The 72,089-nt window shown below is 36.6% G+C and overlaps 1 protein-coding gene across 2 annotated transcripts; it reads left to right on the plus strand.

Moving 5' to 3' along the window:
• Positions 1 to 1,741: 1,741 nt before the first annotated feature.
• Positions 1,742 to 55,994, plus strand: LOC140165750 (regulator of G-protein signaling rgs-2-like). Of its 2 annotated transcripts, none has more exons than XM_072189069.1 (6): positions 1,742 to 1,857; positions 12,126 to 12,279; positions 41,812 to 41,895; positions 43,675 to 43,736; positions 47,396 to 47,562; positions 50,943 to 55,994. In XM_072189069.1, the coding sequence occupies exons 1-6, from the start codon at positions 1,845 to 1,847 to the stop codon at positions 51,120 to 51,122; spliced, it is 660 nt and encodes a 219-aa protein (XP_072045170.1). In that variant the 5' UTR covers positions 1,742 to 1,844; the 3' UTR covers positions 51,123 to 55,994. The 2 variants fall into 2 exon arrangements, with proteins under 2 accessions (XP_072045170.1, XP_072045171.1); XM_072189070.1 differs by having other exon boundaries at positions 12,126 to 12,255.
• Positions 55,995 to 72,089: the final 16,095 nt, after the last annotated feature.

The raw sequence follows: 72,089 nt of genomic DNA on the forward strand, positions 1-72,089 counted from the left end.
AAATCCGAGATTTTGAATAAAACGCCGGATTCGGCGCTTTATTATTACGATGGAATTATTAGTCGAACGCATACACGATGTTCATAACACACAGTACGTACACGGCGTGCGGGACGGTGATAAACACAACAAAGGGTCGTACCACAACATGACCGAAGGAGTGGTACGTATTGGCGACATCTGACAGTAAAAGCTAACATTTTGTGGCAAATAAATGCTAATCTATTTTGTTTGAAAATGTTATAATATGGCTTTAATAGGCAGATACATGGCACATTTTTTCAATACGTTTCCCTTCGATATCCGTATCACGCAATAGAAAGCAGTGATGTAGTATACCGACCAACTTTTGCTGTGATTTTTTACCTTAGTTTGATATTACGTCATCGATACTTACTACTATAATATCATTATTGTATTTGTTTCACCCATCTCGTAGTCTCCATTGAAATCGGGTTGTGTATGTAACAGATATTAAGAAAAGTTCATCCGATTTGCTGGAATAGACCATTGACCATATCCTTTTGCGTTTATCGGAAAAGGAATTTGATGTCAGGAAATTCCTGTTTATTAATTGTGGTACTCATGTCGTTGTGATAGCCTAACAGCAAAGTACAGTACCTGTTGCACACGAAGCAGCGAAGTGTTGAACGTGTAAAAAAACCTGTTAATAAAGGTGTCTGCCCAGTGCCAGTTCGCTATCTCTAAGGACCGCTATCTCTAAGGTTCAATATTTCTAAGGTTCGATATCACTTTTAAATAAGGCCCGCTATCACTAATTTTAAATAAGGTTCGCTACCTCTAATTTTAAATAAGGTCCACTAACTCTAATTTTAAAGAAGGCTCGCTATCTCTAATTTGAAATAAGGCCCACTATCTTTAATTTAAAATAAGGTTCGCTATCTCTAATTTAAAATAAAGCCCGCTATCTCTAACGATAAGGCCCGCTATATGCCTATCTAATTTAAATTAGAGATAACGAACATTATTTAAAATTAGAGATAGCGGGCCTCACTTTAGATTAGAGATAGCGAACCTTATTTAAAATTAGAGATAGTGGGCCTTATTTAAAATAAGAGATAGTGGGCCTTATTTAAAATTAGAGATAGGGGGACTTATTTAAAATTAGAGATAGTGGGCCTTATTTAAAATTAGTGATAACGAACCTTAGGTATAGCGAACCTTAATCAAAATTAGTGCTAGCGATCTTTAGAGATAGCGAACCTTAATTAATTAGTGATAGTGAACCTTATTTAAAATTAGTAATATCGAACCTAGCGAACCTTATTCTGAATTAGTGATATCGAACCTTAGAAGTAGCGGACCTTTTTTTTTTTAGGTATAGCGAACCCTTTTCTCTATTAGAGATAGCGGGATTCTCATCTCCATAGACTTTACACATTAGTGATAGCGAACCTTACTCTTCTTAGAGATAGCGGGATGTTGTGAATCTCCGCCGCTATTTCAGAAGTTTGCTATGTTGAAAATAAGGTTCGCTTAGTAGATTATGAAATAAAAGGTTAGCGTGAGTTAGGAGTAGGTTTATGGTTAGTGCTTCAGATAGCATTGATGAATTTGGAATCATTTTGTCAGATGTTTGTTAATATTGACAATACAAACCGAAGTAGTAATTTTCAGGCGTTTTATCTCTCGGTACTTTCATAATAGCTCCCCTATGTGAAATTCCATAAGATCAGGATAATAGACCAGATACAGGATGTTATTGCATGGTATGTACGTACTAGAAGGTAAACAGTCAGATGATATCTTGGTATAATGCTATACATATCGAACCATAGTTACAGCAAAGTCATAACGCGGAGTTTCACGTACTGAACGGGACCATGGGATCTATCAGTGAGTACCGCATAAGGTGTATCTACAATTATCTTGATTATAAATACTAAGATATAATACATGTAATCATTAGAACAGTAAAGACTTGCTTATATTGACATAAGTAGCACTAACATTGTAATTTATTTAATTTACTGTATACTGAAGCTCATTGTTTCATTGATTAAATCTACAAGTATTAAAAGTACCTTATAATACATTATAGTGTCTAATGCATTAGTGTTAGGTTTAGAACTAAACGTGTGGCCGAGTGGATAAGGCGCCCGACTCATAATCCATAGGTTGCGAGTTCGAACCCCGCTCGTGCCAACGTGTTGTGTCCTTGGGCAAGGCACTGTAGCCTCATTGCCTACTGGGGAATGGGGTTGGGTTGGATTGGATGTTTGTATAGATGTTTGTTTCAATGTTGCAATATTGGCGCTGATTAAGCTGCTGCCTGCAAATTGCATTGTGTCTGTTTAGGTGTGTTTAATGTACAATTCTATTAATTTGACCTGTGGGTCACCATTAGAGTTTGAAATAAAACCTTCCCTACCTTCCCTTTAAACCAGTAGGGTACATGTACTAGGGTTATGTTAGGGTAATGTTTATTTTATATGGCTATAATTTGTAACATGTATAGGGTTCAACTAAATACATCGGTTTTTAAATGGTGCTTGTATCACCGGACACTGCCAACCCTCAGTGTTTGGATAGACATAGACTGTCATAGTCCTCATTTTATTTGTCTGTGGTCATAATGTCTTATACAGGCTGGTGGCATGACTTTTTCTTGGAAAAATTAAATGACAATGATATTTTCACTTACACCCTCCATGTTGGTCTTGTTTTAAAGCGTAATTCTTTTGGGTTTTTTTAATTCGACACCAACACCAGGATTTTCCATTGATGCTAATTAATTTATATGATCAATTTAGGTAATGAACTTGCAGGGTGGCGGATGTGAGGGCATAGAAAATTGTCCCTATGAGCTCTTACCGTACGTAGACCTATATGTGTGTGCGAGTTTCACGCGGCCAACGTATTTCATACACACTCTTAGAACCACACAGCCAATCAAAAAGCCGCTTGAAAAACGTGAAGTGCATACAAATTGTATAAAAATTAAAAAAATGGCAGTTTCGCGTACTATGCCCTGCCAATGCGTGTCTTGCAGCATTGATTCATTTTTCGTGAAGGTGAGTGCATTGATATTGGTCAAATTGTCCGACATGTTTAGTATTTTGTTTTGTACCACGGTTGTTTGATGACATGTAAAACTGAGTCATTTTTAAGAAAAGTTGAAAAATGATGGCGCTATTTATCTAAAATCTTGTTTGCATCTTTACAAGGGTTAGACACAAATGGTATTAGAACACCAGCAAATAGACTAACATATGACAAGAGAATTTTCAAAAACCTTTAATTATGAAATGTAAGGTATAACTCATATTATTTGGTTAATTTAAATTTAAAATATACTTAAATAGCGCCCTCAATTTGCACACAAATTTACAGTTTATATAATGATAAGCAGATAAAGAATAATTTGATATAAAACGATAATATTGTTTTTTGCTACAAAATACGATGTGTTTATCGAAAGTTTGTAAATGATAGCTGAAATTATTCAGAATTACGAATTTAAATCATAAATAATGTTTTGTTAGAAAAATTAATAAATGATCACATCAAACAACCTTTTAAAAATAAATAGCAGAAACTGCCAAAATTCTTTGCCGTGAATCAAGATAATAAATGGATACTTGTTGCTCAAGAAATAGGACACAATAATGCACTACTGCTGAATGTTGATGCATCCAATGCACTACCCCTGCGCCGCCTGTGGGCCTGCGAGTATCTCCACAGCAGCAGTTTGCGATCCGCTTCCACACAAACAGTCTGCCAATTTGAACTGGTCCTTGGATTCGCTAATTTTCTGCCGACGTCATCCAGCTCACGTCAAACAAAGCTTCAATTGGTCAATTTAACGCTACTTTAATTCAGAGCAAGTTTCAATTTATCTCGCCAGCTGCTCGCCAGCTGACTGACCAATCAGTTGACCTCAATTTCTGTTTTGTGTAGCCAATATTCCGGCGTTATAAGGGCCATTGGCACCCACTGTTTGTGTGGAGGAGGTAACAAAACTTTGAAAGGATGACCTTTGACCTTTGACCTCGTGATGACCGCATCAACATCTCAGCGCTTCAATATCTCAGCGCGCATGCATTATTTAGTCCTTCAAGCCCCCTTCAAGAAATACCTCGGCTGGGGGGGGGGGGTCGGCGAAGCCGAAGGCCTCGCTACATATAGATTTTAAACCTCAGCCGATAGTCATTCTTGAAGGACTAGCATTTTGATTCAAGTTTCATTCCATCCTATTGCAATTTCCACCAACCAAGTTTACGCATTTATCGGACCTATAATTTGAAATTGTCGATGCTTTTTTCGAAATAGAAAATCTGAAATGACCTTCAATTACGAAACAAAAATCATCAAATAATTATACAATATTTTTCCACTCCGCAAATTTTTAACGGCTTTTCTGTTTTCTAAGCACGTGCTAAACGCATAACCGGACACTATTGATAGATAGACATTGACATTTTATGATGTCCACTCCACATTATTTTATTATATAATGTAAATAATTATGGTGATGCATCATTAGCCGACCTGTTAACAAAACGAAGCCATCTTTGCTTTCTTATTGGCCGGGATCTATGCATTAGGCTAGCTATCGTTAACCGGCAACCAGACCATATGTTGGTAATTAATAAATGACAAGGTTATACATGCTTTATTCATTTACCAACTATAGTACCAATGTATACACAATTTACTATAATTACGCCTCCGATTATCGTGTACATGTGTATTTAAAGAAAGGAATATACCATCTATATATGTAACATATATTTTGAATAGGAAGAATATGTCCATTTTACGGAGGCGTGGTGAGTTTTTATATCATTTTGTTAATATTATAACTTCGTGTTCGGTACTTTAGTAAATACGATGTGATATGAAATGAAATTAACGCCGTGAACAAAAACGGAAATGAAACTCCCCGTGGAGAGCAAATGCAGATTCAAGGTCTTTGGTCCGATGCGTCTAGACCAAAATAAATATGTACAGGGATGTGCACCTTCTCTGCACTTCTAACATTAAAGACCCCTTTAATAATAATGATAATTATGAGGAGGAAAAAGACGGGTGCCGACTGTGGGCATATTACCTGGACAGAGGCGGATTTACCTTTCTGGTTGGTTGCACTGGGCCAGGTCAAAATTTTGAGGCCCCTAAATTCACCTTGAGGAAGGCATGTGTAACTCAAGTGGCCAAACAAAAATGTTAAATCTGGACTTGGACCCTGCCTCCCAAATCACCTGTATGAGTAACACTACACATATTGGTGAACGCTACGCATTCACCAATTTCCATCATTGTAATATAATATACCGTAACAAATGATTTTTAGCAAGACTTTAAAATAACTGTCGCGCTTTAGAGAGTAGAATTCGGGTTAGCTAGGTTTTAGGATCAGAGTGTAAGAGAGGTTTAGTGTTAATATTATATGGTTGGGGTTGGCGACCATTTACTCTAAAGTTGCTACAAATATTCTACTATTTGAGAAAGTACCACCTGACCCCGGCATCTGACAAAAAGGTTGCATGCCCAAGCGCATCAATATCTTGTGGTGCATTTCTTGGCAGTAGTATGATGTGGCTTTTATGTTTAACAATTTGTAAATGAAGCAGAAAATAACATACTGACGTCAGCTAGAGTAAATTGAATGGCAATAATTACATCTAAATCTGCAAAAGTGCCCATTGTTGCTTTTGATTCATACAACAACATTACTGGTAAGCTGCAATTAAATTCCTTAAAATGACAAGAATACAAAAGAAGTGACAGTGATTATCATAATTATGGCTGTGTAATTAGATGGTTACTTTACCAAGAAATAACTAAAATGAGAAAACAATTAAAGCCATATTGTAACATTTGCTGAGGAGGACGCCCTCAATATTTTTTTATAATTCTGTGTTATACGATTGTAATGTACTTTATAGTAAACAAAGATACCCTGCAAAAATCAAGACTTTAGGTGCCTCAGATTTGTCAAAATCCGAGATTTTGCTATGTTCATAACACATACGTACTCGGCGTGCGGGACGGTCATACACACACATCAAAGGACCGTACTCTGGTTCTAGAGCGTGACTGAGCGGTTAAAGCGTTGGACTGTTAATCCAAGGATCACGGGTTCGAATCCGAGGTCCGCCTGAGCTCGGCTGGCTCTTTGTGTCCTTGAGCAAGGCACTTCACTCTACTTGCTTAGTGCTTCGGAGGGCACTTTAAGCCGTCGGTCCCGTGTACATGTATATCTGACATTAATGCAGTGTGCACGTTAAAGAACGTCACAGGCTATTCGAAAAGAGCAGGGGATCATCCCGGTAATGTTGACACTCATCTACTCTAGGTTCCAGAGTAAAAATAAATACAGCTTGTCTGTACGCAGTGCGCTAACTCATACATATGAGGCCAGCACTAATAAGGAAGAAGAAGAAGAGTAACACGCATTGGCGCTGGTATAGTAAATTCCAATTTTCTTTGCTTTACCCCAGTTGTTCGGCTCGAAATTAAAAGGGGACATATCTGACAGTAAAAGCTAACATTTTATGGAAAAGAAATACAATCTATTTTATGGAAATGTTACAATATGGCTTTAATGACAATAATCACGACCAAGTGAGATAATGTACATTATAATTTGATAAAAAAAAAATTACATATATCCTAGTGAGCACTGTGGGTTTTGAACGTGTTTTAAAATGTTATTATACATAACGTTACCAGAGGTGGGAGACAAGCTGGAATTAGGAATCTTTGCCCTGCCATCCCCAATAGATTGGTATAGTTTATAAAGTCCACCACCTTTTCGACCAAACCAATAGTAACTCATTTGAGCCAAACAGTGCAAGCCAGTCACACCTTGTTGTGAAATTATTTTGTCACCATTTGACAACCAAGTGCTTTTGGCGCCGGGTTTTGGCGAAGGTCATTGCCTGTCTGGAAACTAGTGTACATGACTGCACAAGGTTACCGTATAGGCCTATGCCCAGCTACGTGGGACATGTAGGTTACTGCCTCTGAGTAGAAGTAAAAAATGAAACCTCTGTTCCAGGCAGAGGTAACGTAATGAAGGTAGCAGAGGTATGTTCTAGCCACAATGGTCATTGACGATTAATTGTCAATTACAAGTATATCTGTGACCGTCAATTTTCAGTTTTTAGTTGTTAATAGTTCAGGTCTATCTTGAATTCAAATTCATGTTTATGGGCGCTGAAATTTTTAACTGGTCCAAATTCTTGCTGTTGTGGTTACCATGGATACGGGAATCTAAACAAGCCTTCATTAAAAATAGAGCACATTGTGATTTAAAGATTCATATCCAACTTTTAGCAAATACTGTAGCTTCGTGGTATACATCATCATTAGCATCGTCGCATTGTCGTTGTCATTATCATTATCTTTGTCGTCGTCGTCGTCGTCGTCGTCGTCGTCGTCGTCGTCGTCGTCGTCATTATCATCAGCAGCATCATCGTTATCGTCATCATGGTCACGTAAAGATTACGCAACATTTTATTTGTCAAATAGTATCAAATCTAGTTGAACTTGAACTCTGGTATTCTAAAAGTTCAAGTTACGCGAAACCCGTCTCAGCAAATAGAGGGAGTACATACAGCTATCGACGCTATCAGTAGAAACGCTAATTGTATCCCATGTCCACCACCAGATTTTACCGAGGAAACGCGTCCTCTACATTTAATAGTCACCGAAAAGGACCACAAATATTATGAGAAAGTAAACTTTTGCGTCAAAATATCAATAACGCTTTGTAGCAATACGGTAGCAAATGACAGATGTCTTGCATTAATGCTTTTTGTAATTTATAGCCTACTTGCACTCGCCATCTGAGGGTTAAATTGTACATGTACGTGTTTCACATGATACCCTTGGGTAGTTGTTGCTGATAGTAAATCCCTGTAGTGGGCTAGTAGGACATATTTGATATAAACAGTGGTGTGTGTACAGAGGTGGTTTCCGGAAGCAGCTAACGATGTCTAGATACGTGATCTATGGTATAAAGCATCAAGTGGTTGAGCGACTTATTTGAAACAAGTATACGAACATTTTGACCAAAAACTGACATAATATCATATTCATTTTCGATGATGCTACTGATGTTGATTTATTTGCAATACTGCCCTCTAGAGAAACTCACGAATACTATGCCAGTTTCTCATTTTTGTCTGTGCGAGAGAGGAGTACATGTGTAACTTAGGGGTGTCTTTGTGTGTGTTATTCATGCGAGACTATACTGATAGTTTGTCTCGGTGGGTGTGTTCCCTTTTCAATACCGATCGTAATGTGTGCTTTCCCGATTTTGGTGGTCCACGTAAACGAAATTTTCTTTTTTGTTTGAATATATATTGTTGTTGTTACTGTAGTCATTGTTCAGCGATGTCAAAATAAATTGTGGAAAAATAAACTGCCAAAATGTTCATTAGGAACGTTTCTTTTATAGGTTGATAAATGCGTATCACTTGTTGGGAGTGAAATTGTACAAAATAATGCACGCGTACTGATATGTTGATGCGTCTAATGCACGAGCCCCGAAGGATAAACGCATTTATTTAACCTATTTCATACACGAGAAAACAATTCCTTGATTTTAGCAATTTTTATAACTAAATTATCACTAAAAGTGTTGGAAAATAGAGGTAAATATAAATGCATCAACCCACAAGAAAAATGAACGCGTCCGAAAGCACTGCGTGTAGTAATATATTTTAGTGTTACCATCATTCGGTCCTGGTTGTGGTTAACTTTGGTTTAGATGGTTCTGTAAAGAGGAATATGCACTACGTACTTTTTGTTGCGATTGATTGATTGATATGTAGATAGTTAGGAATGGGCTTCAATCCTGTTTAGGAATAACCTTGAACAATATGGGATCAAAATCAAACAACGTAAAATTATTATAATATTGCTAAAAGTGCCTAGTAGAAAATGTAATATGTAATATATCTTTCGGTATCTGGCTAAAATATGAACCAAAAACCGTTAATGTAGCGCTGTTTCTCACATTATATGATAATTTTGACAAAATTTGCTTAAATATTGTTTTCAGTCGATGCTGTCTGATTACATAGTGTAACTTTTATTTAAAGGTGACCACGTGCATACCTGTTGTAGGGGTGTATGAAGTGTTTATTAACCTATAAACAAATAACGGTTTTGATCTTTCTCACCAATGTAGGCCTAAATACTATATTCTGAAATCTTTAGGCTGGAATTCGTTTTGTACGCGATCTTTATAGCACTAAATTATCAACAAAAAAAGTCTTAAGGGGGTACTACTACTACACCCCTGGCCAATTTTGTGCCTATTTTTGTATTTTTTTCAAAAATTATAGCGCATTGGTGACAATTAAGATATGCATGTTGTAGGGGCAAGGACTACAACTATTGCTTTGAAAATTCAGCTCAAGTTGGTTTTCCCTCATTTTTGACTGCAACTCCACAACTGCTATATGTGCCGAAATAAAATTTCCAGTGCAGTAGTTGTGGTCCTTGCCCCTATAATATACATATCTTACTTGTCACCAATGCGCTATAATTTTTGAGAAAAATGCAAAAATAGGCACACAATTGGACAGGGGTGTAGTACCCCCTTAACGAAATACATTTAATTGATTTCCTTTTGCCGTATATCGTAGCGGAGAAAATTTGACAAAGAATAAATCCTAAAACTGAAATCCGATTTTATAATGACGTGCAAAATGTACCAGTATTCAATGAGATTGTGTATTGAATATCTACATCGTCATATACAAAACCTCTCAGTAGCTAAAATGGCAAGTCATGTATAAACAAACAAATTATTATTGTTTGCTGTGTCCAATTTGTTTTCTAACGGACCAGGACAAATTCACTCGAGGACGGCACGTTCAAAGAGTTTGTTTGATTGTTTGTTTGTGGGAGGACACAATTGGGTCCTGATTGGACGAGGCTCAAGCAAAAGTTAACCGTATTACGTGATTTTTGCTTGATTCTTGAGCAAAATCTTTTGTCATTAGAAAACATTAGTAATCTTAGCCCCTTTCCAATTGTTTTAAGTTTCCTTGTACCATTTTGTCTTTTAACAATGTTTAACAAATGGACGTTTGATGCGGATCATAACTAAAACAACAATTATTCAAGTAACTTCATGAACTCCATCAGCAATTCAACATCCAACCATAGACTGATCCAATATAACATTATCGGCAACCATAATGCTCAGGGGCGGATCCAGGAATTTTTGATAGAGGGGGCGCCTTTTGGTCGATGACGAAAAAATGGTGTTAAGGGGGTTACCCTCTCGAAAACTCAATGGTTTTGGCCCATTGTTTGCGGTTCATGGCCGAATTTGTTCATTTTTTTGAATTTCTTTCATATTTTGTATTTTTAAGTTAGGCCGGCGCTAACTGTAATCATGGTAACAGCGCCAAAACGTTATTCCAACGCACGTGCGACATGTGTAAGAACGAAACACACAGGGAAACACAGCGATGTCTAAACATCCAATACAATCATGTTATTAGCAATAATTATGTTCATTTACGACTTCACATCATATGTCACGACACCCACCACTCCACCTACAGGGTCCTTCAGATCCAAGGACCATGTATCGACTTTGATACTCCCACGCAGTCACCCACCAATACCAGGGCAAATACACACGCACTTCTCAAAAAACAAAGAACATATTCACAGAAACTGTGTATGTATTGAATTCTCTGTCGTTCAATTCCGAATACAGAGTTTAAGGTGTTGTTGTGCAGAAGCACTTCTGTGTCGAATACTCAATATTGTTTTTTAAGGTGTTGGTATAACAGTCTAGCAGTTTTTTTCACACTAAAAACTGGATGGTTTCAGTCATCCAATGCCGGCCATTCCATAGACGAAATTAACAAATTTGGGACTAAATCAAATAAAAACTGAACGAGACCTAAGGCTACAGTTTGTCCACTCTGAAGTACAAAGTGACAACGCGCGCGTATACACCGCGTAAACAGTTAGCAGTGCTGTGTCTCTACTGCAGGTATGCGTGCCTTCAATGTCGGCAATGTCGGCACAATGTGTGCGTCCGCGCGTCGGTACTTTGTACTTCAGAGTAGACAGACTGTAGCTATTATGTATACGTTGCGTTTGGTATGGGCATACATCATCAAGTGACGACCATCCTTGACAAGGATGATCGTAGTGTTGTGGAAAAAACACAAAAATACCATTTCTATGAACCCAAATGTTGATCTAATAGGTCTTCTTGCAACAATCGCGCTCACCGTGGCGTGGACTTCTTGGAACAGCTATTATCTGATGAGATGGACAGTAAACGTGATTCTTGTCTGGCAAATATTATTTTTCCAATGCAAAGGCATTGTTTATCGAATTCATTCAATTTTAAAACAATCAAAACAAATTACTACCAATTTTCACCTTAAACTGAAGTACAAATGCGCAAATTCAAGAGAAGTCTACAAGTTTGCATTAGGCTAAAGAGGACGTAGTAGAAAACGCTCAAGTACTACTAGTAGTAAGCGTATATATTTAACAATTGTGCACATCGGGAAGGAGATCCGCTGAGATAGGCTACGCACACTTTGTAAGTGGTACCTTGTGGCCTTCTTCACATAGAGGGCGTACTCTTTATGTTTGATTGTCTGCTTTTGAAGCATTTATAAGTTGAAGTATAGAGAGGTTTCTGAACATAATGCTTCATCTTAAACGTGTTAGGGAGGTTATCCAACTGTATAGAATAAAGCGGAATATAGGTGAGGAGATTATTACCTTGAAGAAAAACTTCCGAATTCAACAATGGCTCTCTTGAGTTCGTTGTCTGTTAGAGTGAGCTTGGTTTTATTGTGAGTGATATAAATCTAACACACAACAATTAGGAAACTAGACTTGGAATCTCATTTGCGACCGACAAAATGATAAAAAAGGATACTTAAAATAATGACGAACCACGTGACCCATGTGATTTAACGAGTGACCGGTAAATGGGTGGGAGTTGATAAAGGCCCTTGTCTTCATCGATATGGCACGTTCAATGTTGGTTCTTTCAGATTGATTATCAACGTGAAATTGTTTTCCAAATCCCAGATAAACTTCAAAATTAACGTCCATATTAAATCTTTGTATTTTTCTTGCTTTTTTTTTTCTTACAGCGTACGAGCCTTGGTTGGTTTGGTTTGATATGAGGCAGGAGTCGCATTCACAGGAACAGTCGGCGGTGTCTGCCGCGCAGTCGCAGGAATCCGAGAGGACCAAGGCGTCCAAGGCCTGCTGTTTCTGCTGGTGCTGTTGCTGTAGTTGTTCATGGTGAGCCACCCACTCCATTTCAAGGCAAAGAAAAGGGGAACTTCATACTGTTCGTCAAAGAAGTCTTAATGACGCAACTGACCGTCCGTGGTATTTGTGTTGAAGTCAATCCTGTTTTCTTTGCCTATTGTTAGGATACATTGCACTTGTACTTTGTTCAACGGTCCTTGAATTTCCATGGTTTTTTTTCAAAAACAAAATCATTAATATTCTTCCTTATATGGCCCATTAATTGGCTTCCAACATAGGCAAATATAGTCCATAATAGAAAAATAACAATAAATTGTACTTTAATAGTAATAAAACTCTTATGATCTTGGGATATTGTTTAAAATATCAAAGTAGCGTTTGAAAACACAAACAGATATTCTCGAATTCATACCTATTATTTACTTTTGGCTACTAATTTGTTGATGAATATTCAAGGTCTGCTTAATCAAAGTAAAGCACAAATCATTTATATTGCATAGCACATCAAACATTGCTCTAGTGAATAGGACAAAAACCTGTGAAACAAGTTACATTAATTTTGAAGGCTCATTCTGTAAACATATCATTCATCAACACTTCATAGTGCTCACACCAGAAATACAAATAGCGCCACCTATTTTGAGATAGCGAGCGCCTCGAACTACATGTACTACATTTTAGGGGAGCGTTTTTCGTTGTTACCGATGCATAAAAAGACACATAAACAACATACACTTTGGCATTGTAATTCGCTGTGTTTATTGTAAGCTAGAGTAATGGAACTGTATACTGCAAGTCTGTATCACTTGATCAGGATCGTCACTATTAGGCATAATGCTAAATTAGGGGAATATTAGGGGACTAAATATATTTTAGTGTTACCATCATTCGGTCCTGGTTGTGGTTAACGTTGGTTTAGATGGTTCTGTAAAGAGGAATATGCACTACGTAATTTGTGTTGTTGATTGATTGATTGATTGATTGATTGATATGTAGATGGTTAGGAATGGGCTTCGATCCTGTTTAGGAATAACCTTGAACAATATGGGATCAAAATCAAACAACGTAAAATTATTATAATATTGCTAAAAGTGCCTAGTAGAAAATGTACTATGTAATATATCTTTCGGTATCTGGTGGTCAACGTTGGGCTAAAATATGAACCAAAAACCGTTAATGGTAGGTAGGGAGTATAGCGCTGTTTCTCACATCACATGATTAAAAATACCCTAATTTACAATAAAATTTTGAGAAAATTGAATGATATTTTTGCTTAAATATTGTTTTCTCTTTTTGGTATCTGATTACATAGTGTAATTTTCATTTAAAGATGACCACGTACCTGTTGTTGGCATGGATACCAAGATGTAAGATTTAGTAGTTAATTAGTGGACACCACAATCATTTGATTTGATAACCCAAGGTCAACATCATTCAATGCAGAGGATGATTTAAGCACTTCCCAGCAAGTGAATATCCCAAGGTCAACATCATTCAATGTGTTCAAAACTCTAGCCAACGTTCACTGTTCAAGCCAACGTTCATGTATCATGATCATCTCATCATTATCATTAACGTGTCTCTGATATTGTTTTCGATGTATAGTCTTTATAGGACTGCTACATTTTGTGAAAAGTTAAACCTTGAATTTTATATACGATTTTAAAATATATGTTTCGCATTTGTGCCTGCTGTGCGATTCTTGGGGTTTTGATATTATCATAAATTCAAGCGCTTTCGTGATTTCGTGACTTTTATAGTCACACAGCCTTATGAACTAACTGAATCTAAGCTCTTGATAATTTCGGTCTGTGCCCAGAGCCTTTAATAACATAGATATTAGGCAATAGATTACGTAACGCATTATTCCTTTGATGCTGAATTGATTTGTCGACAGGGTATCCATAAAATGGTACAATTGTTTCGGACAAAATGGTTGCACCATTAAATTGCTAACTAACCCGACAATCTATTATTAACGTCTAACTGACAGACGAGTATTGATAGAACGTCATATGTAAGACCACCACTTGAGAAAGTGGTTCCATTGTTATCACACCGCCAAAGTGTACCGGTATGTTTGAGCTGTCGTAAGCACACAAAGCAGTGTTTAGCCGTCGGGATACAGTTATTTATCACTCGCCTGATTTTAGGCGCATAATTTAAACACCTTGAATGATTCGTTTCTCGATTACCCACCACAATGTGGAAATTTATGCCATGTATAGGTCCAAGTCTATCCTGGTCGCTTTGTACATAGTATTGTATCAACCATGAAGGTAGCAGAGAAGGAGTGAGCTCGCGTTAAGCTCATTGCGTAAATCCTATTGTAAACACAATAGAGGCAGATGTACCTTTGATCTAATGATCATTGCCGATAATTTTGGAATGACTCCGTCTCATGGGGGTTCATAATTTAGTAACAAGTATAAAATCACGTATGTGCAAAACATGTATTATGGATGCGCATACAATTTACTTAACTGTTGAACTTGAATATTCATATTTCATTTAATATATGATGTTTTTACGATTAATATGTTGAAACATGTTGTTCCAGAATGTTTCTAAACAGTATATTATGGAATGGTGCAGTTCACACACATTTAAGGACGGGTAAAATTGTTTTAACCACTGTTTTAAAAATACGAAGATCTTATTAAAATGAATTGCGCATTGTTAAGTTGAGGAATTCTCCCATCAAACGAGATGTATCTCAATGTTGCCCGGTACTGCCCGGGTTGGTCCGATTTTATTTGTTTACCCAAAACTTTAACAATTGTTCCTCCCCCGAGGTTTCAAAATAAACCGCGTCCTGAGCCCTCTTTTAAACTAGCCGATGAAAGAGATGTAAAGCATAATGTGTATCATTTTCATCAAGTTAGAATGACTTATGCTGTTTCAGCATATTTATAGCACACACAACTGTGCAACGAAGCATGTATACAACACAAAAGATTATAAGTGATAATCATGTTACATAATCAAAACGATGATCTGGACACCTCAAAGGGCGGCAATTATGATTGTACAATAGAATGCGTGCGAGCTTTCTCCTTCTCTACTACCTCCATGTATCAACTAGCCAAGCGGTTTAAAAATGTGGGTCGCAACCCTTTTGGGTGTCGCGACTTCTTCCAAAAGGGGTCGCGGGACTTTCTGAAAGGATCCAACCATGATAGTGCAGAGTACCATCGTTGTGGTCATGTTACCCTATTTTGACCCATTTTAGCATTAAAATTGCAAAATTTCCCGCGCATTTATCCCAGTTAAGTCATTCTGATAGCCGGTCATCGTGATGACGTAAAAATTGTATTCCCTATGGAAATTTGATCCGATACGGCGCTGATAAGTTCCGGCAAGTAACATCATTTATAGTATGCTGTGGGTCGCGCCTAGGAAAATCAGTTTGGGAACTGCCCTTACTGTCCGTTTTCTATAAAATACACATTGCTCTTTCGACAATTGACGTGACCTCTACATGAGCGCACCTCAGACCTATCGTTGCATTCTGATATGACTAGTTAACTTCGCTGATATCAAATAACCGGCCAATATTAAAATACTATAATCAAATTTCTAGAAAAATATTTTAAAATTTCCTATTTTTTTAGCAAATTAGATGTTTGATATATTCGTACTTTGGTGTTTAGTTAATCTTATGACATATTCTTAAAATTAACGTAGCTGGAGGAAAAATAACCGGCCAATATTAAAATTACTTTCAAATTCTAGAAATATGGATTTTTTAACATGTCCTAAATTTTAGACCTAATTTTTTTGGAGAGTCGTACTTTTGGTTTTAGGAAGGAAAAACGACAGATAACTTCAAAAATATGAAGAAATCAAACCGTGTTAACTTGTCAACAATCATTATGTTGCTCATTTTAAAATGCTCAGTTTATAAAAGTTTACTTTCGTGAACAATGGTACTGTTAAATATCAAAAATTCAATTTTAATCATTTGCCAACTGAAGCTTTAATATTAACTTTATTGTGCGATTTCAAAAAATCAAAATTATTTGATATCAGAGAATGACATTCTTCGTATTCAGCTGTTTCAATGAGTGTTATCTTGGTTTAATAGCTTTCTAATGGGGTTAAGTCCTGCAAAGGTCGAGATGAATTCTACTGTAGACATGACTGCATCATGAAGCCCTTAATGATGATGGACACAATAGGAGAGCCTTACTCAAACTGAACAACGCCCTCCTATTGAGTCTGCCATTTTCCAAGGTGGCTTATTCTGGTAGATGTGGCATTTAAGATAAACATCACCATATTCAAATTAGGGTAAGGGCCAGGGTTAGGGGTTAGGTTTAGAGGTCGTTTGTCTTAAATGCCACATTTACCCTAATTGTGCAATATAGGCTATCTGTTATAAGCCTATTCATTAAAGTCAAAGGTTTGTATTCAATTCACGAGTTTCCATTTTATGTTGGCGACGCAAGCAAGCTAGAGGAAAGAATGGAGGGATGAAATGTGAAAGATCGGAGGAGAGGAGGAAGATAGGAAGAGGGGAAGGAGAGTGAGAGGGGCCGTAAATGAACTTGAGATAGAAAGTGTTAAAAAGAAGAAAATCAGACAAAGGAACAGAAGGAAGAATAAATCGAATAATAATTATGATAGAAACTTTTAAATCTTAACCTCTGTGTATGAAAGTTTTGACATTTGACCTATTCGACTTATAACTCCTGAGACGAACAATTTGAAATGCATAACAACATGATGGGACTGATTTTAAGTTTTGGCCACACTGTGACCTTCGACCCCTCGTGGGAACTACAGGGAGCATAGAAAAAAATGGAACCAATCAAATTTTTATTCTTTCAGGTTTAAGGATGCCAAAAAACATTGGTTCCACTAATGTAGCAAAAGAAAATCCCAAACCCATAGTGCCCAATACTATATATCTGTGTTCTTGGTTATTTATTTTTGACGCCATTTGGATTTTGCCATACTATTTGTGCATTAAATTGATAATAACAATGTTTATCCAAAAGTAGGGATCGTTTATTAGTCACTTTGTTCTCATAGCTATAGACCCATGTGCTTAAATCATGGAAATGCAAGATAAGCAGCCAAATCTGAAATGATGTAACTTCTAAAGCGGATGTTAAATATTAGATTAATGCATTTATAATTTACAATCAATATATTGTGTTATATCAACCTTTATTACAAAATACAAAATAGAGGCAATGTACGAGTATATTAAAGGAGGATTTCGTGATCCTAGCATCCTCTTTTTATGACATTTTTAGTAGATATCCACGAAAAAAGCTTATTCCCAAAATTTCAGTTGATTCTGATTTTGCGTTTGCGAGTTATGTATTGCGCTGCTCCATAAACAATGCGTTGTAATTTCGTTCTGGTATACCAGAACGAAATTCAAATTTGACGATATTTTTGCTAAACGAATTAATCTGCAAGAAATATTTGGTACATAAACATTTTGTAGCCAGAGGTTTCCAGTGGTATAAAAATCTCAATTTTTTTGGAGAAAAGTGGGGGGATGAGGCTGTGGATCACGAAACTCAGAAGTATTTATAATGCAATTGGCGTCATAATGCGTGTTACCATTCGCACCTTTTCTGATCTTAACATTAAAACAGGAACACATTCTTTTGCATTATGAAGTAAAGAGCGTAATTATTTCCGATGCGAGAGATTTTCCTGCACATTTTCAAATGATCGTATCTGTCTTCTGTCTTTACTTGCTTTGAACTTAGCAAATCGCCCTCTAGCTTCGACAGGCAATACGTCGTTCACTCAATTGAGGGCTGTACACAATTGTACCATAGTACATTATGTACTATTCAGTACTCGTTCCTGTTATATCCGTAACCATTTGCCTGCGTACACGCAGAGGCTTTCCTTAATGTGGCTACAAGCATGTTGTGAGGCTACAAGAAATTTATGTTTTACTTAAAGCCATATTGTAACATTTCCATATAAATCGATAAGTATTTCTTTTCCATAAAATGTTAGCTTTGACTGACAGATATGATCCCTTTAAGTTTGAGCCCAACATCTGAGGTAAAGCAAAGAAAAATGGAATTTACTACGAGCGCCGATGTCGCCAATGCGTGTCAGTCCATCGGTCGTACTACGGCACGGGGCTTTGTTGTGTGTATGACCGTCCCACACGCCATGTACGTACGGCGTTAGGAACATCGCGTACGCGTTCGACTAATATTTCCATCGTAACAATTAAATTAAAGCCATATTGGAACATTTGCTGAGGAGGACGTCCTCTATATTTTTCAAAATTCTGTTTTTTACACGATTGTATTGTATACTTGAATAAATAACATACCCTGCAAAAATCAAGTCTTTAGGTGCTGTAGGTTTGTCAAAATCCGTAAAAACCGTCTGAACAAGACGATTTATTATTAAGATGGAAATATTAGTTCATAACATGGTACATATATGGTGTGCAGGCGGTCGTGACCTATCAAGAGAACCGACCCGACTCAAGAAAGGAGTGGCTCGCGTTGGCGACATAATTATGCGCTGGTATTAAAGCGATTTTCTTTGTACTGCCTTTAAATTAAAAGAGGACATATGTGACAATGAAAACTAACATAAACAAGAGACATTTTTGTGTGACAAAACCAAGTGCATTTTTACTCACTACAATATTTCGTCCTTCACATCAGAAGACTTCATCAGGTATGACTGATATGGTCATCTGATCCACTTTCCCGGGAGTTGGGTTTCCGGTGATGCTTAGGCTCTTTTGGAGTCTTTAAAAGCAGATAATATACGTGGCTAAGGAAATATGTGCCCTCCTCTCTGTTTAAGGTCTTGCTCCCCCTTCTTCTTATCTCCATGGCTTCTCGAAAAGAGCCTAAGCATCACCGGAAACCCATCTCCCGGGAAAGTGGATCAGATGACCATATCAGTCATACCTGATGAAGTCCTCCGATGTGAAGGACGAAATATTGTAGTGAGTAAAAATTCACTTGGTTTTGTCACACAAAAATGTCTCTTGTTTATTTAATCAACAAACCTGATGAACTTATTCAACGAAAACTAACATTTTGTGAATAAAAAATACAATATGGCTTTAATCTGTATATATCTTCAGCATACACTTAACGCTGCCACAGCTCCAATCTTGCTTGAAACCATATTGTAACAAAATAACATTTCCATAAGAAATAGACTGGGTTGTTTTTGGTTTTTTCACTAAATGTTAGTCTTCATTGTAGATGAGGCAATACAAGGAAAATCGCTATTTAATACCACCGCATATGTCGCCAACCCGGGGTGGCCAATGTGAGCCACTCCGCGTCGTATGTGACTCGAATCAGTTATTTTGATATGTTATTTATGACCGTCCTGCACGCCATGTACATAATGTGTTATGAACATCGCGTATACGCGTTCGACTAATATTTCCATTGTAATAATCAACCGTCTTGTTCAGACGGGTTATACTACAGCAACTAAACACTTGATTTTTGCAGGGTATGTTAGTTCAGTAAAGTACAATACAATCGTGTAAAAACAGAATTTTGAAAAATACTGAGGACGTCCTCCTCAGCAAATGTTACAATATGGCTTTAATTATTACGATGGAAATAATAGTACTAGTTCGGTTGTTTTATTCAAATTCTCGGATTTGACAAAACTACAGCACATAGAGTCTGATTTTTGCAGGGTATGATAAAGTACATTACAATCGTGTACAAAACTGAATTTTTACAAATATTGAGGCAAATGTTATAATATGGCTTTAACTACTAGCACTAAACTGGGTGAAGAGTGAATGATAGCTAGCTCAACAGATAATGAATTTGAAAATAGTATAAAACCTATATAATTCTTATCACTTGTAGCATACATTAAATACTTCCCTTCCCAAATGCTCTCTGTACAGGCCCCCCTCCCCCCACACACACATGCTTTCCCTGGCGATCTGTTTTGTTTTATCCTTCGTATAAAATGAATAAAAGTTCTTTTCTATGATCTGCTGAACAATCAATTCCTCAACACTCTAATGTTTAATGTGAAAATAAGACTGTCCTTGAAAACAGAGACAGTGTTCCATTTTCTTAAGACACAAAAATCCATATTTGGGCGAAATCAAAAATAAAATGTCCGAATATTTACATATGGAAAATAGGAAACCACGTGACCAAAACCAAAACCAAAACTAAAACTATATATTTGAAATGAGGCAGTGTTCCATTTTCTTAAGACACAAAAATCCATATGGCCTTTATTTGGGCGAAATCAAAAATAAAATGTCCGAATATTTACATATGGAAAGGTTTCTATACAAAAACGATTCTCTTAAACCATCTATGCACAGTTTCCACCTCGATACACCTGAGCACACATTTTCGTCCAAGAGCTTCCAGGCAAGCAGTGAATTGTCTCCACATAGTCTTTGATTACACTGCACGGTTGAGTGCATAGCATCGTAAGAGCTTTGGAGCTTCTAGCTGGGAAATGGGTCTCTGTGATTGGTTTTTGTCGAAACCTCAACTGTTCCCTTCATCCAATCAGAATTTTTGTTATATCAAAGGAAAGCTAACACTTCCCCCTAAAAACACTTTTCGTCATTAGGTCAACAGATAACGCAATTCAATGTTATAGCAAGGCGAATGTGGTAAATCTGTTGAAAACTACCTATCCAAGCACATTTTTTGACCAAAATGTAGGTTTTAAATGTCAAAACCTCAAGTGTTCCTTACAATATTTTCCAAAGTTTATATCATTAGATGAAACAGCACACTTATATTGTCCATATACTAGCGTCATTAGAATGAGCAATTCCCAGCAAACACAAAAACGTTTTAAAAACGTTTCAAATAAGTTATATTTTGGCTTTTGGTTCCGGTAAAAACGTTTTAATAACATTAAAATGTCGGGTTATATAAAGGTCATGATAACGTTTTAAAACGTTTTGTATGAAAACACACTACAACAACATCTTTTAAATGTTTTCAAAAAATGTTTTTTTAAACTATTTTTGCAAACATTTTTGCCAAATATTTTGTCAATACTTAAATAACATTATGTTAAAATATTTGAACTCAGCAAACACAGAAATGTTCTTAAAATGTTTTTTCAAAACCTTTTAATAACATTTAAATGTCGGGTTATATAAAGGTCATGAAAACGTTTTTAAAACGTTATTGCAAATATTTTGGGCAAACATTTTTCGCAAAATATTTTTTCAACCCCAAAATAACATTCTGTTTAGAATGTTTTGTATCAAGTTTTCAAGAATGTTTTTGGAATGTTAATAAAACGTTTTTATACCCTTTATATAACCCGACATTTAAATGTTTTCTGTAAAAGATTTTTGATTGCTGAGCAGTAGATTATCAAAAAATGTTTTTTAAGGTTATGAAAACTTTTTATACTCTTAATATACCCTTTATATAACCCGACATTTAAACGTTTTCTGACAACCTTTTATAACCTTTTGCGAATGATGTCGAAAACGTTTTGTGTTTGCTGGGAATGGCCAATTCTCTTTAAATTGCAAATCTTGTGCAAAAAGTTACTATTTTCGTCTGTTTTGTCATACGGTTGCAAATTCAATGAACTATGACTTTGCTAAAGAGCGTTCAGTTTGTAATGAGAGTTGACTTTTAACCCCATGGATTATTTTCATTACATTTCTCTATGATCACATAAACACTGTACCTTTGTCTTTCAAACAACACATGTAAAAATTATATCACACGCTTGATTACGTAACAGCATTAGCATAAAATCAATGGTCTACTTTTACTGGCTGAAAATGAGTCGTTTTTGATAAGGGAAATAAGAGGCTGAAACGAGGTATTGTTGTATTATTTAGATTTTCTCGGGAACTAAAGTATGGAGAGTGCTGCTTTTTGGAATAGTATTAGAACACAAACTTCCAGTTCATAAAACCATCTTTGCCGGGCTGGAAAGGTTTTCTTTTATTTATAATGTGTGGTCAAATATGTGTTATTTTTGTCAAAACAAGGCTTATCTTTCGATAAAAAATTTGATATTGCCAACAATAGCAAAGGTGGAAATTTATTTATTTTTGGCCAGTTCTCAGGGATGCAAGTTTTCCTGCTTTTGCAGTAATCCTTGCTTTCCTGAAGTCCATATTCCCGCAGTTTTCTTTATTTTCAGCCCGTTTTGGGGGATTTTGGCCCAGATTCACACACTTTTTAGGCTTTTCCCTTCAGGTCAGCTTGTATTCCTGAGTTCTGTTGACTAATCTCCAAACATTAAAACGGAAGTCTCCCTCGAAAATATTTGAAACTGTGATTAAAATATAACTGTTATTCTACTATTGTAACATTTATACAAAAAGTAGTAGTACATAGAGAGGTCATCGTTTGAATAAGAAATTTCTGGTCATATGAGGTTGAGGTAAAGATTTTATCTAACATTGGGTAATTTTTACTCAACATTTGGTTATTTATAGTAATTTAACCAAGTTGGATAAAGGTGCAATTGGGTAAATTACTGAAAATAACCAATGTTGGGTAAAATTCACTAAATGTTAGTAAAATGTTTTACCAAACTGGTTTTTATTACCCAGTGTTTCAACACTGTATTGCACTGTATGATAGGCTATTATACACACTTTCAGTCAAAGCAATCGACTTGCTTTCTCAAAAATCATGTGTTATAAACACTGGAATATTAAAGGTACATATGATGGGTAGATTGCAGAGACGATATAGTACACTTTCCACAATGTATTTCTTCCCTGTTGCTATTCAGTGCATTATGGGTCCGTTTGTGCCAACCGAAATGGCAATATCTGGTTGAGTTCTGTTAAAGCCATATTATAACATTTCCATAAGAAATAGAATTGTATTATCCATAAGATATAGAAATGTTAGTTGTCCTTGTCAGATATGTCCTCTTTTAATTTGGGCCCAAACTGACGAGGCAATACAAAGAAAAAAATCGCTATTTAATACCAGCGCATTATGTCGCCATGTGCGAGCCACTGATTCGAACGTGAGTCGTGTCGGCTCTTTTGATATGTCACGACTGCCCGCACGCCATGTACGTACTGTGTTATGCACATCGTGTACGCGTTCGACTAATATTTCCATCGTAATAATAAAACGACGGTTCCTGCGGTTAGGTTTTTAGGGCGTATAGAAACGGTGCTCAAAATATCTGTGCCAAAAATCGCTTGCCCCCCCCTTTCGACCTGCCAAAAATTGCTTGACCCCCGCTTTCGACCTGCCAAAAAATGCTTGCCCTCCCCCTTTGGCCTGCCAAAAAATCTTTGCCCCTCTATAATTCACCACCTCGGGGGTACACATAAATATTGCACTACCCCTAATGCTTTCACCTTGGCACCACTGTCAACCGTATACGGAAATCAGTACTTGGCCACTTGAGTGCACATGCCTTCCTCGGAGTTTGGGACCTCCAAATTTTGGTAAATAAATGGAATAGGGGATGCATGGATTTCACCTGGAATAACCCATTCATGACAGTTACTATAAAAAAAAAAATGGAATATGTTGCTCCACGAACACCGATTCTCTAGAAATAAAAATGTTGTCGCCTTTCTGCAAATGCTTTCCCAGGCGAAAATTGGGCTATCCCATTTGAAATCAACACTACCCCTGTGGAAGATTTTGGAAATATCTTCCACAGGGGGAGTACTAAGAATTTTAAATGGAATTATCACATTCATGACATTTGGCAGCTTTCATACATCCTTTGACAAAGATTCAACCTGAATCTTCCACAGAGGGAGGGTGAGTTTCAAATGGAGCTGCCTAATGTACAAATTCCATTTAAAATTCATACTCCCTCTGTGGAACATATTTCCAAAATCATCCACAGGGGGAGTGTGGACTTCAAATGGATGAGCCCAATCGAGTTGAACGATTTGATTTTCTCCACGCTCCGTTTTTTCTTAGTTTCTAAAGCTGATAATACCGTATTATTGAGTTCCCTGTGTATCGCTGTTTACTTGCAAATGATTATTATGACTGGCCGTATAGGTTAGGCAATATTCAGGTTATATAATTATATGGGTTAGGTAATAACATAATCATATGGCGTCATTTAATATATATGACCCCATGCAGACCATACATGTATAGATCTCAAAATAAAATTGTATGCAACGGTTATCCACGTCTACTTCATACATCATTAAACTGCTATAATTATAGTGAGCAAGGATAGGTAATTATTATGCACTATTTATATGACCTATCTATTTGTCGGCAGCAACGAGAATACGGTGCAGTTATAGGGTACTTGTCATTGCTCATTAAACCGTCATTCCTGTGTATGGCACACAGAGATACCTACTTGAACATCCAAATTCCCAGTCAGTTGCAAAAAGAGTAGATTGTCCCAATTCGTTTGGTAGTACTGCTTGGATATTAACAGACTAAGTAAAGGAGTACTACTTGGATATTCACAGTCTAAGTAAAGCAAGCACAGACATAACCTGCGCGAAAGGTTGCAACAAAAATACACTGTTTGATTAAGTTAACAAAATCTAAGTCTTTAATTGAAAGCAAAGTATAGGTACATGACAACAATTGCACATACAATATAATCACAATATCACAATTGTTAACTAATCGGTACATGTACTTAACCAGCAGTCTTCTTCTTGATGATCATAGACTTCTATTGCAATGTTCTGGATGGCTGATGTATATCTCCTTGTTTGCTTATCCTGCGAAAATTAATGTTCAGCGAAGTCCATTGTACACTTGCATTTATATATCCTTGCGTATAATATCCTCGCACAGAAATGGTGCTGCTTAACTCCTTGCGCCGTTCTCCAAACATTTAGCTCATTGCGCAGTTCTCCAAACACTTAACTCCTTGCGCAGATGACAATCTCCAAAAATTGTGTTTCTTTCACCAATCACTCTCTTTCTCCAGGAAACAGGCTTCTTTCTGTACTGCTCCACTTTATTGACAGTTGTGTTGTTTTACAAACCAGACTCCAGCAAGTCTTTCATACACTCAAAATCTCCATCGTTGCTGTATTAAAATAATTAACGATGACCAACACGTAGAAAGTTTACAAACTCTCATGATATTCTGCAAAGAGCAAACTAAAGCTTCCACCTTTTTATACTCCTAAAACATAATCTATTACTACACCATTCTGTCATTCACTTCCTGAGGGATTTCCAAAATGATGTCATTTCACTTTACAATCTTGGGGATTTCCCCATTATTGTGCAACACAATGAAATTCTGGAAAGTGGGGATTTTCAAAGATTATTAATAACTCTGATTGAGTTTGTTTACTGTAACTAAAGGGGTTTCCCCAAAACATGTGATGACACACAAGCTCTTGGTCTTCCCCTTTCTATTATTTCTAATGACAGCGCTTTAAGTTGTAAACAAATATAAACAATCAAATTAAATTACTCGGGGCACATCACAATACGCAAACGTTCAATAATTCATTATACAGCACACTTTGATGCGTAACGAGTATTCTGAAATACAAATAATTATGGCAAAAAGGTCAATCTGGACACCAAGATTAAGCCACATAAGGGTCATGGGAATGAGCAGTGATCTCCTCATTAAGAAACAAGTATTATATAAGAGTAGTGTGACATATACATAATGATAGATATCCACCAGCGCTGACTTCTCTACTGTGAAGATATATCCAGATGACGCCGACAATATTTTGTTAACAATTTGCGTTCACAGGTCGACAGATATGGCCCATTTTGAGATATACAGAGAAAATACAAAAATGAAATGCAGTATATTACATAACGAAAAGCAAAAGCAGTACATTACATTTTCAACTAAATTAAAAATCACAAAGCCTATAGTTGGAAATATACATAATATTGAAATCACAATAATTATTAATTTTAAAAAGGTTTTATAGTTTAAAGAATAAGAAAATAGTGGGTGGTAGAAAAAGATTAAAAAGTAAATGTATTCAGCATGTCATTTAAACCACTATTGCTTCCAGATGCACATTTCTGATAATATGCAAATGCAGATTTAATCTTGGTTTCTTATTTCTACTATTGTGGTGAATACTATTTTGGTATGAAATATCAATATGTTTAAGAGGTCAAACATAGATACCAATCAATTTAATAATAGTTGATTTCTTTACCTTTTGATCTAATGACCTTGGAATAGAATTCTCAATAATCTAATACGAAAATCAAAATCTTACATAAAAACTAATAATAAAATTCATGTGTCTACACTGATATATTTCACTCAATATGGATTTCATTTTCAATTCACTATCTAGTCGTTTCTACTGCACATTTTTATAATGATTAAGTAGTATCAATCTTATGCAATATGATTCATTTCTAATGGACTTGTAGACTAGTCCAGCGTGAAATTCATACCATATTTTGAAAGAATATTACAAGGTTTTCGAGTTGTAATTTCCCTTTGATATATGTTTGCAGGCAGTGCAATGTATCTTACAATATAATTGATACACACTATTGTTTGTCACAGATTCATTTATTTTTAATTGAATCCTATTTCTTCTCAATCTTATTAACCACTAATGACCTACACTAATTAATCCGACAAACAGAGTGTGTTGTCCGTTGATAAGGCATATTCAAACTCGTAAGACTATTAGGATGTTTACACAGAACGTTTTATCCCAATTTATATTCAACCGACGCTCTGTGTATATCATATTGCATTTATACATAAAAATATCTCTCCTTTACAATTTCTTTTAAGAAAGAAGTTGAATGATTTCACAGTTTTACCTTATTACATTTTCACTGTAATTGGACTTTACAAAGGACATAATAATTCATTTTGATAAAAACAAAACAAAAAAACCTGATATTTGTATCAGAACGTATTCTAATTAACGAAAAGTGTCCAAATCACCTTAAAAGTGAAAGTACAAAGTTGTTTGAATATGCCTCTTATTTAGAAGTGGGTGGATCACTATTTTTAGATGTTGTTTTGTGAAAGTATTGTTTAGTTTATTCAGTAGCTGAGTAGATACTGTTTTTCATTGGCGTAACCTATTAATATGCATGTGTAGAAAACATATCATTAGCCCGTAATTCCAATACCAAGCCCTATTTTATTATTATAATTGAAGGAATTGTATAATCAGAATAATATTATCTCGCTCGTTTGGTAAAATGTAGCTTTAGTAATATGATTAATATGTTTCTAATATCAGTTAATATTCATGGGATTAAAAATTAATATTAGATATCAACAGATCAATTTATCAATTATTTATCAATTTATATAATATATAATTTATATTAGATATCAATTTATATAATATATACTGCACCAAAAAAGTAAACTTACACTTGGAAAAATAATCACAATTTCAAAACTGAACCATATTGGGGTAAATTTGTTTTTTTAATATATGCACTATCTAATCCGGTACATTATGACACCCCATTGAATCCAATGTGACTTCAAGAAGCAAAGTTACAAGCATTTGATTACACAATTGCCTATTCAAAACTCCACGGACTAGACATCTGGTTTGAGAGTGCTGAATGGCTAATTTGTGCGTGCCTTTAATTTAAAACCAAAGGAACAAAAGAAAACTGAAACAAAAGAGCTGACAAATAAAATGAAAGTTATTAAAAGTACAGAGAAGTAAAAACTGAAATAAAAACTGCTTTAAATGAAGCGTTATTGAAAAAACTGTGTTGTTTCTTTGTTGCGTTTCATGGATTTTTTTTTGCGCCTTGTATAGGCCAGTTTGTCACTTTTAAAACGGGACCTTTGTCTATTCAATTGCTTGTAACTTTACTTTTTGATGCCACATTGGATATAATGTGATGTCATAATGTGCAGGATTAGATACCGTAGTGCATCTTTTACAAAAACAAATTTAATTTACCCCAATATGGTTCAGTTTTGAAATTGTGGTTATTTTTCTAAGTGTAAGGATACATTTTTGGCGCAGTATAATATATAAATATGAATTAATGATCAACGATTTGCCATGTCAATTGATTCACCCTTGACCTTTGTTTCATAACCGTATAGGACATTTTCTTGTTTTGGCTATAGCCCCGCTTAAGAAATATTACAATTATATTCGTAATTGCTCATTCATTTCAAAATGGTTTCTGTTCTTTTTATGGGCATTTAAAATTAAAAATTGCCTAAAATGGCCCAAAATAATTTGGCTATATACGGTATAGCGCCATTTCTAGCCTTATATGCAATCCTCATGTCCTTAGACTTTACATGTAAAAAGTCTTTAAAGGCTCATTAAAATAATATAACGCAATTAAATTGTAATAAAATGTGCCCACAATGCTTTTTGAACTAGTATGTATATAAATGCAATGTACTTCTTGAGAGGAGCTATACAAATTAATTGTTATGTTTTTCAAAATGAAACATAGCTGCCATGTGACGACTGCTGCTTCTGATATTCCTGCCATTGCATCTGCTAACTGCTTCTTCTTCTGCTTCATTGATAACAACGATTATCAGAACCGTTGATAAGTGATGGTTATTTATTGATAGATAGATAGATTTATTTTATTCTTCTTTACCTTGGGTAAACCTTTTAATGCACTGTTTTCCCAAGGTTCTACTCTGCCCGTGTCATATGAAAAAAAAATCAACTACTAAAGTATCACGTGTTGCCCTTGAGAACATCTGCAGTGTATAGAACATTTCATGATTTTATAAAATGCAAGCAGCTTTGACATATTGTCGTATTCTCATCAAATTTTGCTTCTCTGTTTCAGGAAAGAAAACGAAAGCAAGAAAACGTTATACCGGTATAGCTTATAAGGCAATTTTGTGAAATACCATCAATCCCCAAAAACCAAAAAACCTCATTATTGATCTCTTTTATAATAGTTTTCTGTCATGATGCCATCCATATTATAATAACACTAATGATACTAATGATAATAATAATAATAATAATAATAATAATAATAATAATAATAATAATAATAATAATAATAATAATAATAATAATTACGAAAGTCGTAATAGCAGTATAGTAATAATACATGATAATGATAAATATTTGAAAAATCAGTGGAGAATTTTGTTTTCTGCGGACCTCCAAAATCGGGAAAGTGCACGTTATTATCGGTATTGAATAAGTAACATGCAGGGACAAAAGAAGGTATGAACAACTAGCAAGTGTTGTCGCGCATGGACATATAAATACATGCCCATCCCACCCCACCCACACACCCACCCAAACAAGCAAGTAAATAAACAAAATCAAATTATTCACACACCCGAATTCGTGCAAGTACAACATTTAATGTACGTTTATGGATAGCAATAATACAATGGTCAATGGTTGGGAATAAATTTGTTTTGGCTGTTTTGTTAGTGCGTTGGGGGCGTTTATTTGTTTGTTTTGTTTCAAAGAGGTGATAATGTGACATACATAATTCTACACACAAATACAGGCAGAGACATATAAACACACATGTCTCGTCACACGTACACGAACGACTATCCTAGGCTTATGCCGACCGACAGACAAACAAAGCCGGGTCAAGTTAGTTAGAATATGAAAATATAGCGTATAAAGTATATGAAAGTGGCATTTATATGGCACTAATTTTAGCCATGTCACCAAGGAGGTTATATTTACACAGCATAGTGCGCGGACAAGATGCCATAATTATTCTGTTTAGTGTTATTGAGCCGAAGAGAGAGACACACAAAGCACAAATGCGTTAGGACATTGATCCGACGTATCATCAGGGGATATGGAAAGGATAAGAAATATAGATGACGTAGTTAGCGAGCGATACTGAATTGATACGTATACGTATACATACAGTTTTACTGAGATGTACAACAAACGCGCTCATCAGTCCGCGGAGAGTGAGCGAGTGAAGGATACCGGCCGCCATCATCTTTTTCTAGGTCTCATATACTTCACATCTCATTTCCATCGTAGTACGAATAGCATTATAGTATGACAACCTGTATATCGTACTTAGCGCTCAATGAAAATACCAAATACCCGGGATTGAATGATGTTTGGAATAACTCTATCTGATAGGGAAAGGACAACTTGATATGCATATATAGATTGAATGTTTTAATGTTGTTCAATTTGCTGACACAATGGAGAATTTTAGCGTGTTATTTATCCATAGGATGACAGTGTATTTTAGTGCTACAAAACTGTTTACAACTAATGCGGATTCATAAGGAATATTTGACTTCACGTATTGGCGTTTAATGCATTTTTAAGGGGAGTTATTTTAAACCAAAAATGGCAGCGGAGAAAGAAAAATACCCGAGCGCCGAAGGAAGTACATCTTCTGAAGCTAAGCCTTTAAGTAGGATTACGGAACTGTTTTCGTCTCCAAAACGAAGCCGGAACTTTGAATCGTGCCCATCAACACCAAATAAAACTCCGCGTAATTTGTTAAGACGTATCGGCAAGTCTGTATCCGAATCAGGTGCAGGAAATTTGACTGACCCTTCGGAGCCATCCCAGTGGGTTAAAGATGCGAAAAACGGAGTAGCAGCAGCATCTACGTTAGAGGAACTCAAACAACACTTGTATATACTTCTGGATAAAGTCAATATAGTAGAAACTGAACTCAAATTTGTGCAAGCAGAAAGGCAAATTTTGCAAAAGGAGTTGGAATCTGTTAAGAAACAAAGAACATTTCCGTTCAAATCATTATCTGGTTTACTAAATAGGAGCAGTTCACCAACAACTAGCACCAGTGCGGTGAATTCACTCGAAATGTCTCCTGCTACAAAGAAAGAGGAAGACGCCAATGTTTATCTAGGTACTCGTGATCACCGAAGGAGATCCTCGAGTGAGGTAGTAGTAAGCCCAAGAGTCACTGCCATTGCTGAAGAAACTGGTAAAACACGACGAAAATCCACCACCGGAATAGCTAAATTTGAACGGACAAAATCCGCTCAGTTAACAGACACCTTAACATCAAGTAAAAAAACGGCAACAGGAAAGGATGATACAAGAGGAATTGAATTAGAAGAAACTACTTTAACACATAAAGACAGATTGGATATCAGTCAAAGACAAATCAGTGGACGTAGAAGAAGCTGTTCCACTTCGTTTATTGATAAAGCCAAACAATCGTGGCAAGTATATCAATTGTTCATGGTCATTTAGTTCATTAAATTGTTGTTGTTTTCTTGATTATTCCTGGTCATTTAGTTCATTAGTGTTGTTGTCTACATTGTTCCTGGTCATTAAGCTCATTTTGTTATTGCTTGTTGTCTGATACAATTGAGCCACATCGCCGAGGTCATCGCCGACGTCGGCAATGGCGCCGTCGGTGTGTAAACCTAACAACATAATGTTGCTTTCAACTCGGTTAACACTTTGCAACGAAGCTTCTTACCCGACCATTGTCCTCCCAACTCTTTACCTCATCATTCACTCCATTGATCTACGGGGATGGGCGTAAGAAACCCAATAATTATGCATTATCAATTATATGTCGGCAACACTAACCAAATGTTTTCCAAGACTGCTACCTTACGGTCACTAAGAACAGGACTTAAAAAAACAATAACAAGGTCATCAGGATCATATGAGGTAACTTGTCACAAACGTGTGTTGGGTTTAGCTTTAAAGACTGATTGATGTTTATCAAGGTCACGTGCTCGTGAGTAATAGCCACTGAGAGCTTATAACACCCACGGATGATATTAATAATTATAGTAAAACAATTTACGCAAAGTGTACAGATCTTTAACCTTCTGCTATTTCTGTTCTGTTACCAAATTTATTACAAAAACAACGGAGGTTGGTTTCCTGTATTACAATTTGGGAAACACAGATGGTTGTTCTTTAATTTACGTCTTTAAGTTAAAAAAATAATGTGAAGGTTTTGATTCTACAAAATAATAGTTTTCAGGGCTAGCGGCTTCCAAATAACAATCATCATTGATCATTGATAATCACGTGTATAGTGATCAGTTCCACGATATCCATGAAAAGCTACCATTGTTCCGGTCACTAAACTGAGGTTTGCATATGAGACCTATGTTCTATAAGGAATATATCATTGGGGTTGTTGCAGTGATTTTACACATGTAACGGCTCGTAAGTGTAACCGAACGAAAACACTAACTTCTTAACACTAAATATTATTTTTGAGGGAAAATTACCAATAAATCTACTGGAAAATCATTATTTATAAAATCCTTTTATTTGTTCTAAAAGAATCTGTTTCGTTAATAACGTCACTAAAAGGTCACTTCTGTAAAAGATAATGGCCGCGGATTAAAAAAAAAAATGTGGATACGAATGGCCGCGCAACGCCGCAACGTGGCTAGGCCGTTCATATCCATTAATCAGCGGCCATTACCAAACTTAACACACATCTTGGAAGCTATTATTTTTATGAATGGAATGATTCTGGGAAGATAGGTTACTTGATATATTACTATTCATTAATTTCAATTGATTTCACTATGCATTAAATTTATAAACCCGAGCGGAATTTTAGCTTCTAACTGCTTCGTTTACATAGAAATACGCATAAACAAAAATCGTTTATTCCTTGTTCATTTAGAGTGATAGGTAATCTTCTACATAATAATTTGTAGACGGCGAAGTAAACTGCAAACTGTTATTCCTTGCTGCAAAACAGGGCACCAATGGAAATCTCTTCAGGCTCCTGAAGCTCGCCTGAGTCGCCTCAATTACAATGGAGCTCGAAATGAATATACATCTATCCAGGAAAGCTGCTTCCGCGCACAAAACCAGAATAAATAGAGAAAATGACAAGTGAACTCCAGACAACTTGTTGAAGTCCTGACGGTGGACAACTCGCCGGCTGATGAACAAGGGCAGAAAGAGATCAGTCTTAACATTACACTGCTCATTGCACAAGTTTCTTCTGTGATATTAATATGCATCCTGCATGCTGAAAATTGCAAGTCCATCCCAAATATCCCACTGCAGATCACTACAAAATGGGGAGATGTTCTGGCTAAAGAAGGTGAAGAAACTATTTAATAAGTTCCAAATCAATAAAGCATCTGGTCCAGACTCTTAACAGCTACCTTCGACTATATATTTATAAATAGGTATTTATAAATTCACACGCGAGCCATGAGCAGGACATACCAAGACCAGCAAGCGTGATAAATCCTCATGCAATGCCATAAAAAAGGATAAGAACTCTTTCATAAAATTTAAGTATTAATTGAATAACAAAATTATTACATCGATGATTTCGAATTTGTAATTATGAAAAAACAACATTTTGAAAGTATTTATCTACGGAAACGTTTACAATATAATCACAAATAAATACGTATTTATAAATACTAGGAGATCACCCGTCTTTCGCGGCTCGTAAATTCCGTAGAGTTTGGATTCGATTGTTGTCAAGTTGTACATGAAATGTTATGACCATTGGAGGATTTTCTGAAGGCGTCAGGGGAGTTCCTCCCTCTAAACATGGTAAAGAATAAAATAATAAAAACTACACAGTCACTAAAAATAGGACTACTGTTTAGTCGAAGCATACTGCTTAACCCAACCATGGTACTTATATAGACATGCACCTGAACTATCACCGTGTCTTCCAACGTGCCAACTATGTGGATATATGCTGATATAATTTTTTACTTCGAGAATGGTGACTCTCTCTCTCTCTCTCTCTACTCTCCATGTTGTCCAAGATTTTGGCTCAAAGCTAGCCATTCCACTTCTGATGCTTTGACCTATATTGGGCTCAATGCCTCATAATTCCATCAATGATAGAGAGGATTTAAGAATAGTTTGAGTTGATATCAGCAAAACCTTCAACAGGGCAAGGTATCTTGGCACCCTTGCCTATACTATACTAGGAAAGTTACCTGCCCTATGTTGTACATACAAGCTATAGAATCGGCTATAGGATTAGCTCTGGGATCTTGCCTTGAAAGTCGTCAAAATGGGAAGGCATCCAGCAAGAAGCCAACAATGTAGGTGTTCCTCATGGATCCATCCTTGGTTTTATTCATTACCCATCCATCTTCTACGCTGACATCTAATATCTGTTCTCTCATTGTTATTGGGTGGCTGATACATGACTTAGTATACCATGCTTTCAAAAGTACATGAAGGAGTGTAATAAACAAGCTAACAACAGAGTAATAGACAATTATTTTGAGTATCAAACAGTCTAAGTGGAATAACTTGTGCATGATGGCAGGAGGATTTCTCAGAATAGTAGTTGAGTTGAAATAGGCTGGTCGCCTTCACAGCCGGTTTCTGTCGATGTCGATCCTAACACTCGTCGTTCCTAACAGAGGAATAGTCCGAATTTCCACTTTGTCGAGTCGTGTTGTGAAGAGGTGCTGGATTTTTACACTTTACACACAAATTACTCCTAGAACCCAAAAGTTTTTTAAATTACCCAAAAAAGAAAAAGAAAAAAGAAACAGTAATCTTTAGTGGGGTTCTATGGAATTTTTATATCGATGTTCAACCATTTTTTTGGTTCAGTCTTTATTTTCACTAAATTCAAAATAAAATTGGCGTATATAAAATTAAAATAAATACTCTGCCTAAACCACATCAATTGCAATGTTTTACATTTGATACGCCCTCTGTTGGTCTGTGATCAAAACTGTCAGGCAAAAAACACTATAGTTTACATGGGAGAAGATGATTTTCATTCATTAACTTTGGTGTCAAAGCAAATAATACTAAAATACGCTGGTATCAATCTAGTTTACATGGGAGAAGATGATTTTATTCATTAACTTTGGTGTCAAAAAATAATACTAAAAATGGTATCAATCTTGTTATAAATGCATCAAGCTATATACATAATATCACACAAAACTTCAAAGGTTTTTAAAAGTTGAGTTTTAAAGAGATTTATGTGGTCTGTCATAGACACTCCTATGTTATTTTGCCTGGTTTGAAACAACAGAGGGCGGTCTGAATGTAAACATGTGACATCATAGGTCACCTCATCTATACATTGGACGCTACAGTTTCATAAAAAATAGTTATTTGATTGAAATCTCTCCTACTTGGCTATTTCTGAAAGGTAAACAAGCTTCCCTAGCTTGTGCATTAAAGTAGCGTTATTTTATTTTATTCTAAAAACACTTTTAGAAACTTTTCATTATGGCGTATACTGCTGTGACCTTGATAGTGCTTCAACTTTTAAATGGCACAAGGCAGCTATATGCACATATGACTTTCTTGCACTCACGTGACGTCCTCATGGCCTGCAGCAAAATGTCTGCCTTTTGTTTGGTCAAGTGGTTTGTTGGTCACACTTCAAGACAAAAGACTTTACCCTATGCGCTTCATTTGAATAAACATGAATGAACTCGCTAGGCGATGACCTCAACATGGATTATGTGGGGAGCAGGCACTAATCTTCTTTCATATTATTTTTTAAATTAGCTATATGTACACACAATATGCCAGTGACCACTCGCCTTTGTTATGATCATGCATTTAAATGAGGCTCATGAATAAGTAAGTAGCTGTTGTGCAATGCTCGTGCGTTTTATATGCATAATTTGGCTATGGATAATACATCATAAATCATAAAATATTGAGAAATAAATAAGCGACAATTATAGAAAAATAGCAGCTCAGTGAGTGAAAAAGTAAGAATTTTGGTCATTTTCTAACAGCAAATAATGGCGATGTTAAAAGAGGCGTGTATTAATTATAAATTTCTCTTCTTTTTTTTTTTTTTTTCCGCGTTTCACCAAAAATTATTCAGAGATATGTTGTAGTAATGTTTTAAAATTTATGGTAATGACTGTTGACTGTTACCGTAAGTTACCACAATTAACTCGCCGCAAGTGCCATTTATTTTAGCTTGCGACTCACACCTCACACACAACATACTCATTCACAGTGAATATTACTAGTAAATGTCACTCCAGAATTAAGTTGACATAGTGGCATGCTGCACTGGACGTAGAACAATCAAGCTGCATTGTTCACATGCATCAGTGAAACGCGGGTTCGAGCCCAAAGCCAAGACCACGGGTTTCATCTTAATATTTAGACCCTTGATTCTTGTTCCGTGTGAAAATAGGGCAATATAGGGATATTTCGTTTTCACTGGATTTTTTTCTTCTCCCCAAAAGAAAGTATCATTTATTTAGTGTAATATTGTTTGCGGCAGTGACTATTATTTAAAAATTCGAAGCCAATTTTTTTCTAGGAAAGTTGTTCAATGGTCATCCCTGTGTTAATTGGCCTTGGATCAATTTATGGTGGAAAGTGCCGAAATCAAACTACCAGCAGAAATTGCGTGTTACAAAAACGTCAATTTCTTCAAAACTACGAGTCTCACCTAAAAGATTTTGCACGTACAGGTGGACAAAGCTTTCTCCAACATAAATATCATCCTGGAAACGTTTGATATATCTGTAACCGTTAGTTGCCAGATTTGTTAGTCGTGACTGTAATAATCGAAAATGTACAAAGATATATATCATATATCGAAATTTTTATATCATTTTAAAATTTATATTCAAGGCAGGATAAAGTGCACTTTTATTCAACTCGTCTGAATTTTTCAAGTCTGTAGCTTACTACAAAACTCGAGTGTTCCTTGGAAAAGTTGATAATACATTTTGCGTGACTTCTTCGCTAAGTGAACAATTGTACGGGCTCATTAATGGCAAGGTCTCCACCCTTTATTTTAAAAAAGGCGCTGTTCACTGGCGTATTGAGTGAGTATGCTACGCTGCTCGCTTCAGTAAACACAGGCCATTTATACGGGAACTTAAGGGTAGACGAGGTATTGTTGGTCGAAGCAACCTAAAAATCGATTTTCATTATCTAGATCAATATATTATTGAAAATTAACACCTTGATGTTTTGCAAAAGTTCATTCTACAAATCGTATACTTTGCAAAGTTGCTTAATTTATTGTTGTTAATTAATTATGTACGTTTAACAAAAGTGTTGTTGTTTCAGCCCTCTTTACAACGTAACTCAAGAACTGCAGCACCTATAAAAGTATATCTGTGATATTTTAATTCTTCTACACGCTCGCTATGAATTGAGCAATGCAGTTTTTGCCAAAGCTCACTACCATTCGTAAGATGCTACGAACTACCAAATCACAACAGTTTAAAATAATTAATAACCTTAATCCTCTTGCCGTTGAAATCATTACAGAACGCCATTTCGCAAGCTGAAATATATACAAAAGTATATACCAAGCTTGACGTTTGGAACAGAAAAATATTTTAACTTAATTCAATTACTAATTTCAACAACATGTGGCGTGTTTTTTTAACCAAACAAATAATTGGTCTTTTAACTAGATAATAGATAACAGGTAATTTTGTAGTCTATGAGAAAATGTGAAAAAATTAGTTGTTTTAGATTGACGCATTTTCGTTCATAATTTACTGTTCATTATCGTTTTTAGCGTTCCCTTCTAGAGGCTTTCTATAATCCTCTAGATGTTGAAGTTTGTGCTTTTGAACCGCATGTCGGAAACTTTCTAAATATCGTAGTCCAACGCAGGCAATTGAATCATATAGCTGCTTTTTGTATTGATCGCGGGTTCATGGCTATTTTATGCACTGCAGCCTTGTGCTATATTTTATAAAAAGATCCATCCCTAGGTTTTGTCCTTGATATTTACACTGACCTTGCGTTTATTTTTCATTATTTGAAAAAGATTCTTAGTTATTAATTTGCATCAAATAAAATAACATTGAGGCCGATAACGTCTAAGTACATGAAATTGATGTCAGCAGAGACTTGGCGTGGAAACCATGCGGTCACCAAAAAAACAAACACCAAAAGCAGGACGTCAACGTCTTGGACAGTTTCTCCAAGATGCCCTATATTTCAAACCAACTCAAAGGGCAGTGAAATACAAGTCCATCCCAGTAAACCAAAACGTTTTCAACATCATTTGAAAAGGTATAAAAGGTTGTCAGAAAACGTTTAAATGTCCGATATAAAGGTATATTAAGAGTATAAAACGTTTTCCCTTCAAAAACATTTTTGATTATCTACTGCTCAGCAAACAAAAATGTTTACAGCAAACGTTTAAATGTCGGGTTATATAAAAGATAAAAACGTTTGAATAACATTCCAAAACATTCAGAAAACTTGATGCAAAAGTTCTAAATCAGAATGATATTTTGTTGATGATATAAAATGGATTTTGCGAAAAATGTTTGCCCAAATATTTTCAATGATCGTTTTAAAAATGTTTTCATGACCTTTATATAACCCGACATTTAAATGTTATTAAAAGGTTTTGAAAAAAACATTTTAAGAACATTTCTGTGTTTGCTGGGTCAAACATTTTAACATAATGTTATTTAAGTATTGACACAATATTTGGCAAAAATGTATGCAAAAATAGTTTACAAAACATTTTTTTGGCAAAACATTTAAAACATTGTTGTAGTGTTTTTCATACAAGACGTTTTAAAACGTTATCATGACCTTTATATAACCTGACATTTTAATGTTATTGAAGCGATTTTAACTAAACCAAAACCCAAAATATAACTTATTTAAAATGTTTTTAAAACGTTTTTGTGTTTGCTGGGATGGTACCCTCAAACATGGAATATGCTAGCTCTGCATGGATTGGTGCAACGCCCACTTCACTTTGATGAAATCTAGAAGAATGCCATTCGCTTCATATGTTTCAACAAGATGACTTCGGCTTCCATCACATTCAGCCACTGGGTAATAGCAGATCAGTAGGATCAAGTTGTTGATGATATACGTAAATGGATGGCGCACAATTGACGCGAATACTGAGTTCATGATCATTGACGCCATGCATCAACTGGTTACTATCCCCCATATCAGAGTTAGAGTTGGAAACACCAATATTGCCCCTTCCTCTGATGTTTGTAACCTCTGACTTGTCCTTGATTCATCCCTGACATTGGAACATCATGTTACGGCTGTATGTGAGGCCCTGCATCAAATGTTTTATTTGGCAAAACAGGATAACCTTATTTTTTCATCCCTCAAAGTTAGTGCTATTTTTGTGGAATCGGGAGTAAGTGTTTTTGAGGCCGCGGTTCAGCATCCTGTAGTGGCATTCCTATGTTGTTTGTACTTTGTCTTTTTATCTGGCATGTCTGGTAGGCCGGCGACCTGGTGGCTTAGGGACAATTCAGGCGATAAAAAAGAACACTTTAATTCACTTTTGATCAATTTTGGCTATTCATAATTCATTCTCGGGTGATGATGAATAGTTTTATTAAGAACATTTTCCTTAACAAAAATAACAACAGAATGAAATCATAATTATTTTGAACTTCGATATTCGAAATAAAACTGACATATTGGTATATGGTATTACACATAATTTTCTTCTTCTATCCGATTGCAACTTGATTGGCTCTGGCCTTATCTTTACAAATCCTAGTCGGGTTTCATTAAGTTCTATGTCATGTTCAATCACAACTCGGGTTCATCATTGTCATAATACATCTACTTTGTGCTTTTGCATTTATGCCTCGAAAATGCCAGGCGATGCCACGTCCCATGCTACACAGAATGGTTTTGTTGGGCAAGGTACACCTTTATTTGAGGACATTAAATTGCTGCCATTTGCATGAGATTCATACTGAAACGATGCATTTTTGTTCTATAAGTAAATTATTTGCTCAAAGCAGCTATAGTTATTTTTGTTAAGAAGCATCTCTTTTGCATTCACATAACAGGATGGTCCCAAGTGAATATAAGGTATATTCGCCGCGCCTGAGAGTGTGGGATGAGAAAGCAACACAAGTAGGCAATAAGTTATCTTATGCGGTCATTCCAAGCTTTGTAGTTATTATCAGGGTGGCACAAAAGAGCCACAATAATAATTAATTTGATTACATCTCAAAATATGACAGTGATTATTGATCTTCTTAGAACAGGTGTTGCAAGTAATATCCAGTTGTTAAAGAAAGACGTCAATTAAAGTTTCTAAATACTTATTTCTATACATTAAACGCACATATACAGTAAGCCAAAACATTAAGGTACCAATTATGTTCATCCCCTGTATATCCTAAATAAAGACAGATATGTCATAATTGGAACCAGCAGCCAATAGCTGCATCTTTTAGTTCGAATTTAAGACCTTCGTTGAAATTGTTCAAGAAATAAAGACACGACGATCCAAAAATCCAAGGTAGATGCCAATTTAAAAGTTGCAGTTTGCTCCATTACATGCGCTATTGATGTGTACACAAAGCATTTGTGAACAAGAGAACAAGCGCCGTGCATCCATTGATCAGCACGTTAAAACTAGCGTCGTGTTTTCATTGATTAGAACACAAAAGTGCAACTTTCGTTTCTGTTTTAGGTTTTAGATCACTGTTTCTTTAATTCTCAACTAATTTCAACAAATAAGGTCTTAAATCAGAGGTAAAGAGTACAGGTATTGGCTATTTGTTTTAATTTGGACATAACTGTCTTTATTTAGAATATACAGGGGTGAACACAACTGTTACCTCATTCTTTGGCTTACTGTATGTTTGTGATTTTCACACTAGCTAATTCCTTAGATGGACAAAAATATGACATAATTCACTTGTATTCTCGTGTTTGCTATATTGCATTAGATTACCATTTCTATTTCATTTCGATCGATGAATATAATTATGTTGGTTAGAGCGCATTGGAATCACTACGATAATGGTGATTATCATTGGGCAATAAATACGGTTATTACTTTATATTATAACGATTTTGTAATATTGCCGTCTCGTATGATCTGATACCACGAAAACGGAAAACGTCATAAATATTTCAAATATACTTCAGAATGACGTCATAGTGATAATGATCAAAGTTTAATGAAGATGATATCTTGATTTTTGTTTCGAAGAACACACAATCTTTGATTTTTTCAAGGACTCAATCAACCCTAAATTATTATAAAATTGATAAATGTATATGTTAAATTTTTCTCTCTGATGTTCATTTCATACTGCAGTCTGAATTAAGCGATGGGTGGCTGACTTTCGGCCAATAAGGTTAATAACTCTGGTCGCCTATGCCTGAAGTATAAAAACACATGAAGTACTATATTTATAACCTTATAGCCATGTTTAAACAGAGGAAGAGAGGAGAGTGTTTAAAATATTTAACCCAACCTCAACCTACTTACTATAGCCCGGGATACTTACCTGCTTATCAGTGTTTGCTATATGCTATGTTGAGCTGTACCTTGTATGCAAGAAAAAGTGCACTCATGGCTGTCGTAGTTGCCTTATTTATTTGCATGAGCTAAGTAATAAATCGCATTACAAAATGTGTTTTAGAGCATTTAATCTATGCCTATATAGTATGAGGTAATAATTGATATTACAGTGGCTCCGGAATCGGGGGGCCTGGGGTCCGGCCCCTCCAATAATTTTGGTGAGGGGGCCCAAGTACCCTAAGCCCCCCCCCCCATGATCTGTGGTAAAATCCTAATTTTAGGGTAAAAATCATTCAATGGGATACCCCATCCCCCACCCACCCCCTTCAGTATTTCCCGCCTCGGAGCAGGCCCAAATTTTGCCCCCTCCCCCATATTCAAAATCTTCCGGAGCCTCTGTATTATATTATTAATGGATTAATAACAATTTTGTGTTGCTGTTTTTTTATCTTTACAGCCTAACGATGCGTAATACGAATAATGGGGATAACGGAGGCAGGAACGAGTCTTCCGCAGATGCCAATGGGGATGCAAATGATAAGTACGTAGTCAGTGTGTCTTGTCTATTTGTTTCTTTGTTTGTTTTATTGGGGTTTTTTTTGTATGTTTATACTGTCATTCAGGTAGAGAATGGGAAACAGAAACAGAGATTTAACCTCTCCGAATCTCCGATTCGCATTATTAAAACTTCATGATTAAACGACCCAAAATAAACATAACCGTTAACAAAATTATGAGAAGTCACATCTGGTTTTTAAAAATTCACGTACAATTTCAAATCGTGTTTTTCCCTTAATCTTGAGACTCGAGGCCTTTTCTAGAGACTTTTTCTTTTTCATTTTGTGGACTTTTTATATTACTTTTTTACTTGAATTTTGGACTAAATAAATATTTTAGTGAAAAATAAGGCCAATATGCAAAACAGCGTAAAAACCCTAGAATGGTGTCTCGAGATTAGGAAGCACTCATCAAAGCCAACGTATGTACAAGTACATTTGTTAAATGTTGTTCCAAAACCAAAGGGACCAAAAACATCTTTTTATTTTCTCCAGAAATCTATATTTAGTTTTAGAATACTTGACTCTTTTCCTTTCGATAAATGTTTACTTTTGTACGTCGTACGTGAATAATTAAAAAGTTACGGCAATTTTACTTAAATGCATTTGTGAGAGTTGACAACCCCTTCAGACTAGATGATTCATAATTCAGTCGAATTTCAAAGCGTCGGTTTTTATATTTCTATACTGTTGTTGCATTTTGTTACCACTAATTGACACGCACCCTGTGAGACTCTTGTCTGCTATCACGTCCAACAGAGGATGCGACACTTTTTACGCTTTACTTGTTTAATTCACCTATGGGAGTTGTAAAGGTGTGTCAACTCATCGTTTTCCAATGTGATATATTATTGAGCTACTCAAACATGCAAACTGAGCAATATGGGTTTTGTTGCCATATTTCCGATATCTTATATTTTCTTGTAGTGGAAATGAACAGACAGTAGTAGTTTATAATGAGTGTGTCTTTGTCGCACATTGACTGCATATTTTTACAGTCATATTCTGCAGCTATCCTGCCACAAACAAAAGCCCCTTTGTTAATATTTAAATATATATTTTTAAAAATGTGTCAAAGGAGGTAGATTACGCAGTTGATGTTCTTGATTTGCATGGTTTTTCTTAAAATCTTCATTTAAAAAGTAACTCGCAGAGCCTTTCAAAACAGACTTAACACGCGATTCTCGTCCCTACTTAAAGGCCCAAATTGGAAATATTTATTTCCCAGGAAACAGCAGACAGCAGGACAGACCATGGCAAGACGGTAACATGAGTATAGACAACTTTTCCCCTGGACCATCCAATATGCCATGAACTAATTGAATAAACTTTTTCCTCAAATCTGCTGGAACTTTCGATGTATGTTTTTTTTTCGATAGGCGACGAAAAATCAAACCCTGTACTCGAGCCCGACCGACAGATTTCTATAACTGTTATGCAAGTAAAATGTTTGGGTTTTTTTTGGCAAAAGTGGATTAATGATGCGCACATGGATACTACGCATTGACGACGACGCAGTTAGGGTTGAATTGCCAAGCTTTCCAGGAATTGCCGAAATTGCTTTGTCACTAATCCATGTGGGCATCGTCAATCCACTTTTGCAAAACAACAACAACAACAAAAATTCGCTACAAATTTAATGACAAATTATAAAAAAATTGATATTTTGAACATTTTTAAATGTATGTAACATATCAAGGTATTAAAAACGATAATAAAATATTTGTCTTTCTTCTGATATCATGTTTATCTTTATTTTTCAGTCCTTCGCTAGATGAAATAAGAAACTGGGCTAGATCGTTTGATACATTAATGAGTACTGCAAGTAAGTGAAAAAAAAAACACTACTGGAAGAGTTAATCATATTCCATAATGCATTGCCTGGCAGAGGTCATATGATTTTCACATACGTTCGTCCTATAATTATGCGAGACTTAATTATGTGCAACAATGGGTATTTAATTGTAAATGATCAAAATCGATGTCTGTGGAGCAGGGAAATGTATAGATACAGGGCGCAGCTACTAGGTATGCTAGGGGCACGTGCCCGGGCACCATGTTAGAGGGACCTATTTATATACGTATGACCATACATAAATCAATCCGGGAAATCAATCGATTCTGCGACCCCTAAAAATGGCAATGTGAGACCGTTTACCCCTAGTACCACGAAGGTGTGTGTACCATCCGTCCTTACATGCCCAAGGTTTTCACCTGACATAAAAAAAAATCGGATGGGTTAGGCCGTATAAAATTAATGTTTTGGTTCTTGTCCCCTCCCTCCTCAATTTCTGGGATTTGTCAGATTTTTATATATTTTTTTTATATTTTTCAATTATTTTAGACTTTGGAATGATTTATGAATTTTTCATACATATAAATAAGTTTATTAGAGAACAAGGACCACTTCCAAGTCTTTTTGTGGTACTCTAGGGGGTTTATCCCTCAGAATCTCACATTTGAAAAAAAAAAGGTGCCTCATCGTTTCCTCGAACACTGTTGGAAAAGACCGAAAACTACAGACAATGCTGATTTTACACTGAAAAAAAAAAAAAAAAAAAACCCCCTCCCTCCCTCATCAATTCATGAAAATCCTCTGGACGAGAACCAAAATATTAATTTTATACGGCCTTATCATTGTAAGGATGGATCTACGACAAGCATTAGTTTACATCCAAACGACTTAGCTAATCGTAGATCCATCCTTTGTGCTCTAGCACCTTACCCAGGGTAGGCATGGTAGGGCCGACATCAAAAATCCCATAGATGGGGTGGGTTGGTCAGGTCCACATTTAACTTGGTAGTTGAATTATAGTTCCTTTCATTATTTAGGACAAAATCAGGTGAAAATCCTATAATCGTAACTGAAAATCAAATTTGCCTATATCCTATTCTTTTGTGCATAGCCAAAATTTCCAAATTTTGCGATGGCGCGCTTACAATAACATCGTAGTGACATTATGTGGGGGATGTTTGTACTTATTTTGGTATCACTGGATATGGAAGACACATAGCTATACATTGATAAAAAACTATAGCGGTATGATGTTTAAAATAGAAACTTAAGGGGGTTCCAACAGCTCCTTCCCCATTTACCTTCGGTTTGTGTAAACATGGTAAAGGTAAAGCCAAAAGTCACGCTGATTACCAAAAATAGTAAATGTATTAATTTTGTGCACATTGTCGTATTGGGCGCCGCAAATTGTATTCCTACGCCCCTGATAACTATGTGAATTCAGGAAGCTTAATTATTGATGATTTTCAATCCTTCATTAAAGCATCCAGTCCACCTGAGCGTGTTTATATAATGAATTTTTTATCAGGTCCGCATCCTTTAATTTGATCCTCATGATGAACTATAATGAAAGACAGAGATAAAAAGAGTAGTTCGCGTCTGACGTCAGGGCAGAGGCGCGCCGTGATTGGTTGCCGAGCTGCGCAGTACGGCATTTTCTGTCTAGTTGTCAGAATTTCAGACGCGAACTATTTTTTTTAATCTCTGTCTTTCGTTATATTAATGCCTCGTATCATCATCTTACGTCCTGCCAGGGGAAACATAGACCACCCCGATCTATTTTCAAATATTGTCTCGATTATCTCGATCCGTTTTCAAATATTAAATAAAATACAATTTCAATGCTGAATAATCACGGTAAAAAGTAGCACCAGGAGAGGATCGTAAAAAGGACTTAATTGAATGAAATGACGACATAAGAAATGGATGCATGTTAACAGCCAGGCCTATAGCCTGCAATTCTATCTCTAGACCTAAAACCACCACCAATGAGACAGGCAACTAGACATAATGTTTGGATGTCTACTAAGTCCAGACGACATCGACACATCGTGGAAAGATTATGAAATATTATGCGCAAGAAAATGACATGCGTGACGTTTCTCACACCTGTAAACGTCCTAATTAAACGCAATGCATTCTGGGATGTTATTAAAGCAACTCTTCAAAGGTTGCCATCTATCTTTCCGTTTATGAAAATAGCCAGTCGTTTATCACGCTGAATATCAGCTGCATATTTTGTTTGGCAATGTTGTGTCAAATGTGTACCTATTAATACATATTGTATTTAGGTAGAATACATGTTTTGTAAAGAGGAAGTGTGTTTAATCTTGCATGATATAATGTACTCAACAGACACATCCTTCATGTCATCTCTTTGAAAACTATTTATCACACTATATGCCCCACAAAATATGAGCAGATCACTCGGGGTGGGGTGGGCGGGGTTCAAATCATCATATTTGTGGTGGGTTTGCTCCCCCCTCCCCCATGGGAGATGTTGGGTATTTGGGACCTGACGTTGTAACGGTTAAAAGGGGTCTTTAGGAGCTGCGAATATTCAAAATCAGGGGTCTTTTTTTGTGTCTTTTTTGTTGGAAGTCGCCTGGAAAAACCAAAAGATGAGGGAATTATCAATTTAAGTGTCTTTGGTTAATTTGTTTGGTTCATTCAGAAGTCTTATGGAGCTGCGCGGTCCAAAAACAGGGGTCTTTCCGAGGAAACATACCCGTATGGTCATTTGTGTTAAGTACCATCCCAGACCACTACGTAGGGATATCAGACAACCTGGGTTGACCAATAATACTCAGTCCAAGTACCTCCATCTCTAAATGCCACACTCTAAATATACACTGAGTATTATGGTTTCCGAATTGGACTGCCTTTATATATAAATGTCACTGACGACATATAATTGAACAAGTTCAGAGATTTGCTATATAATTTAGTACAAAAGCGTTTCTAATGACTTACTTGAAGGCATAAATCGTAATACATTTGGAAAATGTGGAGGGAGTCAGGGTTTGTGGTGAGAAATACCCGCATATCCCGAGCCAAAATGAGCATATGTTTTACAATTCTCATTAAAAAGCAATATTACTCTTAACTATGGATTCTTTACGAGAATTCACATTTCTCTGCACTTTGCATTTGTTATTAAAAGGATGCTTTTTACATGGTTTAGTCAGTTTTGATACCATACAATAACGAATTACATGTTCTACGTGTATATTTCTACTTAACATGCATCATCCAGGTCAACATAAATATTATAATTAAGAGCACTATGAGGTGAGGCGACGCGACAATAGCTGGGAAATATAAACAGCCATAATAATATGATTATATATACATAAAGAAACGTGCTCTTAACAATAGATTTCTAAAGAGGTATCCGTCGAAAAGATGCATAAATGCTTTAATATTTTGAAACAACAGTACCAAAGAAAACTAGCATTGTTCCGTCAAAAACGAGCAACGCTGCAAATGTTTTACCGTGTCTTATAATCGTAATTTAATGCAATGATTATAAATGAGTTGATTCAATCTATGCCATCAAAGTCATGATGTTCAGATCTATTTTAGTGGAATCAAATTTACAAAATAATGAAAAGAATCACATTCAAAACTTATTTTGAGAGCTTTCAGAAGGGCGAAAATAATACTTTTGTAATTCTTCTTTTTTGCAGGAGGGCGGCGGAAGTTTCGAGAGTTCCTACGTTCAGAATACAGTGAAGAAAATTTGCTTTTTTGGCTAGCATGTGAAGAACTACATAAGGAAATGAATCCATCAGTTGTTGAAGAAAAGGCTAGGCTAATTTATGAAGACTACATATCGATTTTGTCACCAAAAGAGGTAACTTTATAGCAGAAAATGAATAGAAATATTTGAGAGATTCAACTCAAATGTACGAACTGAATAGCAATTTTAATTGCTAATTAAAATTACACACACTGGCCATATCAGTATGGCAATATCTTCAAAATAGAGATAAAATTAGGTAACACACGGGTCCTATTGACTATACATACATAATAGATGTCTGAGATTCTTTCCATGAAATAATACAATAGCCTAAACATGATATATGTTTAATATGGTGTACGCAAGGGTGGTGTAACATAAACGGCTTCCATATTCATCATGTTCATGATATTGAAGCCAAAGAGAAGTAATTCATTGGTAGAGCACTAGCGCAGTCACCTTCGGTGCCTTATTTCACCCTAACACAGATGAGCACCTCATTATAATGCCTCTTTGAAGGTGTCTCGGGAAGTATTTCTTGAGCTGCATGTCTCCTTGTCTTGGGTAGGGATCAAACAACTCTCTGAGGTCTCTGGACTTAGGACCAGACTCTGGTGGGTTAAACCGGTTTTGAGGGATCCCAACCGTCCCGCTTCCCGCAGAGGTAGATGTAATTAAACCATCCTCAGAGATTGGGCACTCCGTCTTACATTCAGGCTAGGAACAGCTGGTATGAGTGGCGTAAACTAGCGTGCCAAGTCAATGCCCCTATATTACCCAGCAGACCCTTGAGCTAGAGTCAGCTGAGCAGAGCTTCCACTGCTGGAACTGGGATGTGCAATGTCATTAAGGACAATGACTGGTCACAGGAACCTAGTCTTACTATCAGTTGGAGTGTCATTTGGCATATTTAGTCTGAGTGTCTTGTACTGGTACGTCTTCTTTATCTTCAATTGTAGACGGTTCCCAGCTTTGAATTAGGTCAATTTGTCGGAATGCTTTATTTTGACGGCATAACCATATCACATAGCTGGTTCTGAGAGCAGTTTTATAGACCACATCCATGATGTTACGTCGTCTCTTTCCACTTGGTACTCCAAGAGCAGCGATGCAATTTGTCAGCGATGTGTTATAGATACCTCTGCTTCCAATTTCAATTGGGAAGTAGTGCGTACACCATCCCCTATTTTCGCAATTGGCTACAAGATCTTGGTATTTTCTGTAAGAGGTTTGTTGTATCTCTTGAAAGAGGCAGTGCTGGATTCCGGTAGGTTACACCATCTGCAGTGCGGAATTTGATAGTAGTCATATAGTTGGTATCTTCTGGAGGAATGTACGACTTCCGATCAGTGTCTGATCATGTCTCCAGTTGTATCTACCACTCTGCAGAGAATAGTCGCATCCATTTAAGATATGGAATAGAGTACAGTTATTATGATGACATAAATGGCAGGATCCAAGGTTGGTCTTTCCCCAGAGTTTCAAATTAGTTGGTGATGGAAGTTGGTCGTGGATGGCATTGACATGGAATGATAGGAACTCTGGTGTCCATACAAGATGTATCTACTTGCATGGCAGAGTCCCATCTGAGCCATTGTCCTTGCTTGGCGCAGCCATAGAGGTACACAAGCATGTCATCTTCATCTACGTCTTTTACCAGACTAGTGAGGCATTTCCTGTGTTCTTGGGGTTTCATGTCCCTTAATAGTTTCTGGTTCTTTTTGAAACGAAGTCCTGCTCAGTCTGTTTGACCTCTACAGAGTATCAGAATGTCGCTCTCTTTGTTCAAGTTCTCTGACTCCATTCCACCTTGATTGCTTTTCTTTTCTTTGGAGCCAGTATATTTCCCCATCTATAGAATACTTGTTGAGATGGTGCTTGGTGACTTGCATGCATTTTACGGAAGTGGTGACTTGGCTTAGGTGATGTGTCAAAATAAAGAGGAAATTGCCCAGAAGTGGTGATCCAGAGATCCATCTAAAGAAAACCACAGTGAAAGAAGGCAGTAGGTCTTCCAGAGATTACGAAATTATTTACAAAAACCCTGAAAATCTTGAAGTAAATAACTGCACTGATAGGTTACGTGACTACCTCAAAAAGGAATTTTATTTACGTCATGAAACGTTCTTATTGTTCATTACGCGTTATAAGTTTTTCACACAATACGGTAGTATCTTGCCATTGCAGTTGAACTTTTTCAGTCCCAGTGGTTTTCTTTCGATCACCACGTATGTGCGACTTTCTCCCGTCACTGTGATTTAACCAAGACAATAGTGGTACTAATGTGTTGGTACCCAATAATTTAATACTGAAGCCTTCGCCTTCTGGGTATTTTCTGGACCAAAGCTTCTCCGCGTTTTTGTATTCCCGCCCATTTTAAGTTCTTGTAACTTGTAATGGGATACGCTACCACATTTTCGACCTTGTGACAAAGCTAAATCTGAACTCATATGGGAAGAACATTGACAACTATTACATAATGTATAATCGACGGACCTGGTTGAGTGTTACCTTATTTTAAACAGAAACCCTGTATTTTGGGGATGTTGTTATCAGGCATGAGAATCAATTTCTTGTCGGAAACAATGTCAAAATTCCCGTAATGTTATTTTCCAGCCCATTTTCACGTCTTTTTGTCCAAGCTTACATGCTTTTCCAGCTTTTTTCATGAATGTGTAATGCTTATCAGCTTATGGGCATTATGTGCAGGAATCTTAACAGTACTGATTTCACAAAATAGACCTACGTTCGCATAGAAGAGAACACCTCCAGTATGATTCAATGCCCGAGTGGTGAAAAGAAAACAAAAAGACACTGACTTTATTGGTTTTCCATTCTATTGGTATTAAACATGCATTATGGACACATGTCAATGATACTATGCATACCAATTAGACCTTTGTTTTATCCCATAGATAATAACCAATTTATTAGTGACATCAACCTAATAATATCATCAATATTTCACTCGCTCGTAAAGCATTGATATCAGTTATAGCTTAGACACTAGTTGTGTCACGTGTCACCATTATATAGAGGGCAATTAATACGATATTGAGAAATTCGATCTCGACGTTGCGTAGGCCATATTATAGCGGACATAGGTATTATCGTGATTGCTTGTAGATAGACTCTGTCAATGTGCTTACTGTGGTTGACAGCACTGTACACATCTGTTCAGCTAATATCTATGTCCTAAGTAATATAATTATTGAGCTTGCGTCCATTGGTTATGCCATTCAAGGTTATAAATATTTGTAAAATGTTCTCTTAATTTGACCATAATAAGTAAGGGTAACCAACGTGTGTGTATTATTTCCCGATAGTAATGACGTCAACAATTTGACGCATCCGTGACATCATTGCGTCCGATTATGCATGGAAAAGTCTATAATTATACCCAGTTTTATCTACACTGGTGTGTGTGTTTCCACTCCAGCGCAAATTTTCAAATACTAATATAAATCATCATTCTCCTTTTAATTTTTCAGGTTAGTTTGGACTCACAAGTAAGAGAAGTAGTGAATAAAAACATGACGGAACCTAGTCCTACAACATTTGACGAGGCACAACAACAAATATATATTCTCATGCACAGGGACTCATTTCCGCGATTTGTCAACTCAAAAATGTTTAGAAATCTACTTGAGAAGGCAAGTCAAAATCAGTGAAGAAAACTGAATTGAAACTTTTTAAAAAAGTGAATTCAATTAGACTTCAATTTGACATTGGCACGTATTTAATGAAATAATGAAGGAACCACTTAGAATTTCTGGTTCGTGTTATTTTTACAGTGCAATGTTGTTTTCCGCAACGACCAGGGCAGTTGGTACCCTAACTTACTGCTTATACTTTAGCAGTAATCATCTTTTTATCAATAGATATTTTGAATGCAGCGGCTTTATTTCATGTGTTAACGCATTTCTCTAGTTGCAGCGTAGTTGAACATTTAGACGCCAACCATTGCATAGGGATATTTTCCAGGCTTGATTTCATGTCACGTGACTACCGCCATTTTTGTTCCTGTGATTCCCGCTAGGAAGGCCGGAATTGCGGCTAGCCGCTGTTGTCGTGTGAGATACAACAAAATAACGACATGATGAGCGTTTGTATGTGATGCTGTTTTTCATTTACCACGCATGCGTATAAGCAAGTTCTCAGGGACTCCAAATAGCTGACCTCTTCTCTGTAACTTTCTCCACCAAAAAGTTACAATTTCTATGGAAAACGCTACAAATGTCTGCACCTGACAGTCTTGACGACAGATTAAACAGTAACTACATCAGACCAAGTAGTCGTTGAGGACGGATTGGCATGAATAATATTGCAGGGTTGGTACAGCAATTGTGAGCAATGTGCTGCGACGGTCATAATTGCGTTTTCAGTTTCTGTCTCGCCAGCAGATAAAACAATAATTATACCTTTTTATCCATATTGGTGCAGAAAGCCGACTACACATTTGGACATGTATTTTTTTTAAACATGGATAGTAACAAATAATACATAAGATTGTATTTGTTTTGATCTGTTGATGAATTGGATGTTGTTAGACTAATATAGAAAAAGGCGCGATGAATGCTGTATTAGAATTTTACGTTTTTGTATAAACGTAAATTATTTTCCATTTATGTGGTATATTAAAGTGTTCTGATTTGAATGTGTTCCTCATAAGTGCAAAAAAAGATATTTTTTGAAATGTAGAGTCATACGCGGGTCATTCAAAATGATGTACCGTATAAAATTGACGTTTTGTAAATAGTAGCCTTTTGAAATATTCATGATTATACATTAAAGTTTCACCTACAAAACGAGTATCATACATTTTTCAGATTTTGCGGTGTGATCAAGACAATAAGCAAGTTTGATAAAAACCCATGAGTATCATCGTGGATAATAACAGAAGGCTGTCATATTGACGCAAGCAGACACTTTTTGAATGACCCTCGTGTATTTCTTAAAAGAAGCAAGTTAAAACATATGTGCAACAGATGATATCCTTTTCTTCGAAGTTTTTATAGCATTTAAATGTGTACCCAAACGTGGATGTATGATTTTAGTGGCTCCACCGTGCGAATCGTTCTTCTTGAAATTGCGAAAATGCAATATTTTATTTACACCAATTTGTAACAAGACTAGTTATTTTAGTACGCTAAAATTGCACATGAAAACCCTTTTTATCAACTGTTTGCATAATGTGCCAACGTGAAAGATAATGGCTTAAACAATAATCCACTATCAAGGTGACTTTTCGCCGTAGATGTAACAGGATTAATTACCATAGTGAAAAGTTATTAATTTTTGAATATATTGCCCCGCATTAGACGCATTAGAATAGGCATAAATAGAGGTTGTGCATATGACGTATCATACCTTAAATATGGCGGACTACTCAAATCCATTCAACAAAAGCATGATTGCAATCTACCGCAACAGTTCGTCTAACACACATAACGAACGCACCACGAGGTTGATGACAACATTTGATTGAATGGACTGCACTGCGCCATGATTACGGTGAAGGACACCGGTTCAAATCCTTTGTTTGGAGCCAATCGATAAAAGCATACAGGGCCTCTATACCTGGATCGCAATTCTATAGAAATTTTAAATTATGCTGATTCGTGTCAAAAATTGCCGTGATACGGCGAATCCACTCGTTCTTCAGCAGCTACGCATGGCGATTTTGTTCGAGATAGGCCGAGCAACTCAGGCTAAGCATATCACTTACATGATATGAGATACCGCAACGTTTCCATACATACACTGTTATACGATCTGCGCATGCTCAGTGCCCCATATGGTGTTGCCATTACAAGAAAATTCGATTTGTTTCAGGTAAAACCCAGGTTTTGTTTTCAATTAACTCACTGGAATTTCAATTAACTAAGATACGATTATCGTTTTCTTTCAACACATAAATTTTACTGCATTTTCACCAAAATGTTTTTAAATCGTACGATAACAATGTGATATATTCAACTGTTTGAGAATTATAATCATATGAAAGAACAGGCATAGCCCATTCAGCTCAGATCCACGTGCGCAAGCACCGGCTATAGAATATTAAATCACAAGTCTATAATACACAGCACCATAGTGAGATACTATGCAACTTTCTTTATCTGCGTCAATAATAGAATATTGATTTAAATGGAATTGAATACATGTATTAAGACGTGATTCATTTCAGGGAAAAAATATTTATTATACACGTTGTCGACACTGTGCACTACTCACACCTGTACGGTTAGTGTCTTTGAAAAGAGCGGTATTGTATTTACTCTATTATTGCACAAATACACAAACATGACAGGTGATGAGTGCAGCCAACTTGTAGTGCAGGGCAATACATTCAAAATTTATATTCATCTATTGCTATGGTAATTAATTCTGTAACATCACTACTTCTACAGCCAATATGTCAGGGCTAGCGCGCACAAAATGTAATGATGCGGGGATGAGAAGGAGGTTGATGGTGATAAAGCAATCATTATAGTAGTTTTGAAAAAGAGCGTCGTAGGCTTTATGATGGTGTTGTGTTGTTGAAACCATGTTCGCATCGAAGTTACTTGCAATGGCATATGCTATTACACAACAATACACCAAACGCATTGTGATTTCGTTCATTTACAAGGAAGCAACATTTTAATGAAATGTCCGTTTTTAATTTACGTTTGTGTGCTCGCGTTCCTCGATGGCGACAATTGGTTTAAAACAAGAAATATCCGCTTATCACAGAATTCTCAAGCACCATGTTGTCTGAATTTCAAAACAGAAAATCTACAATGACCGTGAGGGTCATGCGAGCGTTTTACTTCCGGTGCGTATAGCATCCTATTTTGTTATTCTATATATTAAACTATTCTATTTGAAAACCATACACCTCCTATGGCAGACTTGACCTTAATCATCCACACAGGGAGTATGGCTTTCAAATGGGGTCACCTGAATGGGTGACTCTATTTGAAATCATAGGGGGTGTACGGATTTCAATCGGAATAGTCCATTTTCTACAGTGCATCAAAATATAGATTGTGATGCCATTCATTATACACACGCCATGCACACCAAAGGGAAGCACGTGTAACACGTTGCACTAATTACATGTATGTCTACTGTCTTTTGGACTAACAACAATTTGTAAGTGATATTTGAAGAACTTTTAACTGCATCATTTCTTGTTACCAAGTCTCTGTCGAGGTAATGACAACTGGAATTGTTTTGTTTGTTTTTACAATGTTACCCTATTGTCATTCAAGGTTTCACGGCAAGCTGAAAATGCCGAATCTTTCAGTGTCCCAATGTGATCCGCATTCTCAGCAATGCAGACCTTTTTGCAGTTTTGCGCCAAACTGTTTTATATAAAAAATCAAATTACTAAGTAAGTTTATATTTTCAATCCATTATACAACTCGATTATACAACTCATTTGTTTAAGATTTTATCATTAATTTTTCATGCAATCTTTATAATAGCTTTACCACGTATTTTAATTAAGAACAAGTGTATTATTTGAAACCTATACATTGTGTTACTTGTATTGTTCAGTAGAGGTGCGAATCAAGTTGAATAGGTACATCGACCAATTAATGATTTGGCAATTTCGACAGACATTGTAAACGGTCAGAATCGGTCAAAGCCAAAAACTACTTTTTGCAATATTAAATGAAGTATTAATGCCACTATGTATTTCAGTTTTAATTTTGGTTTGATTTAACCATAAATCTATAGTGGACAAATACTGTAATTGTGACATTTTTCATTATTAGGCCTAAGCAAAAGGGATTTGAAAAGTGCTATGTATACCCTCTCTATGAGTATGTATCATTGAAACAGGTAATTGAACCAACTGGTTAGATACACACTAGCCTCAACCAAGCTGATAATAATAAAGGTACTTTCAGAGACCCACCAAGGACCAAACATATCTGTAGTCAAATTGTCTGAAGATGCTTAAAAATGATTGATAAATCGATCGGAAGAATACCGTTACATCTTTTATTTTTGGGACATATCGACATATTGAATATTAAGAAATCTGGAAGGTTATAATGTCCGACTTTCAGATAGTTACTCCTATTCGACTGGCTCTCTGAATGTCCCTTTATGAAAGGGATGTACGAATTTGAACATCTTATGACAATATATTATGGGTACTTAGTCCATGAGATGTTTTTGTCTACACAAGATTATTGTTTAATTTCTGCATCTTGTTCATCATTGGTAAATATAAAGCACAATATGTTTAACCCCATCATCAAAAATAAGATTAATTTGAGATATATATTCGCAATATTGGAGAAAGAAGTCATTCAAACTAAAAAACGTTTTCAACGACTCAACTGCTATACCAAATATGACCAAGGCCACAAAATAGCTCCATTTAAGCTTACTGTGTCGATTACACGTCATCTTTGGTCGATCCATCAACTGGAACATTAGGTTTTACTGCCCGAACAGAAGTATTCATGTCTCACATCCCTTTTCAACCAAATCGACGGTAATAACTCTTGTAGTGAGGGATCAACATTTAACCACAAATTGCCTCAAAACTAATCCCAGGTCAGGACCCAACTGTGTCAATTCATGACAGATTGTGTTCAATTCTCTTCAGGCAGTGAAACCTAATGCTTGAAGCCGTATCGCTGTCGTAGTGCACGTTAGAATATGACCGGTGCCACGTCAACTGGATCACGCTTTCTTTGTTACGAACCACTGATCGAAATGATCACAACACAAAGCCCATGGCATATCAAAATTCGGAACAGGTGTATGAGCCAAGGCTTGGAGCAGTAACCAATCATGGTTACTAACGTGCACTACGACAGCGAATACCTGTGTATCGAAAGACTGAGGTAATTATCTCTATTATTTGTTGATCAGTTTCACAAGCAGGTAACATGTTTCTGTGGTAAGATTAATTTAATTTTTTTAATTCATATAAATAATGTATGTTTAAGCAATATGGGTTTAAAATTACTGCTATAATTATGTAGTTACAATGTTAATGACAATGTATAAATCATTAAGTAAGTTGCTTGGTTCATTTATTGACCAATAACATTTTCTTGGAAATGTTAATGCTTTACCTTAGTACGCCACAGAAACAAACAACTAAGGAGCAAATTACAGTAATTGAACTATAGGGTGTGGCAAAAAAACGCCTTTTTTTGTCGGATCGATTTGTAACTCTCCGAGAATTTACTGTTGTATATACTACTATCGAAGCATTTTTCGCCCAGGCAGTAGATTTTAACAAAATCTCTACTTATTTGCTATTTCTTACTTTATAACTCCATATAGAGAAATCAGTCAGATCAACGTGGGAAAAGTAGGCATTCAGATGGCATCATAGCCAATATTAAACACATTGGGTATTTTGTTCAGACCCTTTAGAACATTTCCAGATAGCAATTCGTCTCAAATTAGCTACCATATAGTTTTGCTAAAGACTAGTATGTAGCATGCTTCGATCTGACTGATCATATTTCAGCACAATAGTATTATGTACCCTAGTAACATTCCCCGAGAGTTCCAAGTTGATCCGAGAAAAAAGTGCTTTCCGCCACACCCTATATTGAACATCCCCCTGGCGATTTTTTTTGTCTCGTCTCCAGATTCTCGTGTTTTATTCAGTGAATACCTCATGTGCACACAATGTTATTATTTTCCCATTTATTGTTGCTTATAACAAAACTAACGCCTTTGATTTCGTATAGTCCAATATAATGCTGAACTCAATCTGGCTTATGTGAAACGAACATATACGTGTTACTGTGAGAAGTATAAGTTTATCATGCCATATAAGGCTAGCAAATGTACTTTTTGTGGACAAAGTGGCGTAAATGCCAAGAATCGTTTATAATAAGTGGCTCATACAGGAGTCATGTAAATAATTACATTGTTGTCGTAATATACAATTTTGTAGCCGCCACTTCAGAAAAAAATCGAACGGGACCAAATTTACCGCTGTGTGCTTGTTTGTCACTAAGTATATAGTTACGTTATCATTTGTTGTTCAAGTTACATTAGAAAACATCAGTAGTAAAAAAACAGTAGTATTAATGTCTGATATACCTCTTTACAACATGACAAGAAATCGCTAGATTGAACTCTAACTACACTTATAATACTGTTTATGTTTTGGTACTAAAATTTAGAAGCAAGACGAGTACTAGACAACTTTGATGTGATCGTTTTTTTTATAATAGTGGGGCTGTGGTGGTACCGTTCAATAATAGTGAAATGTGTGTGCATTATAACCTAAAAGTATGCACATTCAGAGATTTCTGTCTTGACTTTATAAATTCTAATACCCCTCCCTTTAAATATAAGGCAATATCGTGAAATAGGTTGATCAAACGGTGGGCATTGTTTTGCTCGGTTGCTGTATTGCAATCACTGCTTTTCTTTACCACCATTTTTGTTTATCGACTTTTTTGACGATAATGTCAGATTTTTATTTGTATTGAGTTATTTCTAGGTATGAATGCGTCAATGATTAAGCAAGAATATTTAAAGTATCTTGCAATGATGTTTATTTGGGCATAATCATACCTAAAATTTTATACATAGTTTCTCACACAATACAAACCAACCCGGCAACACTGTATTTTTTTCTGAGCTCAGTATAACAATATTTCTAATTGACCAAAGTAGATTGCAAGTCTTGCGTGCAATGAAGCAGTTATTTGTAAGAATGTTGTACTGCTTGGTTTATAAAAATGTTTAGATATGTCATGTAAAGCAAATGCAGACTCCTTTGCTCATGTTATGTACCGTTTGTTAAAAGTAATAACATATAAACTTATCAGACACAAAAACTTACAAAACCACTATACAATATCAGTCCCAGGTAAATAGTTCTTTATTGCCACTCCACTTTGATACGTTAATATTTTATGAGAGTCTAGCCCCAGTCGATTTGCATATACACGCAATAAATCATGTGCGCGAGGTTAATATTACTACCTGGGATGGAGACTACGTTTCACATAATTAAAGCGGTTCCGATCCCAGTTGCACTTTGTTTTCCCGAACGACAATGGGCCTGGCATTATTACATTCCTTCGCTTGTAAAACACACACATGCACAACCGTGATAGTATAATTAATATTTGCGCATGCGTTGTATCACATTGCGCATGACTCCATCAAACGTGCCAAATTGACGAAAATTACCTGTTATAGGTCATTAGTAGCGCGTAAAGCTATGATTCGACATCTTAAAGCCATACCGTAAAACCTCGTCTACAAGCATATAGAGTGTTTTTGATGAAAGCTGAATTAATATGAAACAGCCGTGAATATGCCAATACAATAGATTGGTTTTACAATAGTACTTGTTTGTATATGCTTGTATCGGTAATTTATTTGCTCAAACTCCATAATGTTATAATGATGTCGATGGATGGCGCCTGGATTAATTTAGCTTTCATCAAAAATACTCTATATGCTTGTAGACGAAGTTTTACAGTATTGTAACATAATCTCCGATCAATAATGAACCTTGCCTCGGACCGTATCTGTTAATGCGGCCCGTTATGGTTGCAAAAAGAAATTAAACGTGCGCGGGCGGGAAGGTCATAACGCATCAAAAGAACCGACATGTGTCACGTTCGACAGAGTGGCCAGCATCGGCGACATATGCGATAGGAATTTTCTTTGTAGGCCTATTGTCTCATCTATTTGGGCCAGAATTAAAGAGGACATAGCTGACAGAGAAGAACATTTTGTGGTGATAAATACAATTCTATTTCTTATGGAAATATTATACGTTACAATATGGCTTTATTATCCGCCAAAAATATGACAGGCGTAATGATGTCCCACTATTTTGATACAATAATTTTAAACAGTAGAGGCATTTCAATGTATCACATTCTGTGCCCTGTGATATATTTGATTGTATATATTTCACGGGTGAGCCAACAACACATCTCATTATACAAATAAATTTGAGTCTAGTAGGTACACAAGAGCACTTGCTATGCTTACAATATTTTGATTGCTTTATTGTAGCATTAAGGGCTGGGGTATGAACGTTTGGACAGTATTTATTTTGGGACATTAGAGCACATCAGACATATCGAATTGCATTCTGAATACGAAGAATGTCATTCTGATATCAAATAATTTTGATATTTTGAAATTCGCAATTTGATACACATTTTATGGCAAATCATTAAAATTGATATTTTTGATATTTAACAGTACTTGAAGTAAACTTTATAAATCTGATGATTTATACTTAAAGTGTATGTAGGTGGGATGAAAAGCCGACGATCAATTGAAAATTTTGACCTTTCGTATTGAAGATATGGATTTTTTTTCCAAAACACCAAAAAAAAAAAAAAAGGTCTTTTTGGGGACAAAAATCCATATCTTCAATATGAAAGGTCAACATTTTCAATTGACCGTCGGCTTTTCCTCCCTGCTACATACACTTTAAGAATATGTCATTAGATTTATATAATTTACTTCGAGGACTGTTATATATCAAAATGTGAAAAATATCAAATTTTTATAATTTGTCATAAAATTTGTATTATATTGTGATTTTCAAAAATGAAAATTATTTGATATCAGAAAGACATGCTTCGTATTCAGAATGCAATTCGATAGTCTGATGTGCTCTCATGTCCCACAAAAATACTGTCGAAACGCAATAAACGCTCAATTTAGATCCCTTAAGAGTGTCATAATTTAAAACGTGTATTATGATACTTTTATGGGATCTTTGTGCATTTCAATATGCCTCCCCTCTAGTATTTTGTCCCCTAGCTCTGTGCGGACTGACGAATAGCATGTTAAAACGTTGGTTGTCCTTTGCGATGACCTTGATTTATCCCCGTTTAATCTGTACCCTACTAAAACTAACCCATTTTAAAATCCAAATGCTCCTTCTGCATGAGTTTAGCAGCAATATCAATCAAGCTATAGGCATATGTCAATCCCACAAATGTTATTCTTTGTTATGAGCTCAATAGTTTGTTTTTTCAGCGCCGCTCTACCAAGTCTGCAAGTTGCTACTTTTTGGTATTTTGCACTACTTATTTGTCCACAGCTCATCATTCATTTAAAGCAAAACAAAACAAACACATTATTACAACTGTCAGTCTCTTCCCTAATTCAAAACCTCTCGCATGATATAAGATTCATTCTATTGATAAGGTGAAGTTTGCAACCAGTAGGACAATTTAGGACAAATTCGTCAAATGATTTTGATTTGATAAGTATACCCAGCGAGGGAATGTCGACATTGCTGTAGACATTGTTTGGGTGCTTCCGCAAGAGACTTCACACAAAAATAGAGAGATGGTCGATCGTGTGCTCACGCATGCTTAGTGATGCATGGACGACTGTGCACCTAAAATGTATGGGTACAGGACCGCAGAAAAGTTTTCATATGGTATTCGTCTGAGAAAACCTTTGTTGTGATTCAGATTTTACTTGCACAATAGTCACGTTGTACCAATTCGTGGTATTGTCACGTGGTAATGAACACTTAGTTTAGTTGCAAAACCATTTTTTTAAGGTCGTGCAATTTTATGTTTGTTAGGCCTGTAACCACGTTATAACTCTGTTGAAGGCCTTCAAATTGGTGACCAAAAAAGACACCTTTCTGAACATGGACAAAATCATATATTGATTTGCACATACTTCATACGTGCCGTTTATGAAGGCAATAGATTTGTAAGGACATGGTCCCTATTTCCTAGATGACATTGTTTGTGCGTTCTTGGATCCCGTATCATTTTGTAATAGAATTCTACATTTTAGCATCTGGTATAGAATTTGTACAGGTGCAACAGTCGCAATTATTGTTTGCTTTTTAAGTGTTACCATAAGTACAAAGGTGATCGGTATTTGATATCACAGAGATCACTTAAATTTGAATCACAATATGGAAACAATAGATGAAACCCACAAGTTACAGTTGCCATTGTTTTTTATTTAGAAATAACCAAAGGAGCTCTAAAACCATTTAAAGTAGTAATTTTACTAGAACCAATTCAATACTATACTCTGAAAATTCAAAACAAAATATTGTTTTCATACTTTGTTAATTACAATATATGTATATTGGTTATCAAGGGCGTGTTTGTGCTTTATTAGGCACTTGCGGAACTACAATTGTAATATTAAAACATTTGAAACTATTATAGGAGGACTACTTTTTTTACCAAGCTGACATTCTGTGTGTCGTTGGGCTATTCCGGGTGAAATCCATACACCTATATGGAAGAGGGAGTGTGAATTTCAAATGGGGTTTCCTAAATGGTTGACTCCATTTGAAGTCTCCATCCCCTTTGTGGGAGATTCTTCTGGTTTATGGATATCAAAGAATTAGCGAATTATTTAATGATATACCTGTATGTATGTTTGAAAAACAATACCTTCAAATTTTATGAAATAATTTAGATGCTTTTTACACTTTTTGGGTTTGTATAAGCGTTTATGCGTAAGTCAATGGTGATAGTGGCCGTTGAGGGTGCTATAAGTATAACATCTTTAACTAGTAACAAACGCACGGCGCATGCGCGAGCCGGGAAATTCAGTTTTGGTTTTGAAACGTAAACAAAGCTGAATATCAAAACGACTCCATGCAGAAAATCACTTCTTTTTATAAAACTAAGCAAAATTACAACAATTACTTTAGGGAATATAAACACCAAAGTCATATCTAGCACATATGTCAAAAGAAAATTCACCAGATAAGCGAAGGGTCGAATTTTCGGTCAAAAAAATTTCGAAAAAATCATATTTTTTGGCCTTAAAACTTGGCCATAAAAATTCCCGTACACCACCAATTTCATGATTTTTGTCCTCAAAAATTAACTGAGTAATCCTCATAGTGTTTTCAAGTCAATTCCCCGGGAGACGGAGAAACGGACATATAGAAAAAAGATATTTAATTTTATTTAATTTAATCCACAAATTGACACCTGAGTCGGGGCGTTGCAAACGTGTCGTACATGTGTAGGGACCGATTCTACAGCAAGCTTGAACTTCCCGGCTCGCGCATGTGCCCTGCGTTTGTTACTAGTTAATAACATCTATTTGTGCACAACATGCAGCGTCAAAATTAGGTATTTAATTCTATGATTCTATAATCAGTGGTCCATGAATGTCATATACCTCGATGGTTACCATGGTTACAATCAAGAGAGACACATTGTATCAAATTTGGCAACTTTGTAGATCATGTTTTTGCACACGGAGCTTATTAATTACGTACTCACAAAGTGTCGTGTGCACACAGTATAGTGCTTTTGTCCAAGTGCAATCAATCAGTGACGTCAGTGTATATTGAGCGCAGCTTCAAATCGCGAGTTTCGCTCAAATCGCTGGCGTCCATTGCGCGTTGAGAGATGCTATGCGCTCGCGAAACAGCTGCCTCAATTCGTTGATGTAACTGATTGTATAAAATCATTATTCATTATGATATCGGAATGTTATTTTAGGGCCTTTCTTACTTTACGTTCCAACATTGCATTTATGCATGCGTATCAAATAAGTGAAAGTAACTCTTGAAAACCTCCGCATATACCAAAAACCACATCCCATAAACCCACACACCCCCCCACCATCCTTAAACCCACATCCCCACCTCACACACTTTTTAAAAACGGCAGATCAATTTTATATTATATATATATAAAAAAAAGATAAAAATAATGGACTCAACCCCATATAGTACTTGAACTATTTGCCAGTAAATGAGTAAAATGTTTAATTAGATTATATACAAATGTGATTGCTTGCAACAGGAAATAAAGTATCATTTGAATAACCAATCTCAAAGCCTAGGTCCCCTACATACACATTAAGCCGGTTGTGTGGTGACAAAACCGTAATATCTTTCTACCAGTCAGCAATACGGAGTAAATTTTCTCGATCAAATTTATTAGACACGTGACCAATGCGTATCAATGTGAGTGTAACCTCCAGCCTGACCCCTGACCCCCCCGGCGTTGACCTCGCTATTCAAGTCATGAGTCATTTTGAATTAAAATAGTATTCTTGGCTGCAATTTCAATAGAAATTCGTACGCAGCAAATTTATTGAATATTCAGCAATCTTAAATTTCTTTACAAATCGCTGGCGTAGTGCGCGCTAGAATATGACTGGCTCAGCTTTCTTTGTTACGAACCACTGATCGAAATGATCACAACACAAAGCCTATGGCATATCATAATTCGTAACAGGTGTCTGAGCAACAAGTAACTTATTTTGCATCAAAGGAGGAATTCTTTATATTCAAATGCATTTGTAGAGCACCCGCTGTGCTCGGGGTCACATTCCATAATGCTAATGATTATGTCTGCGCCCAGATGATTTACTCGAGAAAATTTACCCATTAATGTTGACTGTCTACGGCGATAGTAAACTTCCAAAATTGTATTTTTAGAGAGACAAAATATTAAACATATTGTACCGTGTTTGATCGCTTAAAGACGCCTACACAAATTCAAAAGGACAGGAAAAAGTAGTCTGATTTGATTCACGTAAATCCGGACCAATACCAGGCTGTCTTATATAATGAACCAAGGTGAATCCAGGCTGTCTTATATAATGACCGTAGGTCAATCCGCACCAAACACCAGGCTGTCTTATATAATTAACCTAGGCCAATCCGGACCAATACCAGGCTGTCTTATATAATGAACGAAGCATGCTAAGGTCAATCCGGACCAATACTAGTCTGTCTTATATAATGAACCAAGGTCAAACCGGACCAATACCAGGCTGTCTTATTATAATGAACCTAGATCAATCCGGACCAATACCAGGCTGTCTTGTATAATGAACCAAAACAGTATCATTCCCCATGGCAAAGTTCGATAACCCAGATTCACTAGTGCAATATTGACTTGATGTTGTGGATAATGTGTTTTTATACTCAAAATGCATACAATTTATTTTATAAGTGTACATATGGACTGGAGTATAAAGATTGTGGAAATTCTACGGTCGCAGAATTCTGAGTTTGCGGCGGATACAATGGACCGCCATTTTGTGACTCCATATGCAAATTTTGATGCCAAATTGGGTAAGGAATATGAAGCTCTGCCTATAGAGGCCGTCAGCCTTTCGCCATCTTGTGGGTACAAATGATACGCGTGTTCATGCGTCTGATACTACGCGCAGGCCGCAGCTTGCCACGCAGTTGTTACCACGCATCAACGCGATGATTTTGCTGTTCACGCATGGAGATCGAACGACCATCGCAGCGTGTACCCACAAGATGGCGGCATATGACGTCACGCTGACGGCCTCTATTGTGGTGTCATACTAACCTTGCTAAAAGGATGACGTTGCTTGATCGATGGTACAAGGACATGACTATCTGGAACTGGGAATCCCCTGGTACTATTCAATGTCAGTGCTGGAAATATATAGGCATTTACTACAGAGTATCACGGGCCAGGTGTGTGTACACCTAAACTTTATGCGTCTCCCGGAGGTCCCATCCTTCGTACCTCAAGTGATTGAGCTCTCATGTGGTCGTTGCCTCAAAATTAAGTCATGTACTGAATATTCATATTGCATTACTAGTACTACAAACACAAAAGGCTCTACCAGATTGGTCATTAGATCTTGTAATACAAGGCAATGCTGACAAATTGGGATTGGTTGGTGATAGTTAAACGTAACTAATTATGTTGGCAAATGTACAGACGAAATGGTCAAACAGACACTGAAAATAAATTGATTAATGTGTTTGTTTTTTATTTATTTATGTTCAACAAAACGGTTTGGGTGTAGCTTTCATATCACTAGTTCTAAAAAGTGAGCAGTGAATGTTGTTGTAGGAACAAGCAATGGTGTTATGTAAGATTTCTTTTTTTATATTGCATATATCGTGCAGGTTTTTACGTGGTAGAAATGCTAATTAGTCTGATTTGAACTTTGACACGCAAGTTGCAGTGTCAAAGGACAATCAATAACCGTTTGTATGGGGCTTGGCATTTCCTTGGCCCAGAAAATCAAGTCGAAATGAAAAGTTACAATGACAAAAATGTAGTTCATTTGTATTTATGTATGTATGTGAATATTTAAGATTATTTAAATCTATACTGTAATTTGTATGAAATTTAAATTGTACACACAGAGAAAAAAACAAATAATGAACCAAATCATACCTTTCATTACTCGCCCCGTACAAACGGTTCACTTCGTGATGTTAAATACACAGTTAACTTCACGAATATATATAGTGGAGCACTGTGAGAATAAAGCATATTTGGTAAACCCATACTGCATGTACTGCATCTTTATGACCATGCTATAAAAGAATAAGAAAACATTTTATCGCTTTTTCCACAAGTTGAAGTTTGACAATTTCGCGCGGGAATTTGATATATATATTTTAGTATAGTTGTTCGATCAACAACATTCTTATAATGAACATGGCATAAGTTGTAGCCAAATGGGTTTAACATACGTCCATTACTGTGCACATATTCACACACCACTCCACTATAACTTCATACGATGTCAGATCGCTTAGCATTACAATAATAAAAGCAGTGAATCCAGTTCCCCTTGTTGTTTCTTGATGCCCCTTTGCAATACGTAATGGTATACTGTGCGAGTCAAACATAGGAAATGCCGCACATCATTTTTTTACCACCGTCTTTTCTATATCGGCTTCTTTGATTGAATAGATCTAAGTACCTTTGTACCACTTTTTTCCACAAGAAGTAGATAAACTCTAACGCAGTCTTCAGGTTATTATTGTTGTTTATGATGATTAAAATGTTGTTGAATATGTACTATTATGATTATTAATTGAATTTTAGCCGTTTTCTTCTAGAAGTATTTTTTTTCTTTTCAGCAAATTGTGTGTTGATATAAATTATTAAGAAAACCATTGAAGAACAACTGATGTATTATGATGTTATTTGTCGTGATGTCTGGAGAAAATAAAAAGCGAAAAATCTATTGTGCATGCTAGCACTTATAAACTTTGTCCTCAATCGTCACGTCTTGTCTTTATAAATGTCTAATATGGGATTTCAATTTGTCTATTCGCCGCAATATCACCTATTTGCCTCCGGTTTTTAGGCACCACAGAACCAGCGATCAGAAAAACACGGGTATCGCAAAAAAAACCCGCAATTTTGGCTGACTGTAGTTAGGATAACAAAAACGACTGGTAGAAAGTCTACTAAATGACCTCAGGTCAAGTCGTCCGTGAAAATAAAATGGCGCCAGAATTGTCCCGAACGTGTACCATTTCGACCGCAAATATAGCTTATTTTACTAAACACCTCGGCTATATATGGAACTTTTTTAGAACGTTTTATTTAAAAGGTGCCCCATGAATGTGTGCAAAAACTCGCTTGCCCCCCCCCTCTCGGCTGGCCAAAATTGCTTGACCCCCTTTCGGCTGGCCAAAAATTTCCTGCCCCCTCCCAATTTTACCCTACCCCGGGACTCATAATTATTGCACAGCCCCTCATAGTATTGGAAAGTAGTGTGCAAATGTTCGTTATTTTTCGGTGTAAATAATTTTGACAAAATACAATTTCAAATGTCACGAATGTAAACGCCAATCTCCTAATGTACATATTCCTGCATCTAGCTCGTCAAGTAATGACAGAACAATTCCTGGAAAAGGCAATTCCTAATTAAGCCTAAAAAATTATATTGCCCTTAGAACTCCATAGTATGAATGGCCAAGTGGACCAAAAAACGTGTAAGATTATATAAAGTGTAACCTTACACGTGTAAGATGGCATCTTATGCGTGTAAGATCGCTTCTTATACGTCTTAGAATCAAGCGGGATGCTTAAATGGACCCATAAAGAACCCATATTTAAACTACAAACAACCCTATCATCTTACGCGTATTCATCTTCGACCAATGAAATGTCGCCGTAGCATTTCTTATACGCGTAAGAATTGGACGGTATTCCGATTTGACCGGTACGATGAGTGCCGATTAATCGCAGCCTCGATATCGATCTGCACCGCGGTAGTTTTGCAAACGTGATCATTTTACTATCACCTCTTGAAATTAATTGATATTGAGTATAGATAACTGATAAAAGTAGCCAAAAAGTGAGATAAATCGGCCTGTGACCATGACGGACCAACAGTCGGAACAATTTCTGACAGAGATTCGGCATAAAATACAGGACATTGTAGCACTCATACAAATTTAGCAAATGCTTCGTTTACGATTTTGGTGACGAGCTCTCCTTTATCTTCGGTACGCCGCCAAAGATATCGCCTATCGTCCATCACTAAAATCCCAATCTTACACGAATAAGAAATTGTGGGTGTTAAATCCTAAAAGTCTTTACATATTATTGGTTGAAGTTTGTTACACGTGAGATGATTGGTTGTTTGTGATTTCTTACTCTGTGATTCGTCAATTTAAAAATCCCTCTTCATTCTTACACGTATAAGATGCAACCTTACACGTATAAGATGCAATCTTACGCGTATAAGATGCAATCTTACACGTGTAAGATGTAATCTTACACTTGTAACCTTACACGTTTGTCTTACGCGTTATTTGGACCACTTGGCCATTCAAACCAAAGTCATGGTCGGTCGGTCGGTTTACAGGTAGTTGTTTTTTGGACACATACAATATCAAGAAATACAAGCTCACCACAAAATACCATGGTAAACCATGATATAATAGGGTTTCTTAATTTTGAATTAAGATGTCATTTTCGAGTGTTCAAAAGTACACAGCATGAAATTGGGGTTGATTTACACATTGAAGTACAAATATCAATTAATGTATACCTAAACAATGCGAGTATCGAATAAAGTAAATTTTCTTTCATTTACGTTTACGTCGATTACTTAGCAGGATCCTTTCAGGGCGTAATGCCAAGGGTGCAGATGTTGATCACGTGCAGACTAGAGTATTTTGATTTGATTTGTTCGGGTTTTGATAACCCTGGATAACCCAAGAAAGCCTCTATTGAAGCTTATTTCCATTGGGGTCCATTTGAACACCGGGGCGGGTTGGGAACAGTCAGGGGTTAACACCCTACTCTTTTCGAAACTGGCTGCGAGATACATGTACAGGTATGGCTCTCTGTACACAGGACCGACGGCTTAACGTCCCTCCGAAGGACGGAGTACTTTCATGATTCATTTACCCAATTCTAAATGAACCATGGGAGAGCGGAAGTCTGAATTTAATCTACAGAAGTTGCCAATTAATTTCAGACTTTTTTTCCAAGTCAATATCCCAGCAAATCGCCACCGCTGGGAATCGAACCTGGGACCTCATGCACTAAAGGCAAGTACCCTAACCATTGCGCCACGCTCTCCTATAATAGTAGACACACAGTTGCAGCAAACAAAGAACATAAAGAATTGAGGGTGCTGGAGACGACTGGAGAACTCAAATGGTGCGATGACCTGGATGAAGTGCGAGTAAAAACCAAGCAGCTGATTACAGGCTGGATGAAACTCCTCCCCTGAAGACTGCCAGGGTTGGTGCACTTAATACCACAACTGGGAGGGAGTTCCATAGGTAGACGCTCCTTGGGAAGAATGAGTTCCGATAGAGCTGAGTGCGGCTGGTGATTGTCTTTAGTTTGCTTTGGTGTAAGGTAGTCAGATGCATTGATGGCAACCATGTTGTGTTGATTTTGTACAGCATGGTCAAGCTGGCAGCATTTCTCCTCCATTCCAGGGATTTTCACTCAAGTTCTTGTAACATGGAGGTCACGCTGTCTCTACGCTGGTGTTTTTGCAGGACGAACCTGGCAGCTTGACGTTGGATGCTTCCCACTTTGGTGATATCCTTTTTACTGTGAGGGCTCCAGATTGTGCTGCAGAATTCCAAATGAGGTCTGACAAGACTGATGTATGTCTGCTCAAGGATCCTTAAAGGACAGCTCCTTAAGTTTCTCCGCAGGAGGCCTAACATCTTGTTGGCTTTGGTGGTGATTTTACCAATGTGCTTCTACCAGAACATAATCGGTAGATAACGATTAACGATAGACCAAGATATGGATATTCGTTGACAGAAGAGAGTTGGCTGCCTCTAAGATGGTATTGGGCATCAATAACCTTCTGTCTGCGTGTAAACCTTATCAGATGGCATTTATCTGTATTGAACTGCATTTGCCAGTTAGTTGACCACTGATGGAGAAGGTTCAGATCCTGTTGCAGTTTGGTGCTGTCATCGATGGAGGAAATTGACCGATACAGAAGGCAATCATCAGCAAACAGTCTCAACTTCGACGTGATGCCATTAGGAATGTCATTAATAAATGTGAGAAAAAGGAGGGGACCGAGCACCGTTCCCTGGGAACTCCTGATGTAACACGTTCCCAGTCAGAGGTGGCCGTCGATGACTACTCGTTGCTGGCGTTGAGTCAGGAAGTGATCTGGAGTAGGGATCCTCTAATGCCATAATGTTGGAGTTTCCGCAGAAGCCTTTGGTGGGGCACTCTGTCGAAGGTCTTGGAGAAATCTAAGACTATTGCGTCTACCTGCTCGCGGTCATCAATGGATCTGGCTAGGTCCTCGGCTGTAAGTATCAACTGTGTCTCACAAGAGCGGCCTGATCAAAAACCGTGCTGAGCTTCGGTGAGAATGTTGTGCTTATTGCAGTGGTCCATGATGTTACTAAAAATAATGTGCTCTAGGAGTTTGCAGCAAATAGATGTGATGGACACTGGCCGGTAAAAAAAACGGTGTGCTTCTGTCTCCCTTCTTGAAGATCGGTGAAATATTAGCAAATTAAATGCTAATCGCAAAACCTTTCTTAAAATTTAGTATAATATTGTTGTTTAATCAGCAGAGAGAACAAATGGGAACATCGTTGATGTATTTATTATTGTTTATATATATTATAAATAATAGGGGTCCAAGAATTTACCCTTGTGGTACACCTCAATTAATATTTTAAAACCTTAACTTTAAAAAATTTTATAACATAATTCATTTATAATCATTTTTCCAAATGTTGGCGTAATATCATCGTAAGGACAACTTGATGTTGTTTCTTGATAGTTTTTCATTTAAAATGTCAATTTTCTTGCTGAAAGTACACGTACACGCCTGATTCACCAATATCCAGTTAACGGCATTCTCTCTCTGTGTCAGGTGGCGCTGTGTAGCACTGTTGTGGTCTTCACAAGAGTACGCCATCCCCGGGACGCCATCTCACTCGATCTGATGCCAAGTGCGTTGCACCTTGCATTCCTTGGTTAGAAACCAGCTTCACGTCATTAGTCCAAGATGTTGGTGGACGTCCTCTTCCTCGTTTGCCTTCCATAGCCCCTTACAAAATCTGTTTTTCTACACCTCCATGTTTCCTGACAATATGGCCAAAGTACTTCATCAGCTTTCTCTCCATTATGCCGCTTCTGATAGTTAGACTTGTACCAATCTTGTCGAGGATCCAGGAATGTGTTCTCCTGTCCCCGGGGGAGGCACTCCCTATCTGAAATGGCAGGGATGTGCCTCGGCCATGTTAAAAGTAGGGGGCATTCAGGTCAAATGTACAATTAAAAAAATATGGGGTCATTCAGTACACAACACGAATAAAAATGGGGTCATTCGATATGAAACTTTGAAAAAGGATGGTCATTGGGGTAACAAAAAGTAAAATGGGAGTCATTGAGTACAGGATTGCCAAAAGAGTATCATTAAGTACACATAAATAAGTGCCAAACTGCGTAAAAACAACTTGGCCACCTTGGAAATGTGAAAAATCTCATTATTTCTGGAGGAGAACACAAATACCACGTAAAATTTGGGAATTAAAAGGGGGGTCATTGGGTATAGCAGGATATAGAAAAAGGGGTCATTAGTATATGAATTTTTTTAAAGGGGTCATTGGGTAATAGGTAGGACCATAACACAAAAAGGGGGTCATTGGGTACAAGCCGGTTTGAAAAAGGGGTCTATCCTGAGGCACATGATGCATATCTGTCATGGAAGTGCCCCCCCAGGCTCCTGTCTTTCCATGTCACTCGTAGAAGCCTCCTGTAACACCACATCTCAAAAGCATCTACTCTTTTCCTATCATTCTTGGTCATAGCCCAAGACTCGCATCCATAAGTGGCAATGGAAAACACAGTTGCACGAAGTAGGCGTACCTTGAGGTCAATGGATAGGCCTCTGCTTTTCCATATTCTCTTAATTTCAGTTGTGCTGTCACCACTGTTGTTAATCATTGAACCCAGCTAGATATTCAAATTGCTTCACCTCCTCAATCTGCTGTCCATCTATCACAAACTCATCACTTTTCCGCGCTCTGTCTACAACCATTATTTTTGTCTTCTTTGTGTTCAGGAGAAGCTGTTTTTCTTCGCTGGCCTCTTTGATGCGCTTCAATAGATCAATCAGCTCTACTCTGCTGCTACAAATAAGAGTGGTATCATCGGCGTACCTCAGGTTAGTAATTCTCGTACCGCCAAACTTCCCTCCACCTTCAAACCCCTCCAAAGCTGTTCTCGTTTATGTCTTCAGAGTAGATGTTAAATAGGTTTGGTGATAGCACACAGCCCTGTCGTAAGCCTCTTCCAATCTTAAACCAATCTGTGTCCCCACTACTTGTTCTGACTGCCGATTCTTGGTCTTCATATAAGCAGCTACCTCTGATTGGGAAGCCCACCTTTTTCATAGTTTCCCACATCTGA

This window comes from Amphiura filiformis, chromosome 12, assembly GCF_039555335.1.
Source record: "Amphiura filiformis chromosome 12, Afil_fr2py, whole genome shotgun sequence".
Lineage (NCBI taxonomy): Eukaryota > Metazoa > Echinodermata > Ophiuroidea > Amphilepidida > Amphiuridae > Amphiura > Amphiura filiformis.

Bases quoted from the DNA above. Each gene is read 5' to 3' on its own strand.
- LOC140165750 (XM_072189069.1), top strand. The intron at 41,896-43,674 runs GTACGTAGTCAG...TTTATTTTTCAG, and splicing joins AATGGGGATGCAAATGATAA to TCCTTCGCTAGATGAAATAA. The intron at 47,563-50,942 runs GTAACTTTATAG...TTAATTTTTCAG, and splicing joins CGATTTTGTCACCAAAAGAG to GTTAGTTTGGACTCACAAGT.